General features: G+C 35.9%; 5 protein-coding genes and 1 long non-coding RNA gene across 7 annotated transcripts; 2 read left to right on the forward strand and 4 right to left on the reverse strand.

The window, feature by feature from the left end:
• Positions 1-5,724: 5,724 nt before the first annotated feature.
• On the reverse strand, positions 5,725-9,372 carry LOC142608080 (peroxidase 59-like). The gene is made up of 4 exons (XM_075779787.1): positions 9,157-9,372; positions 8,485-8,667; positions 6,370-6,535; positions 5,725-6,173 (listed from the first exon to the last, which is right to left on the reverse strand). Exons 1-4 carry the CDS (start codon positions 9,370-9,372, stop codon positions 5,725-5,727), a joined length of 1,014 nt encoding a protein of 337 aa, XP_075635902.1.
• A 1,862-nt stretch (positions 9,373-11,234) lies between these two features.
• LOC142606633 (uncharacterized) lies at positions 11,235-13,740 on the forward strand. The gene is made up of 3 exons (XR_012839136.1): positions 11,235-11,480; positions 12,639-12,706; positions 13,493-13,740. It is a non-coding gene; the product is annotated as an uncharacterized LOC142606633 (long non-coding RNA).
• A 20,077-nt stretch (positions 13,741-33,817) lies between these two features.
• LOC142606447 (peroxidase 59-like) lies at positions 33,818-34,696 on the reverse strand. Its single transcript, XM_075777797.1, has 2 exons — positions 34,481-34,696; positions 33,818-33,955 (listed from the first exon to the last, which is right to left on the reverse strand). Exons 1-2 carry the CDS (start codon positions 34,694-34,696, stop codon positions 33,818-33,820), a joined length of 354 nt encoding a protein of 117 aa, XP_075633912.1.
• A 12,678-nt stretch (positions 34,697-47,374) lies between these two features.
• LOC142608206 (peroxidase N-like) lies at positions 47,375-49,762 on the reverse strand. The gene is made up of 4 exons (XM_075779935.1): positions 49,447-49,762; positions 48,766-48,948; positions 48,221-48,389; positions 47,375-48,020 (listed from the first exon to the last, which is right to left on the reverse strand). Exons 1-4 carry the CDS (start codon positions 49,756-49,758, stop codon positions 47,599-47,601), a joined length of 1,086 nt encoding a protein of 361 aa, XP_075636050.1. The 5' UTR covers positions 49,759-49,762; the 3' UTR covers positions 47,375-47,598.
• A 10,556-nt stretch (positions 49,763-60,318) lies between these two features.
• LOC142607023 (putative plastid-lipid-associated protein 12, chloroplastic) lies at positions 60,319-65,269 on the forward strand. Of its 2 annotated transcripts, XM_075778428.1 has the most exons (11): positions 60,320-60,655; positions 60,781-60,834; positions 61,224-61,298; positions 61,687-61,806; positions 62,108-62,299; positions 62,442-62,525; positions 62,636-62,728; positions 64,042-64,095; positions 64,183-64,262; positions 64,810-64,923; positions 65,018-65,269. In XM_075778428.1, the coding sequence occupies exons 1-11, from the start codon at positions 60,389-60,391 to the stop codon at positions 65,103-65,105; spliced, it is 1,221 nt and encodes a 406-aa protein (XP_075634543.1). In that variant the 5' UTR covers positions 60,320-60,388; the 3' UTR covers positions 65,106-65,269. The 2 variants fall into 2 exon arrangements, with proteins under 2 accessions (XP_075634544.1, XP_075634543.1); XM_075778429.1 differs by lacking the exon at positions 61,687-61,806 and having other exon boundaries at positions 60,319-60,655.
• A 4,463-nt stretch (positions 65,270-69,732) lies between these two features.
• Positions 69,733-72,065, reverse strand: LOC142607230 (uncharacterized). The gene has a single exon (XM_075778651.1). The coding sequence runs from the start codon at positions 71,689-71,691 to the stop codon at positions 70,099-70,101; it is 1,593 nt and encodes a 530-aa protein (XP_075634766.1). The 5' UTR covers positions 71,692-72,065; the 3' UTR covers positions 69,733-70,098.
• Positions 72,066-72,089: the final 24 nt, after the last annotated feature.

Raw genomic sequence — 72,089 nt, forward strand, 5'->3', positions numbered from 1 at the left:
GAAAGCTCCTAGGACAGTTCCCCATTTGGCAATTCTTCCCATATAATCTGCACTTCGCAGAATTGATTTAAGAGGGAGTTGTGTAAGAACAACAACCGTATGAGAGTGGAAGTAATGGGGAAGTCTTCGTGTACCATGTACCACCGCTAAGATAGCTTTCTCCAGTGGCAAATAACTCAGCTCGGCGTCATGTAGAGATTTGCTTACATAATAAACCGGTCTCTGGATGTTATTGTCATCTCGGATAAGAACCAAACTAACTGCATGGTTAGCCACTGCAATATATGCAAACAGAATTTCATCAACTTCTGGTCGAGACATAACTGGCGGTCGCGAGAGATATTCTTTTAGCTGTTGGAAAGCCACCGCGCACTCCTCGGTCCATTCAAAACCCTTCCATTTATTCAATAATTGAAAGAAAGGTCTGCATCTGTCCGCGGACCGAGATATAAATCGGTTGAGAGCAGCAGTCATACCTGTTAGTCTTTGTACTTCTTTAGGATTCCGAGGTGGGTGTAAGCTGTTTATTGCCTTAACTTGAGCAGGATTCACTTCAATTCCCCGGTGAGTCACCATATATCCTAGAAACTTGCCCGAACCCACACCAAAAGAGCATTTAGAGGCGTTGAGCCGCAATTTATACTCTCTTAGCTTCTGAAAAGTGTTGCTCAGATCTTCCAGATGTGCAGAAACTTCTTTACTCTTTACCACCATATTATCCACGTATACCTCAATAGTTTTTCCTAGCTGTGCCTCAAACATTCTCGTCATCATCCTTTGGTAGGTAGCCCCTGCGTTTTTCAAACCAAAGGGCATTACCTTATAATGATAATTTCCTGTAGGAGTGACGAATGCAGTCTTCTCCTGGTCCTCAACGGCTAAGGGTATCTGGTGATAACCTTGGAAAGCATCAAGAAAACTCATCCGAGGATGTCCAACAGTAGCGTCAACCAATTGATCAATCCGAGGCATTGGGAATGAGTCCTTCGGGCAAGCTTTGTTTAAATCTGTGAAGTCTACACAAACTCTCCACTTCCCATTCTTCTTTTTCACCACCACCGTATGGGCTAACCATTCAGGGTAAAACACTTCTTTGATAGCACCTGCCTTCTTGAGTTTGAGCACTTCCTCTTTCACAGCTTCGGAATGTTCTTTGGAGGACCTCCGAGGTGGTTGCCTCCTCGGTACTACAGTTGGATTGACCTTTAAATGATGACATATGAAGCTCGGATCAACCCCAGGGGCCTCATACGCGTTCCAAGCAAATAAATCCATATTTTTCCTTAAAAATAAAATCAGCTCCGTCTTCTCTTCCTGTGGCAATTGAACTCCAACCTGGAAGAACTTCTCAGGGTCATTGTCTATGAGGATCTTCTCCAATTCTTCGCATACCGCTTCATCTACCTCGGCTGCGGCAAGAGACTTTGATTGCTATGCTTCTTTGTTAGTCAAGGCCGAGGAGTCTGGTTCTGGTCGACGCAGAATTGCAGCCGTGACACACTGTCGTGCCACAGATTGACTCCCAAGTAACTCCACCACCTGGTCCCCAGAATGAAATTTGACTTTGACATGCAAGGTTGAGGAAACAGCCCCTAACGCATGCAGCCAAGGTCTCGCTACAATGGCCGTATAAAGAAAATAAGCATCGACCACGATGAAATCTACGTCTACCACCTCCGGACCTGATTGCACAGGCAGTCTAATTTGTCCCTTCGGAACGACAGCTCTCCCTTCGAAGCTTATCAGGGATGAGTCGTATGCCATAAGATCTTTAACCCTTAAATTCAAGCCTCTGAATAGGTCAGGGTACATGATATCTGCGCCACTGCCTTGATCAACCATTACCCTCTTCACATCATAGTTCCCTATTCTGAGGGTTACCACTAAGGCATCATCATGAGGCTGGATGGTCCCCATCTTGTCCTCTTTAGAGAAACTCAAGACTGGCAGGATATTTGCCTTAATCCTCTTCGGCTGATCCCGTGACTCTTCAGCTAATGTTCGAGCTACTGACATTACCCTGAAAGGAGCTGAGCCAGTCCTTCCAGGTGCTGCAAAAATGACATTGATAGTACCTAGAGGAGGTCTCGACGAAGGGCCGTCGTGGTTTGCCACTCCTGATTGGTTTCCTCGCCCATTGGGTTGGTACAGGAACTGCTTCAGCTTTCCCTCCTTAACCAATTGTTCCAAATGATTCCACAAAGTGCGACAATCCTCGGTGGTATGACCCCTCTCCTGGTGATAATGGCAATGGAGATTTTGGTTGCGTCTCAAAGGGTCCCCTGCCATTTTATTTGGCCATTTGAAAAAAGGCTCATGCCTTATTTTCTCCAACAGCTACTGCACTGGCTCCCTGAAGACGGTGTTGACCACTTGTGGGGGTATGTGACCAGCCTGCCTGGAAAAATCCCGCGCAGGCCTACTGTTGTTGTATCTGTCCGACCTGAAATCCCTTCTTTCCTGTGGGATAACCTTCGCCTTGCCTTTTCTCTGCTGCTGATCTTCTTCAACCCTTTTGTACTCGTCGATGCGATCCATCAGTCGACGTACGCTCCTGACAGGTTTCTTTGTTAAGGACTTCCTCAAGTCATGCTCTGTTGGTAGGCCGACCTTGAAAGTCCTTATTGCTACATCATCAAAGTCTCCGTCAATTTCGTTGAACATTTCCCAATACCTGTCCGAATACGTTTTCAGGGTTTCCCCTTCCCTTATAGCCATGGATAGTAAAGAATCCAATGGACGAGGAACTCTACTGCACGTGATAAAGCGAGAACCAAATGCTCTAGTAAGCTCTTTGAAAGAATCAATGGAGCCTGCCCTTAAGCCATCAAACCATCTCATGGCCACGGGCCCCAGGCTAGAAGGAAAAATCTTGCATAACAAAGTTTCATTCCTGGAATGCACTGCCATTCTCTGGCTGAAATGGCTTACGTGCTCCACAGGATCCGTCCGACCATTGTAAAGAGTGAAGGCCGGTTGTGTGAAGCGCAAAGGTAACCTCCCTTCTTCCAATCTGCGCGTGAAGGGTGACCTGGAGATTTGGTGTAACGCTCTACCCATTGCGTCATTTCCTAAGCCCCTAGGGGGGTAGTCCCTGCCACGCCTCCCATGCAGATTGTCTTCTTCGGAAGAGAAAAATTCACCTGGGGGAGTTCTGGATCTCTGCCCGTAATTGTCATCCTCGGATCCTTCCGAAGAGGGGTCAGAGACCGGAGGAGTTCTCCTTCGCCTTTCGTGGCGCAATCTCCTCTTTAGGCCGTCAATCTCCTTCTGTATGGCCCTGGCATTTCTTTCATAAGGAACTCTGCTTCCTCCTTGCGAATGACTTGCACTTCTGATGGTGTGTGTAGTATGTACACTTCCTTCTCGGTTCTCTCCGTGATCAGGATGCAAGGAGTGATCCTCATGCTGGGAGCCCACGGACTCCGCGCTGCGTTGTGGTCCTGATCCTACCATGATGTCCTAAACTTCCTTAAAGACTAAATCCCCACAGACGGCGCCAATTGTAAGGACACAATTCAAATTCCCAAACCACGACTGGGAGGAAATGGGCTTAAAAGGCCTTTCTTCACAATGAATTTGTAGAGGATGGGTTTGTAATCTAGATTTCAAGGATGGCTTAGACAATTACAAAAAGAACGGGCTTTGGGCCCAATGGAACAAAACAAAGAATCGTTTGCAAAGAGTAAGACTGAGAATTCCTCCTCGGACTGTTTCCGAGGATAGTTTATAATAGTATTTCTCAAGTTTGGATACAAATATTGATTATCATACACTTTTTCTTTCTCAAAAAGCCTCTCTCTTCTTCGTATGCCTTCCCTTCTATTTATACTCCTCTCCTTCTCTTCATCATCTTCCACTTTATGGTTGCAATCCTGATTTTTGGATACTTGTCCCATCCATTCTTCCCTAAAGCCCGCTGGGATTAGGGACCAAGTTCCAAGCTCTATGCTCAGGTCCCATCCTTCCATCTATCTAGTCAGCGTATCAATTACAGAGCTTTTAATGTATGGGCGGTGGTAGCAGCTTTACTTTAGACATTCCACCGCTCTTTCTATTGTCCTCCACGTATACTGTGTATCCTCGGCTTAACATTCCGAGGACAAATCTACTCCTTGGACGTTTTGGGACATTTAAATACTCCACGACCATTTTGATGTTTTCAGATTTGGGTTTCTAGCCCAAAAGACTTCGTTGGGCCGTCCTTCATAAGATCACAAACAAAAATAATTAAATCTAATTAATCCAAATAAAATAATTTCAATATAACCTAGTTAGTATTAATTATTAGCATAGATTTGTAAAGAGCCATGTAGCTCAACTGATTCTTTTTTATGTCCCTAATTTGGAGAATTTCTCTCTTGCATCTTCCCTAGAGCAAAGTGCTTATTTCTTAGCTCGGCTGATTCTTTTTGATGTTCCTAATTTGGAGAATTTCTCTTGTGCATCTTCGCTAGTGCAAAGCGCTCAATCCTTTTGTTTAAAGACTTCTTGAGAAATCTCTAGCTCATATTTTCAACATAAACGTCCATGGTTTAAATCTCCCCTCTCACAACTATAGAATTATAAAATTACAAAGGAAAAAAAAAAACTATTAACATATTTTAGTGAATGCTTAAAAAATATTAGTTATAGCGTTTATTATATATGAAAAAAGAATAAGTTTATCAAGATTTTTTTGAAAAATTATATGCTTATTCAACAAGAATATGATCAATGCTTGAGCAATTTAGTATATATGATATTTATTGACTTTCATTTTAACACTAAATTTAGGGCCTTCATTTTATGGGAACATCACTGAAAAAGCCACACTTCCAAATCTCAACTATTGGGGCTATGATGGTATAGCACAACAAATAGTATTAAAGATGTCTTTAGAATAGTTACTCTCAACCCAAACCTATATCTTTCCTCAAGTGCAGAGAATGAACCAAATGGACCAAAATGGACCGCAATGGATCAAGGTGCACAAAACTGAACCAAATAGACAGAATTGGACCGAATTAACTGAATGGACTGAACTGAACCAAATAGGCCGAATGGACCAAAATGGACCGAACTGGACCAAATAGACTAAATGGATCAATATGGACCGAACTGTACTGAAGTGGACCGAAATAACTGAACTGGGCTGTATTGGACTGAAATCAATAATAAAAAATAGTGACATGACTAATGATGTGGTTCAACATTATATGTTAGACTTTGACTTTTAGACATGATATAATTAAACATAGATATAGATGACATAAAACCGTATTATATAACTTATGTTTTGACCATGATATTATATAGTATATAGGCATAAGATCTAAAGGTATTGCTTCCTTGAAACTAAATTTCCATTGATTCAATTTAGAATATCTTACGAATAATCAAAATCTTATGAAATGCTTTTGTAGTTTACAATATTTGAAGTGATAATTAAAGGAATGACTTTGGATCACAATTATAATTAAGTTTTAACAAAAGCATGGTTGCTCCACAGATCTTACACTTGTTCCCATTAAAACCAATGGACATCTTTATACTTTACATCGTACATGTCCCAAACTTCTATCTAGTAATGCAAACAACAGAACCAAAACCACACAATAGAAACTTAAAACAAGTCATAATGATATACATGACAGCACTGACCATAGATTGAGAAGCAGATTTTAGTACATATCTTATTCTTATTTTCATCAAATCCTGGATAAGTTCATGCACAGTTGATCATCAATTCACTCTCCTGCAGTTCTTGCGTATCTGTCCACGGGACCCAAGAAGTGGACTTATATTCCCCATCTTGACCATGGACTTGGCAAAGTCTTCAAAGAAACGATCCGTACTAATGCTATAATCTTGAATCAAACGTTTAGTTTCATAACTATTCAACAAAACTTGGTCGGAGCTAAGTAGGGCCTTTCTATTGAGCAAGTTCTGAAAGTAATGGTTGTCAAAATCGTTAGTTGGATAACCTATTGGTGAGTCTCGATCTAGGGGTGTTGTCAAGTTTCCGATCTCCGAGTCTAAGTCAGCACTATAGCTACTAACGTTTGGGCACAAAAGTTGCAACTGGAACAGCATATGTGGATCCATAGAACTGTCTGGACGACCCGTTTGTTCGAAGTTGAACAACCTATTGTTGAAGGCAGCACACCTAGCTAGTCCTATTGTATGAGAACCTATACAAATAACCCAACGCTCAAATGCATCAATTGAAAAATAAAATTAATCATATAATGGCTCATGAATACTAGAGGGGATATGTGTGATTATAACCTTAAATATCAGAGACTATTAATTTGAGGTCATCAAGGTGATTTTAGTTGTGAGAACATGTTAATAAATTATATTGTACTTTATGCGAAACTTAAGCACCTGATAAGGATACCACATCGATTACATCGAGTCCTACTTTTTTGAACTTGGAAATGATATTATTCAGAGAGTCAAATGCAGAAGGAATTGAAATATTTGCTGCAGCTTTGCTTGACAAAAATCCGTCTCTTCTGCCCAACAGAACATTCCATGTTGGTCCTCCAGTCTGCAGACCATCACAGAGCATACGCGCTAAATTAGTTTGCACTTAAAGTTCAGTCAATATAAAATGTTCTGAGTAATACAAGGAACGCAATATTTTTATTATTGTTTAAATGGTTTGTTGTGATTAGTGCAATGTGACACCACTTTAATTATGCTATGTCAACTGTTTTATGTCACTAGACTTTTTGCATATTCTATATCTGAAGTTTTGTGGTTCAGTTTGCAGTGGGCATATCAATTTGCTGCAGCAATTTACTTATAGGAGATCTAAGACAACAGCCACGGAGCTGAATTTAACTTTAGGGTGGACAATATTTATAATTAGGTTGCGTTTGGCATTAACTTAAAAAATCATATTTTTTTACTATTTAACTTATTTTTACTACTATTCAGTTTATTTTGCTATTATTTATGAGTTCCACTATACTATTTCAACTACTTTTTAGCTTTATCTATCATATTTTTAGTAAAAAAATTTCAGTTTTAGCTAAATAAGTTGTTCTCATACATATAGAAACATACATAGACAAATTTATAATACTTTAGACCAATTTTAACAATAATACACTACTTATGTAATTACTAAGCCGCATTTTAATGTTAGAAAATTCATGATAAGGTAGCATATTCATTATATTGTATTATTTGTTAGGTATATATATTAATAAGCCATGTTTTAATTTTTTCTATAATCAAAATTCCACTTATATATAATTCTCATGTACTAATTTTTAGTAATTAGAGCAATTTTAAGTACAACTTATATGGGGTTTTGTTAAACTCATAAACAATTAAATTATTACAATTTAAAACCATATTATAATCATTTGTGCATATATTCTAAAGTGTTTGTTTAGAAACAGCTTATTTAGTTGAAACTGAAAAATTTTTATTGAAAGTATTGTAGATAAAACTAAAAGGTAGTTGAAATAGTATAACGAGACCCATGAATAGTATCAAAAAGCACAATAAAGCCCATAAATAGTAGCAAAAATAAGTTGAATAGTAAAAAAAAAAACTCACTTTTTAAACCATGCCAAATGCACACAAAGTCTAATTTAAAAATGATATCAAATTATAGAGCTTATTATATAATTGTTTCCAAATTGTATATTTTACATATTTTTATGAAAAAAAAAATTAATACATAAAGAATTTGAGTTGTTAAAATTTTTGAAAGGAGAGCTTCTTCTTTTTTTTTTTCAATTAAAACTTTTTTTTTCTTTTTTTTTTCTTTCACATTCTTCTTATTCTTTTGATGAAGTTTGATATATATATATATATATATATATATATATATATATATTATATGAGTTTTTTTTTTTGAAAATAGAAGAGTTATATAACAGCTAAAATAGGAAGAAAAAAAAAAGCTATATAATAGGGGGAGTTTTGGGTGGACTTGTTGAGTTGGTACTAGTCTTAAAGCATCTTGATTTGACTTTTCACTTCGTGAACATATACTATTTTTGTGTGTGCGCATTTGTGGAGTATATTCTTTATATTGCTGAATGTGCTTATCAATACTGACCATTGTGCTTTGAATATTGATTAATTAACTACCCAGTTAATAATTGAAAATTTAGTTAATTTGGAAGTTAAGCCGTATAGGGTTTAAACCTAACTCTCATCCAATATGGATAATCTTTATTTACTACATTAAATAGAGGGATGTAGCCCAAAGAATTGAACCTGTGCCCTCCCCATATGCCATGAAAAGGCCAAAAGTGCTACTAAGCTGAGAAGCTCTTAGCCCCTATACAGAGAGAACTGGGATTCGAATGGCTGTTTTGCATGTAAATGCAACAATATAATTCTTAATAACAATAACCTTGTAAATGACTAGTTCACCCTTCTCAAGTTGCTTCCAAATTAACTATCAAATTTATATTATTCCACTAGTTATCAAATATATGTAATAAAAAATATTAATTAAAAAAAAAAACTTACTATGACCACAGAATCTCGAGCAGCTATGGCTAGTATATCAGCACAAGATACAACACCACTACATTCGTATTCCACAGCTCTTTTGATATCATCTACAACTTCAAATCCTCTAACTGAGTTTAAATTGGAAAGGGAAAACTTCTCACCATCTCTTACATCTAACAGTATTGATCCATCACAACCCTAGAAAGGGCAAAGAAAATATTATTATTTTGTTAATGATAAAATAAGGCCATGACTTTGCCTCATAAGAGTTGAAAGGAGAAAGTAACTAAGTTAAGAGACTTTGAGAGGGGCTTCATAAGCACTCCCACTTCTCACATATTTAAAAGAAGTACCTATAAAAAATAAACAAATGTACCAAGGAAGACTTTGAGGATCTTAGTAGAAAATCCCTTTTTGTAAATGAAAAATCCCTCCTTAATTTGAAAAGCGTTAATCCAGATGTGAATTCCTCATCTGATTCTTGAAATATTAGTTTCATTAATTAAAGTTATCAGCCCTTTTATGACCTAAGAGTATCTTTCTACTGAAATAAAAGTAAATTTAGGAGACTTCTTTGTTCACAAGAAGAGTTAAACACCAATTAAAAGTTATGAAATAGACAAATAACAGAATAATTTTGATGGATATCAATGAAATGTTGGCAAAAAAATTAATGCTCAAACGCACATTTACAAAGCAATCATGAAAGTGAAGCCGAAGCAAAGAGGCAGCTATACGAATTTCCTTGAAGAAAGCTTTTTCCACCTCATACCTCACAATATTGAGAAGATTTGGACAAGTTCTCTCATAAAAATATGGGGTCAGCTGAGACCTTGCACCCAGGAACAACATAAAGATAGCCATAATCAAAGAATAACCATAAAAGCTGTTAGACTTCTTCATGGTTACTTCAATGGCTTCCACACAACTGATAATGTGATTTATAAGCTCTTGATGGACAGTTAAGTGTTAGGTGATGTCTGACATGGCAGTCTATATGGCATTAAATTAATACTTTATTTTGGTTGCTAGTTATGTCAATATTTTTTATTTATCACTTAACGGTAAGAATCATTTTGACACTGTCAAAATAATGTTAAGAACTAATTGACACAAAAAACACAACAAAAAAGTTAAAGACTAATTAATACGTAGTTTATCCATTAATTTGTAACCAAGACCATGAGAGAAAATGCAATTGTATAATCTATTACAAAATAATTTAAGTGCCGGTGATATATGGCAGCTGCAACCAGTGTTTACCTGAGTTCAAAAAAATGCACTTCAATAGATGGTTAAGTAAACCTAACAGATTATTAGTTTAATATTATCGAAGTTGTAGTTAATTGAAAGAATACTATGGTGGATTGAACTGTTATCAAATTTTTAGAAAGTGGGCTTCTGTTGCAGGTTTTTGAATCAAATCAAAACACACTCAGAAGCATTAGTGCTTGTGGAAAATATAAAGCTTTTTACGTACAACCACTTTGGCGAACAATTCAGTAAGGCGTGCATTAAGAATGTTCACTAAAAAAAATTTAATTGGTATTAATATTATGGTAATTGATAGCTATATATGTCAATTTAATTGTAAGATTTGTCTTCACACTCTCTTTCCTCAATCCCTGTGTATTCTGTCTATATTATATATAAAAAAAAATAAAAATAAAAAATGTCGATTTGGTGCATATCTTATCTCATCTTATGTAAAGGAAATCAACCAATTTACTTAGTTGTGCATTAAGAATGTTCAATAAAATTTTTGTTGGTTTTAGTATTATGGTTTTTTTTTTCTTATAGGAAGTATTATGGTAATTGATTGCTACATAGGTCGATTTTGAATTTTGATGCTTTAACCAAATCTTGTCTCATCTTAAAGGAAGTTACCAAATCTACTCATTGTGACTTGATTGACCTTACAATTCAGATTAACTAGTAGTAAAATTAATTTAGTGTATTTCTCCACTTGATGCAGTAAGAGAACTTATACTTCTTTCCCATCGTAATCAATGAATTAGCGAAGTCATAGAAAAAAAATGACTAAGATTCCAATATAGCTTTCAACAAGACTTCTGGAGATTGATTTAGCCTAAGTGACTGGAATATAATATTTTCTTTAATAGTGTTAAAGTTGTGTGATTGAGTAATAAGCGGAAGCATGAAAGAAAGAGCAAGTGATTGAGTATTGAGTGATGAGTGGAAACATGAAAAAGAGAGTGAAAAAAAAGGTTTGTATAGATCATCTTAACAGCCTACTTCCATGCTAAAAAGCCAGTGATGGCTGCATATTTGATATTAAAAACTTCAATTACAATGAACCCAAATAGGGTTTATATATATGCTAGAGAACCCTGGATTAACTCAAGGCTAATCATAGACTAACTCAAATTAATTAATTCGATTGTTCTACAAGTACATGAGTTTACAATTGATTTATTGAGTCACATGGGCTATTAAATGTTTAATGAACAACAAACCATGAGGTAGGTTATGCAAGTAGGTGTAACACCCCAAACTTTTTAAAGCAATTTTACAATGTGAATAATATCTCAAGTGAATATTATGTTTTTCAATAAGGTTGTTAATTATTTTTGTAGAGGTCTTTTTAATTTTAAAAGCTTGAGGTGGCATTTAAGTGATTTGTGATGATGGGCTAAGTGAGGATTAAAGAAGAGAAGAAATTTAAGGGTGAAATGGTAAATTTCTACCCATCATATTTTTGTGATGAGTGGTCTATAATAACCCATACATCACCATGCAGTAAGCCACACCCCCCACCCCCCTTATTTTTCTTCAGCCGCTTCTCCCTTTCTCCCTTCCCCTCTCTTCTCATATTCAATCTTCTTCTTAGTTCTTCCCCAATGATGACCAAACCTCCAAGCTCCCATATCTCTTTCCTCATTTCTTTCTCTCTCTCTAGTGGAGTCCCTCCTTGTTAGGGAGGATTATGTCTACATTGGTTTTCCTAGTAGCTAAAACTCCATGAGATTTTGGAGTGGATTAAACCCAAGGTAAAAATATAAGCTTTTATCTCAATTTCTTCTATAAAATCCTTTGGGTTTTCCTATTTAATGATTATTATGGTGAATACTTGATGGGTTTTGGTGAATAATGGAAGATTAGAGGGTTAAGATGATTTGGGTAGCAATGGTTTTGTTAAAATCCAAAAATTTCATATCGTTTGAGAGTTTTTGCTTTGATAAAAGGTTTTGGTTGATTTGTTTTCTAATGGGTATTTGAGGGTTGGTTTTCTAGATCAACTATATGGGTCTTGTTATTGCATATGTTGATGTAAGTTGATTTTAAAGTGTGTTTCCTTTGCATTTGGGTGACTTTGACATATGTGAATGTGGGCATTTGCTTGTTGCATGCCAAGTGTTTGATGAATTGCCTATATAAGGTTATGGGTTGCATTCCTAGTTTTTAATGTGTGCTAAAACATGTAGATTTGAGGTTAATCAAGTTTGAAAGTTTTTGGCATAGTATTAAGATTATAGTAATTTTATTTTGGAATTGTAAATCTGGCCATAACAAATTTGAGTTAGCTGATTTTTAATAAATTACAGAAACATCGTTTTGGACTGAATTTTTTATGGTACATACTATACATATAAGAGTTTATCCCAATTTAATTTCAAGTTAATCGGATAACTTTTCGTGGACCAAACAATTTTTACAAAATGGCTGACCTGCCGTGTATCGAATATGAAAGTGCGATGAAAATGCTGGGATTTTGTGGAATTTACTTCAAATCTTTGTTGAATAGATTAGTTTGTAAATTCATGTGTTTTAGTCGACATGTGTTTTACTTAGTTAAGCCTAATAATGGTTTGGTTTAATCATTTAGTACTCTAAAGGGAAACCCATGAGATATGCTACCCCTATTATGAATTGATGTGTTTTATGTTATGTTTATATGTGCACATTGCTTGCTGCCGAGAATTAAAATGCTTTGGTTTTGTGCTATGGCACTATGAGTTTGTATGCTTGTTCGGTTCCCGTTGGGATGGGTACTTGTCTTAGGTTAGGCAAGCTAGGCTTTAGTACATTTGATTTGTTTTAGGCATTTGATTTGTTTTAGGAGATCCCTATTCAATTTTGGAGACAAATGTGATTATAAACTTTGCGATAGGTCTTGTTATTAATAGGCTTGTTCTTTATGTTTCTAGGTTTTGAGATTCTTGGTGATGGATCTAGTGACGAGATTGATTGATTTCTTTTATTTTGCAACTAAGAGGTAAGTAGTGTTTACTAATTTTGGAAGTTTTCCCAAAATAATGTTGATTATTAAACTATTCTATATCAAAGAAATATATTGATACTCTATATATACATTTATTTTTTATAAATGTTTGATGTCACATTGACTATTCGTTTTATGAAAAACTTGTGGGACAACCTAAACTTATTTAAATTTGTATGTGTGAATATATCTTTATATTTTGAGAATTATGAATGGATTATTTTTGTGAGCATATTGAATTGTGTTTTGAAAACCTATGGCAAGTCATGATTAAAAGCTCGGTATTGTATTTAGTCCTTAGTAAGGGACAATCATACTGCAGCTAGTCCTTAGCAAGGGACGGTCCCTGAAAAGGGGACAGTGCACATTTGATAGCTCCTTAGCAAGGGAGTATACTATTGAAGATCCAAGAAGAAAGCTCCTTAGCAAGGAGTGCACCTTTAGGTTCCAAATGAACCATCCTTAAGAAAATGGATGTAAAGGAGGTTCTAGTCTTAAAAGGGGACAACACAACTCTATCAACGGAGTGTAAACGTTGACCACGAGAAAAGCCTAGGAAATTATTTATATGATGGTATTGGTACATGTATTATGATGGCTCACAATATAAAGATATTTTCTTTTATATGAAATATTTGATAATAAAATATTGATGAGTTACAAGTTATGAATTTGTTGTAAGAATTATTTAATTGAAAGGTTTGTTTCCACACCTTAATATTAGTGAATTTCACTTATTGAGTTATCTCACCCTCCCCCCCTTTTTATTTCCCCTTACAGATACATTAGAGGGATTATTGGAGTAGAGATTCTTGGAAAACAACAATTACGAATTATTTTGTGGAACTGAGGATTTTATTATTATTTTTATGGCATTAAATATTGTACTGGAGAATTATTTTAAGGATGTTTTGTCTTTGGTAGATTAGAGCTCTAGCATTTGTGATGAGACTTTAGGTTTCTGATTTCTTTTATTTAATATTTTTTTATGGATTATTTAGATTGAATAGACTTTTATTATTTATGATTTTGGGACGTTACAGTAAGATTAATAAATATTAGGGGGTAAAGTGCAACTTTTTAAATCATAACTAAACAAGGTGTAATTAGGTTATACTACAAGTGAGTAATTTGTAATTACCCTTTTAATTTTTTTACAACTATTAAATTTTGACAATTTACATATATGTATGTATATGTCTGTGTTAAAATTAAAATCTCTTGTACCTAGCTAAATAAAGTTGATCAATGTTCAAAAGGGCACCCAAACGACTATAATGATTCATGATGAGCTCCACATGTGACGTCTAAGGCATTAACTCATTAACTGTGCTTCCAGCAGATTAAAAAAGAAAGGCGGATAATGCAATTCGCACGCCATTTTCTTGAGCAAATTCGTTGTTCATGGCCACTGATTTTATCATATTACAAATTTATGAACTCTATATATAGTGGATGTACATATATAATTAAATAAGACAGTTTGAGGGAGGAAAGACAAACGGGAAGCATAGTGTCTGTTGAGGTACAAATTTTCAAGCCTTAATCTCATTAGCTCACTCACTAAAATACTCATACAAGCCCATAAACTATTTTAGGCCCACACAAATATTTGCCACAAATACTTCCCACATATCACCCAAATATTCTCCATATTATTACTCAACTTGGGCTCCCACAAATATTTCTCATATAAGCCCCATAAATTACTTGGGCATTCTCATAAATATTACCTACTATATTCCACATATTACCCAACTTAGGCTCACACACAAATACTTATCATACCACTACCAAAATTGGGCCACAAAATTATACCATCTCTACAAAAAGCCCAAACTCATTTACATTATGGGCAAAATCCAAAAAGCCCAACAAAACTCTTTTTACAAAGCTTGTTGCTACACGGCACCTTTAAAGCTCGTTGCTACATAGCACCCTAAAACTAGTTGTTACACGGCACCCTAAAACCCGTTGTTACACGACACTCTTACTAAATCCGTTGCTACATAGCAATATTTTTACAAAATCTCAAACGACACTCTTACTAAATCCGTTGCTACATAGCAATATTTTTACAAAATCTCAAACTATTTATAAAAGCCCAAATACTATCTTGGCAAATTTTTTTTTTTTTTTTTTAAATCCCCAAATACTATTTTAGCAACTTTTACAAAAAAGCCCAAGACTATTCCTTGGCAAAAACATATTTCATGTACTACAATCCCTAACTTAGGGGAAACCAAATTACTTATGATATATTAGTCATCTTTCAAAGCTACTTCTTCTACAAAATATATGGGAACTATGCTTATTTTTTCCACTACAAAAGCCCATATATATTACCCATGACAAAACTATTAATTTTGTAGAGATGAACAAGCCCAACAACAAGGCCCAATCGAGACAGCACAACCCAGCCCATGTGCTAAACTCAGCAACCAAGGTTCACTTGAGTAACTAAAGTGGCTAGACTAGCTACTAGTCAAGTCTCAACACAACTAAGCTAACAGTTGGGGCCTATTACCATCATTTTTAGCTTGTCAAATCATATCAGAAGGGTACACATGTCCAACTAAGCTTACACCCTTCCTTGGCAAGCTGATTTTCATGATTATTGATGTGACATAAAGTTGAGACACAAGGTTGTGAAGTCGCAACTGGTCATTCTCTCCCTCTTCTCCAACACAATTGACTAATGAATTAGGAGCAGCCATGAACAGACCATGGTAGCTTCTGGAATAACTTGTAAACAGCTTATTACCATGCCAAAAATGTATATTTTCTGGTTCATGAACCCTAATGGGGAAACTTAGGGAACTGTGGTTTGGAAGGCACCAAGAAGATCTCCAGCAAAGTTTCCAGCAGAGGGCTCCAAGATTGATACTTGGCTTGGGGTGACACAATCTATCCTAGGAAGCTCTGATACTAGCAGCAGACAACTAAGATCATTAGCCTAAAACATGCTTTAATTCCATTGGCTGAGGACAATCAACATTTAATGCTAAGTCAGAACTCCAGCTGCTATTACCCAAAACAACAAGAACATTCTAAAGCTGAACTTACTACTCTTGGCCAAATCCTAGGAACGATTTTCTAAGAATTTTTTAGAAGATTGAGACTGATTTTGGTAGAGATTATTTGCTAAAAATCCCCCTTAAACTCAACTGTGAATAGAGCTCTCTACCAGCTCTTCAACACACACCAATAGAGAAGAACTCTCTCATAAACTTCTCTATTTCTTCTCTCTCTAATTTTCTTTAAGCTCTTAGTGAGGTTATGAGCTTCTGAGTTCTTAAATTTTAAACTTAGAAACTAAGCTCTTCAGCCCCTAGCTCACAAATACCCCTCACACCTCTACTCATAACCTCTCATCCATCCCCCAGCAGAAAGTCCTAACAACTTTGCTAAATGCTCTCTCTCTCTCTCACTACTCATACAACCAAAATGCCTCTCACTACTCACTACATATACTACATCCACAACATACCCTGGCATCATAATGATCTTGCTGCACTAGTTGGAATCTCTCTCTCTCTTCATCTCACACTAAGCTTTCTCCATTACTTGTTATAATGGAATCCATAGTGTTTGATTATTCATTTACTATTGAAGGTTATAATGTAATTATTACTATAGAGTTTTTCCCTCATGTTCTTGTATTAGAGGACTTCTTCTCACTAGAACCTATGGATGATGATTTTAGAGATGTAGACACCATCTTTAATCTATGAAATAATTAATAGCTAGAGGTTTATTCTGTTCTGTCTCATTTTACTATTGGAACAATTTACTGCTGGAATATTTTACTGCTGGGCTATTTCTTTATTACAATATGCTTTTCTATTGTGTTGATGTGTCTGTTGTAGGAAACATTTTTGGGCCATCCCATAATTCTTGTCAGTCCCAACCTAGGTCAAAGGCATTAAATAAGGCAAATTCTCTAAATCTTCACCGATAGCCTTTAGGCCGTGCTTCAAGCCAATTGTTAAGTTTCACTTTAGGCCCCCAACCCAACACAAATCTCATTTGTAGAAAGGAAGACTTTTCTGCCCCCGATATTTTGGCGACTCCACTAGGGAGCCTACTAAAGTCAAGAATTCACCATGCCTCCCAGGCTATAGAACAGCCGGCAAGAAGGGACTCAAAACAAGAACCCTCTACCAGCACAAAGTTGTCACAACTCAGCTGCATAAGATGAACAAGCTGACCAACATGAAGTTAATCAAGAGAATTCTGACCATCGATTCTTTTTTCTCTTGGAGATGTTATAAGGAATGCAACAAGCTCAGTTCGAACTTGCTTAATCTATGAGAGTCTTGAAAGAGGCTCAAGAACAAGTACCCCAGCCATTTTTTGAAGGTCTAGATCCCAGAACATAGTAAGAGAAAGGATTAGCCGACGAAATCCTCAATCTGGTAATCAAAATGTCTCTCCTCCTCAGTTTGTTACATTATCTGACCTCACTGCTTTACTGGAAAAAGAATATTAGCTAGCTAAAAGAACCAAGGCACTTTGTTAAAAGGCCACCATACCTAGCTGAGTTACTAAGCAAACCATATCCGGAAAAATATGAGACTCCCACCTTCACTCTTTCTGATGGGAGGGAAAGGAATGCACTTGAGCATGTCAACAAGTTTCTTGATTCTATGGGTCCTTTTTCAAGAAATGGAGATCTTTGTTTAAGGGAATTCTCAAAATTCCTTACCAATCGTGCATACACATGGTATTCCACTCTTCAGCCAGGTTCCATTGCCACACAAAACGACATGGTTGAAAGTTTCTATTCAAAGTATTTTCATGGAGAAGAAAAAGTTACTATCTTCACACTTCACAACACCAAGCAAAAGTCCTCTGAAGGACTCTTTGACTTCATCCAACGATTTAGAGATGTTGCTCTTGATTGTTATGAGTAGTACAAAGAACAAGAGTTTGTTGAAATTTGCATTGGCAACATGTCCCATGGGTATTGGGCCCATTTGGAGAATCTTGATATCATTCCATTTGCCCAGCTGCTCCAAAAGGCTTTCAAGACAGCAATATTGGTCAAGCCCTCTATCACTAAAAAGCCCAAGTCAGAAAAGAAGAATGTCCCTCAAGCTCTCACAGTCTCCAATAGTGAACCAATGGCTGGAGTAAAGTAAAGAAGAGAAGAAGAACCAGAAAAGTACCCTTACATACGATGCACCGATGAAGAAATGAATGTCGTCATTAACAAATGGATGGTCGACGAAGTGCTTAAGCCCTTCAAGCCTAGTCGAGAGCCTACTCCGGAGGACATGCAAAAGTCTTTTTATTGTAGGTATCATCGATATGTGAGTCATGGAACTAGAGAATTTAGAGCAATCCAAAGAACATTTCACAAGAAGATTTCAGATGACACCTTAAACCTCACCCGTGAGTAAGAGGTCCAGCGGAACCCATTGCCTCAGTTTCACAAAGGGAAAGCCATATCAATTGTACTCTTTCATATAGGGGTGATAAGTATGAAATGGCTAGCAGTACAAGTATGTCTCCAACAACTATCTCCGCTCTTCAAAGGAGCCCTACCTTTAGGACTTTGTTCAACCAGTTGGTGCTCAAGGAGGAGTCAAGGAGAACAGTAACTGAAGCTCTTGTATCCATTGTTGCCAACTCCAAAACACATTTCCTCACAACTAAAGCTCATGCCAGCTGAGCTTTCCAAGAGACTACTAATGCCATTACCTTCACCTACGAGGATATTAAGGTACGACACCTTGATCATAGTAGACCATTACATGTTGCTACTCAAATCAATAATGTTCACATAAGAAGGGTACTAGTTGACACTGGTGCATCACTTAATCTTGTCCCAACCAGCACACTCAAAGTAGCTAAAATCCCACTCTGCAAAATCGCTAAGGTCCCTATCAAAGTTTCTGGTTTTGTTTGAATTCGCGAGTACACTATTGGAAGCATGTAGCTAGTCCTCAAAGTGGGGCCCATTATTGCTCTCACCAGATTTCATGTGATTGACTCACCCCGTCTCTTACCATGCTCTATCTAGGGAGGCCATGGCTCCAAAAATACAAGCTTGTGCCATCCACTTATCACCAATGTGTCAAGGGAAGACTTAATGGTAAGCTCGTATGCAACCCTGCTAATCCTACTCCATTTGATTTATCTGAGGCACATTACTTTAAGGCTAATTTCAATGATGAGCTTATCCCAAGTGGGGAAGATTGTTAGGATCCCATTACTTAGCTAGGAATGGCAACAGGTTGGGTTCGGGCCGGGTTTCTTTATACCCAAACCCACCTCGTGGGCCTATACCTGTTACCCAAACCCAGCTCTTTTAATAAACAGGTTTTTTATTTGAGCCCCAAACCCCCTTTGTCAAGCCCCACGGGCCCCGTCTAGCCATCCCCCTTTAGGACCCAATCTAAAGGCCTTAAATCTTGACCCAATTAAAAAAAAAAAAAAAAACTTCCAGGCTTCACATTAGAAATCACATAATCACAAATCATAGCCAAGCCATTTTCATTAATGCGTAGTAAGCTAGTAACAAATCACAAGAACCATGCTTTCATTTTCCACACTTCACATCATAAATCACAAAAAAAAAAAAAATACAAAATTACAAAATTTATCAATTATCAAACCAAAAACAATACAACCCAACCCAATAACAAAAATCATGTAAGAATTAGGAAATTAACCTTAAAAAAAATTGGAGAATAAACCTAGAGAGGTGGACGTTGGCTTGGTAAGGTGAGCAGTGACAGATCAGAGAGGGAGGAATGTTGGCTTGGCGTCGACGGCAGGGTGGACGTGGAAACGCATGGAGGAGGAGCGGCTGAGTGAGAGTGAGTGCTTAAGGGGGGCAACGACCATACATGTGGGTGAGACCGTGAGTTTGTGATAGTGATGGCTTGAGGGAGGCGGCAGTTGTGATTGTAAGGATGGATGAGAGTGAGAATGAGAGCTTGAGGGTGAGAGGGGGAGCAGGCTAAGTCTAAGAGAGATTGAGAGTGAAATAAGATTAGGGTTTAGAGAGGAATGAGGTGTGTATATACACACACACACACACACACACTTAGGGTATTTTAGTAATTATAACATATATCTGGGTCGAGTATGCATAATACCCAAACCCGCCTCATTTACTTAACGGGTCAAGTTTTACCCGACCCATTATGGTCGGGTCGGGTCGGGTCAGGTCGGGTACCCGCGAGTCGAGCCAATTTCGTCATTCCTATACTCAGCTGGCAATATATTGAGAATGATCCATAAATAGACATGAGGTCTCTCCTTGATCAAAAGAGAACATAGGGAAACCTCCAGTAGTGTCTCATAGCCATGATGTGTGCAAGTCCAGCTACCAGATGACCTAAGAGTTATCAACCCTTTTATGACCTAAGAGTATCTTTTACCTGAAATAAAAGTAAATTTACGAGACTTTTTTGTTCACAAGAATAGTAAAACACCAATTAAAAGTTATGAAATAGACAAATAATAGAATAATTTTGATGGACATCAATGAAATGTTGTCAAAAAAATTAATGCTCAAACTCGCATTTACAAAGCAATCATGAAAGTGAAGCCGAAGAAAAGAGGCAGCCATACGAATTTCCTTGAAGAAATCTTTTTCCACCTCATACCTCACAATATTGAGAAGATTTGGACAAGTCCTCTTATAAAAATATGGGGTCAGCCGAGACCTTGCACTCAAGAACAACATAAAGAAAGCCATAATCAAAGAATAACCATAAAAGCTGTTAGACTTCTTCATGGTTACTGTAAGTACACAATTTGTACCCAGACCCAAACGAGTGATGGGCTCAAGCCCAAAGAGCCTTATACAATAAAATTTGTAGAGTATGGGTTTGAAACCTAGGTTAGGGATATTGGAAAGTTGAAAAACAGGCTAGAATGCCGCAATCTATGCAAGTAATAGATGAATATGACAAAAAACCATCCTCAGACGTAAGCCGAGGACAATTTGTATAGCCTTTCTTCTTCTAAATAAAAGATTACAATTTCTGTTTTTTCTTTTTGAGGAAAAAAAGGTCCTCTTTCTTCTTTCCTCTCTCATCTTCTTATAACCTTCTTCTTCTTCCCTGTTTCATCCACGTGTAACACAGATTTTTCTCCTAGATACTTGTCCCATCCACCACCTTCTTAAAGTCTTCAAATAATAGCTAGAAGGCTGAATACCACTGTTCAGAGGTCATTTCTCCATTAATGCGGTCAAGGGGGTAGATGGAGAGCCTTTAATGCGATGGTAGCAGCTTTTTCCTCAGATATTTCTCACACGTTCCTGCTTCTAACGAGTGCTTGGATCACGCTTTTACCAAACAGATCTTCCAGAATTCTGTCTCTAAACCCTTTAGCAAGTCCCATGGCCTTTACTGGGCCTATCCAAGGAGATACTCCTCCTTAAACAACTCCTCGGCCCCTTATAGTTAGACTGACCTGTGGGCCTAGGAAACTCTGATTGAACAGACTTATACCAACTAACTAGGCCTAAGGCCCAAACGTGCATTTAAGCATTTTTACCCCCCACAATAGCCCCTCAAAACTTCATTTTTCCCTCCCATCCGAAGAGAATGGAGTTTTGAACCAAACAGCGCTCCCTCCACACACTTTGCAAACCACCACATGTGTAGGGGTCCTTTCGTTCCTTTAAAACCATCTCTGACACTTCGAAACCCGAAGCACTCGCATTAATAATTGCAAGTTACATCTTGTTCCCTACGTTCAACGGTGAGATATGCATCCAACGGTCCAGGTTCGTTCTAAAAAATTGGGCGAGATAATTCCGATTCGAGGCCGCCTCCCACATGCCAAAACGCCTAGGAAACCATATCTCCATCCATTCTTTCAGAAATCAATCAAATCTAAGAGTCAATCACTATCTTTCCTCCCAAGAAGCTCGTGAAGAATCGCCTAAGTATTTCCCGTAAGTTCTCAACTTCCTTTACTCATTTCTCCTCGGCTTCTGTCCTCGGCCACCAACTAAACCCCTCCCCTTCTCTAAACTTTCATTCTCACTCCCACCAAATGGGTAGATTTAAGTGTTTAATAGATACCGACGCCAGTATGGAGGGTTTTCGGGCCAAATATCAAATTCTCCAAGACGTAGGCTTAAGATACTGCCCAGTAGAAGCCATAGGTAACACTAGGAGAGAGGGAGAAGTTATCATCCTCATCATCGACTTCCTAGAAGGTAGGATGACCCTCCCCATGGAAAACGTAACCAGCGAATACTTACGCAACCATAGGTTATGTCTAGATCAGTGCACGCCAAATGTATTTAGAGTCTTAGGTTATGTCGATACTTTAAACGAGCAAATGGGTCTGAACCTCACATGGCACGATGTTGTTTACATGTACGAGTTCCATAAACTTAAAAGTGTAGGATACTACCTTAAATCTAGGTCTAGTATTGTTAGGCTCATATCCTATCTTCCCAAGTCCAACAAAGGCATGAAAGACGACTATCTCGCGCCTCGGGAAACTGGTCTGACAGTCCTCGCTGCCCAGTCAAATGGGGAGACCCAGGTGGGACTCCATAGGAGTTAGATTCCCTAACCCATGACTTAATCCCATTATCTTTACCGTTTTTTATTACATTGCGTATTATTGCACTTTCCTTTGATATTTATCGCTAATCTAACCATGCTAGTCTCCTCAGATGTTTTTCATAGACAAATAACACGTATGTCTGCGTCTAAGCCTTTGCAACGTCACAGACCTCAATCACGTTCTTCGCTCTGAAGTCTTTGTTAGCAAAGACCTACAAGTGAGAGCAACCCACCTGATATTAGGATACGATCCTTTGTCAGACGACTTCTAGGAGATTGACAATGCGATCACTGCGGGAGATAAACGACACAGAAGGATAGATGTTTCTCGACAAGGCTTCCTTTCTGACCACGAACTCCCAGAAGACCCCTCCATCATTCTATACTCTCGCCCCATCGCAGCAATTCCTCTCTCAACACATTCCCAAACAACCGTCATCCGAAAAGAACCTGCGTCCTCGCAACAATTTTTGGACGAGGAGATCGACTAGTTTTGCCTCGAAGAAGCTAAAAGACCTCGAGAGGATCAACTCTTCATCCTCTCGGACGAAGAGCACGTGCCCGCAGAAACTTCGAGCATAAAAGGCTTAATAATTGCATAGCCCGACGCTAGCTCCAAAAAAGACGACATGTCCACTCTAAGGAAGCTGATGTCGAAGAAGGGCTCGAAAGCCTCTAAGAAGGACGCAAGTAAGTCACAGATCCCTCCCCCTCTGCCACTACCCCCTCCTCCCTCCGATCCTAAGATTCCCATTCCGGAGCTTAAGAAGAAGAGGAAAAATGAGGCTGAGGAGGCAAATATGGAAAGGCAGAAGAAACTTAAACAACAACAACAACAGAAAGCTGTCAAAGGTAAGGGATGTGCCTCATTAGTGGAAAGTGGGGAGAACCGGGACCTGGCCGAGGTACGCCGTACATCGGCCAACTGGTCTCTCGAACTGAAGCTGGATGGGGCCTCAATCTCTTACCAATCCAGCTTTAGGGCGTTCCAACAAGGGCACGCTCATCACCTAGCTGAGGCTTTGGAACGGCCTTTTCTTCTACCAAAGGACATGGATGCCCTGGACAAGATGAACCAACCACATCTTTTTCTCTCGCTCAAAAGGGACTTGGCTTTGGTGAGTGTCTCGTGTTTACCCCTACCTTACTGCTTTCACTATACTTTAATGAAAAAAGCGTTCTCATGTACTTTGAATTTGCTTTAACAATAATGCATTTATTTTAATATTTTAACACAGGTCATTCAAGAAGTCTTTGCTACCGAGAAGTGGGTGGAAGATTCTCGAAAGAAAGCTGCAGCTGAACTTGAGGTCAGGCAGGAGACCGAGAAGTCCCTAGGCCAAGCTCCTGTGGAGAACGAGAACCTAACCAAGTAGCTGGCAGAGCAAAAGAGGGAGAGGGACGGTGCCGAGGCCAGCCTAAAAACGATGAGAACCCAGGTGGAGGGGCAACGCAAGCTTCTGCGTTAGAAGGACGAGGACTTATCCAGAGCCCAACAAGAAAACTCCTACCTGAAGAAGCAGCTTACTAGAATGAGGGAAAAGGCTCGTACCTTCAAGGACAGCATGGAGGCCGCGAAGAAGGCTGCTTACAAAAAAGGGGTGGAGGCGACAGAAAATCAACTGACAGAGGAGTTCGTCGAGCTATGCCGGTAGAACTGCCAGCAAGTGTGGGCGGAAGCTCTAAATATGGCAGGGATTCCTGCAACTTCTGAGTTGAGGAAGCTCGAGAACATTTGGCTTCCGCAAGACATTCAAGTGCTCGAAGAGCTTCCTCCTGTCGCACCTACCCCCGAGACAGCGTCTTCAACGCACCCATCCATGATTCCAGAGCTCATTCCAACTCCTAAAGAACCTGTGGGTTCTGACAAAAAAAAGGAACAAGGCAATGGAGCCGAGAAGCCCATGAGCCAAAATGCCGAGCCCAATGTTCCTCCACCAGTGGCCAGAGACAAAGGGAAACAAGTCTAGACCTCATTCAAAGCAGAGCTGAAACAAACAGAGGAGGACCGCAAAGCAAAAGGGGCTGTGAGCATATCCAAGCAGGACCCCCTACCAAGGCTTAAGGCTTAGGCTAGTTAGGACTCCTTCCCCTTTTCTTATGTAGTAATTTTTGTATTAGGGCTTTCGTTTCGAGTCTATATCTTAACAAAATTAATGAGAAACTTGAATGGTTTGATCTTCATCTGACTTCCAACCTTCAGTATAAAAATACTAATTCGCTTCTCTTTAGCGCAAAATTAAATGAATGGAACAATTAACTCCACCTCCTAATACATAGCAAAGTCTTTACAACATTTCGATTAGCCGTAACTTCAAACAAAAGTACATACACTTAGCGTATACTTGTAAATCATGCCTCAAGACCATAATATATGTAATACAGCAATACTCAATCTAAAATTTAATTTAGGATTTATTTTGGGGCATAAAGCAATCCGCCAAACTTACTGTGACTCATCAACACATCAACACTCATGTGGTATGGTTTCTGCTAATTTTTTCAAAGTAGAGGGTTCAAGGACCCGACATAACTAAAGTTCTGTTTAACAGTCAATAAGATATCAATTTCCACAAGGTATGTGATCCGAGGACCATGCATGACCAAGTTTCTGTTTGATATTTATGAGTAGCAATTTAAAATGTTAAGTTCCCCAAAGTAGAAGGTCTAAGGACCCGACATAACTAAGGTTCTGTTTAACAATCAATAGGATATCAATTTTCATGAGGTATATGGTCCAAGGACCATGCATGACCAAGTTTCTGTTTAACGCTTAGCAATAGAGAATTGAAATGTTAATTTTTCCAAAGTAGAAGGTCCGAGGACTCGACATAACTAAGGTTTTGTTTAACAATCAATAAGATATCAACTTCCACGAGGTATGTGGTCCGAGGACCATGCATAACCAAGTTTCTGTTTGATATTATGAGTAGCAATTTCAAATGTTAATTTCCCCAAAGTAGAAGGTCTGAGGACCCGACATAACTAAAGTTCTATTTAACAATCAATAAGATATCAATTTCCATGAGGTATGTGGTCCGAAGACCATGCATGACCAAGTTTCTGTTTGACACTTAGCAATAGCGAATTAAAATGTTAATTTTCCAAAAGTAGAAGGTCCGAGGACCCGACATAACTAAGGTTCTGTTTAACAATCAATAAAATATCAACTTCCACGAGGTATGTGGTTCGAGGACCATGCATAACCAAGTTTCTGTTTGATATTTATGAGTAGCAATTTGAAATGTTAATTTCCCCAAAGTAGAAGGTCTGAGGATCCGATATAACTAAGGTTTTGTTTAACAATAAATAAGATATCAATTTTCACGAGGTATGTGGTCCAAGGACCATGCATAACCAAGTTTCTGTTTGATATTTAGTAATAAGTAAATCAAACTGTATAATGATAATTTGAATAACGAATGACAAAAAATGCTTTTTATTAATAATAATACCTTTGTAGGTTGTTTACATTCCAAGGGCGTTGTACAATTTTTTCATCTAAATCAGCTAAGCGATATGACCCTATGCCCGCTACAGAAATGATCCGGTATGGTCCTTCCTGATTTGGTGCTAGCTTTCCCCACACTAGATTTTTGGAAGTACCCATGACTTTTCTTAACACCAAATCCCCAGGCGCTAGTGGCCTTAGCTTCACATGTGCATCATATCCTTGTTTGAGATTTTGCTGATAATAAGCCATTTGGACCATGGTGGCTTCTCGCCATTTCTCGACCAGATGCAGGCTTTTTTCCAGGAGGCCATCGTTATTTCCCGGGCTAAAAGAACTCGTCCTTAATGTGGGAAACCCAGATTCTAAATGTATCACTACCTCGGCCCCATAAGTCATGGAGAAGGGTGTTTCTCCAATGGATCTTCGCGGCATAGTCCGATATGTCCACAAAACGTGTGGCAATTCCTCTACCCATCTACCCTTTGCGTCATCCAGCCTCTTCTTAAGTCCACTGATTATAACTTTGTTAACGGCCTCAGCCTGCCCATTTCCCTGAGGATAAGCTGGAGTGGAGTACCTATTTGTGATGCCCAAGTCATTACAATATTTCCTGAAAGCTTTACTATCAAATTACACACCATTATCTGAAATAAGTGTGTGAGGTACCTCAAATCTAGTGATAATGTTCTTCTAGATAAATTTCTTGGAGTCCACATCCCTAATATTTGATAAAGGCTTAGCTTCGACCCACTTGGTGATGTAATTAGTTCCCACGAGTAGCCACCTTTTGTTTACCGCAGCCCTCGAAAAAGGCTCAACTATATCCAGTCCCCATTGAGCGAATGGCTAAGGACTAGACAAAGGATTAAGGACACCCCCAGGCTGATGAATATTGGGAGAAAACCTCTGGCATTGGTCAAATTTTCTTACGTAGTCCTGAGCCTCTCTCTGCATATTGGGCCACCAATATCCCTGAGTCAGAGCTCTATGGGCTAAGGATCTCCCCCCAATATGGCTTCCACAAATTTCCTCGTGCAATTCTTCCAAATGTACCTCCGTTACTTCAGGATGTACACACAGCAAGTATGGTTCGGAAAAGGAGCGTTTATACAACTTCTGATCCTCGGACAACCAGAATCGAGGCACCTTTTGACAAATTTTATCTGCTTTAGGCTTCTCCTCAGGAAGAACATCACTTTTTAGAAAAGAAACGATGGGATCCATCTAGCTAGGTCCGAGCCTTATCAGATGGATATGGACGACACTTGTGGTGGTTAAAGTCGGTTTCAACAAGTCTTCAACGAGGGTAACCCTAGGCAAACAATGAGCTGAGGAGGTTGCCAAAGTGGCCAACTAGTAAGCATGCGTGTTTCCACTTCTAGAAACATGCGAAATGATGAAAGAATCAAACTTGGATTGTAAACATTTGACCTGGGTCAGGTACTCTTGCATTCTTGGATCCCTAGCCTCCATGGTCCTCGTCACTTGGCCCATAACTAATTGAGAATCCGAGGACATATGAACTGTCTTTCCCCTCATTCTTCATACCATATCCATACTGACTAAGACAGCTTGGTACTCAGCCTCGTTATTAGTGGCCGAAAACGCTAATCTCAATGATTTCTCAAAGGTAATTCCTTCAGGGGATACCAAAACAAGTCCAATGCCTGATCCCCTTTGGTTTACTGCCCCATCAACATAAACTTTCCAAATCGAAGGCCCTTTGCTTGTGATCATGGCAACTGATTTTTCATCCATGTGCGATTCCTTTGCAGTTTCTTCTAACAATGGTTCAGCAAATTCTACCACTAAATCAGCGAGAACCTGACCCTTCACCGAGGTGCGTGGCATATATTTGATATCGAAAACTCCCAGAATAGTTCCCCACTTAGCTACCCTCCCCGACTAGTCAGCACTTCACAATACTGACTTGAGAGGCAGTTGAGTCAAAACCACGACGGTGTGGGATTGAAAGTAGTGAGTAAGCTTTCGTGTAGCATGGACTACAGTAAGAATTGTCTTCTCTAGAGGTAAATAACGCACCTCGGCTTCATTTAAAGATTTGCTGACATAATAAACCAGTCTTTGTACTCCACCGTCATCCCTTATCAAAACCAGGCTAACTGCATGGATAGCTACAACTAAGTATGGAAACAGGATTTCATCAACCTCCGGCCGAGACATGATGGGTGGCCAGGAAAGATATTACTTAAGTTACTGAAAAGCTAAAGCGCACTCCTCAGACCACTGGAATCCTTTTTCATTTATTTAACAATTGGAAAAAAGGTCTACACCTATCAGTGGACCGAGAGATGAATCTGCTGAAAGCAGCAGTCATCCTGGTCAATTTCTGAACTTCCTTTGGATTCTGAGGTGGTTGCAAGCCTTGAATGGCTCTGACCTGTGCCAGATTTACCTCTATTCTTCTATGAGTCACCATATAGCCTAGGAACTTTCCAGAGCCCACCCCAAAAGAACACTTTGAAGCGTTAAGGCGCAACTTGTACTTCCTAAGTGTTTGAAAGGTGTCGTCCAAATCTTTCACATGCATAGGTACTATCTTACTCTTCACTACCATATCATCCACATATACCTCAATGGTCTTCCCAAGCTAAGATTCGAACATCCTGGTCATCATCCTTTGGTAAGTAACCTCTGCATTTTTCAAACCGAATGGCATCACTTTATAGTGATAGTTCCCTGTAGGAGTAATGAAGGCAGTCTTCTCCTGATCACCCAACGCCAAAGGTATTTGGTGATAACCTTGAAAGGTATCTAAAAAACTCATCCGAGGATGCCTAACCGTAGCATCCACTAGCTGATCGATGCAAGGCATCGGGAACGAGTCTTTTGGGCAGGCTTTGTTCAGGTCTGTGAAGTCCACACATACTCTCCACTTTTTGCTCTTCTTTTTTACTACGACAGTATGCGCCAACCATTCTGGGTAGAATACTTCTTTAATAGCCCCAGCCCTTTTGAGCTTGAGCACCTTTTCCTTGACGGCCTCGACATGCTCTTTCGAAGAATGCCGAGATGGTTGCCTCCTGGGAACAACGGCAGGGTTGACGTTCAAATGATGGCAAATGAAACTTGAGTCAACTCCCGGAGCCTTATAGGGATCCCAGGCAAAAACATCGATATTGTTTTTCAAAAACATCACTAATTTCATCTTCTCTTGGTGTGGTAACCATATCCTAACTTGAAAGAACCTTTTAGGGTCATTTATGAGAAATCTTTCCAAATCTTCACACGTGGCCTCCTCTGCTGTCACTGCATCGGGCGCATCCAGAGTTGTTAATTGCTATAAGTCTTCTACAGCTGAGGTCGAGGATTCTGACTTGGCTTGATGCAGCACCACGGCCGATATACACTACCTTGCTACTGATTGGCTACCAAGAATTTCTTCAATCAATCCACCTAAGGGAAATTTCACTTTAACATGTAAAGTCGAGGAGACAGCACCCAAAGTATGCAGCCCAAGGCCTGGCGACGATGGCCGTGTATGGAGAATATGCGTCAACCACAATGAAATCTACATTGACCATTTCCAAGCCTGACTATACAGGCAATCGAATTTATCCCTTTGGTATGATAGCCTTCCCTTCGAAGCTTATCAACGGCGAATCATAGGAAGTGAGATCCTCCAACTCTAACTTAAGCACCTTAAATAAGTCAGGGTACATGATATCCGCATCGCTACCTTGATCGACCATCACCCTCTTGACGTCATAATTCCCTATCCTCAATGTGACCACCAGGGCATCATCATATGGTTGAATAGTCCCAACTTTATTCTCATTAGAGAATCCCAAAATAGGCATACTCCCTTTGACCCTCTTCGGCCTCGAGCTAGACTCCTCGGCCTGGGAATGTGACACCGCCATCACCCTTGTGGGACAGGAACCGGTCCTGTCAGGTGCAACGAAGATGACATTAATCGTTCCCAAGGGCGGCCGAGATGAGTTGTTCTTCTGATTATTTGAACCCGAATGATTTCCTTGTCCATTGGGTTAATACAGGTGCTGCTTCAATTTTCCCTCGTTAACAAGCTGCTCTAGATGGTTCCAAAGGGTCCAAAAATTCTCGTTAGTATGACCCACATCCTGATGATACTAGCAAAAGAGGTTCTGATTCCGTTTTGTAAGATCCCCCGCCATCTTACTGGGCCACTTGAAATAGGGTTCCTTACGGACTTTCTCCAGCAATTGGTGTACTGGTTCTCGGAATATAGTATTAACTACTTGAGGAGTGGCTGAACCAGATTGCCCAAAGAAATCTCTCCTTGGCTTATTGTTATGGTACCTGTCTGACCTGAAATCCCTTCTCTCCTGGGGGATAACCTTCGCCTTACCCTTACCTTATTGTTAATCTTCCTCAACTCTTTTGTACTCGTCGATGCGATCCATGAGGCGACGTACACTCCTCACTGGCTTTTTGGTCAAAGATTTCCTTAAACCGTGATCAGTTGGGAGGCCCACTTTGAAAGTGTTAATCGCCACTTTGTCAAAATCTCCGTCGATTTCATTAAACATTTTCTAGTATCTGCCAGAATACGCTTTCAAAGTCTCACCCTCCTTTATGGCCATGGATAACAAGGAGTCCAAAGGCCGAGGGACTCTGCTGCATGTAATGAATCAAGACGCGAATACCCTAGTGAGTTCCATGAAAGAATCGACAGACCCCAACTTTAGTCCGTTAAACTATCTCATAGCAACAGGTTCCGGGCTAGAAGGAAAAACTTTGCACATCAAGGTTTTGTTCTAAGAATGTACTGCCATCCTTTGATTAAAATGGCTCACGTGTTCGACTGGGTCTGTCCTACCATTATAGATGGTGAAGGTAGGCTGAGTGAACCGTCTTGGGAGCCTTCCCTTCTCGATCCTGTGTAAGAAGGGTGACTTGGAGAATTGGTGCAACGCTCAGCTCATAGCATCGTTTCCCAAGCCCCTGGAGGGAGACTTCTTATGCTTACAACCTGGAAGGTCATCCTTCTCGTAAGAGAAGGTTTCGCTAGGGGGAGTCCTGGACCTTGGACTGTAACTGCTTCCCCGAGACCCGCCAGAGGACGGATTGGACGAAGGTGAAGCCCGCCTTCGCCTGACACAGCGTAGCTTTTTCTTGAGGTGGTCAATCTCCCTCCGCATGGCCTCGGTGTCATCCTCATGGGTGGCCCTGCTCCCACCACGCGAATGGCTTGCATCAGGGTGTAGTGTATGCATGCTCAAGACGCTCAAAATGATCTTCACGCTGGGACCCCTGAGGCTCTACATGATGCGAACCTAAGCCTACCATGATATTCCAATTCCTTCAACACTAGATTTTCCACAGACGGTGCCAATTGTAAGTGCACAATTTGTACCCGGACCCAAACGAGTGATGTGCTTAGGCCCAAAGAGTTTTATACAATGAAATTTGTAGAGTATGAGTTTGAAACCTAGGTTGGGGATATTGGAATGTTGAAAAACAGGCTAGAATGCCGCAGTCTATGCAAGTAATAGATGAATATGACAAAAAAACCCTCCTCAGACGTAAGCCGAGGACAATTTGTATAGCCTTTCTTCTTCTAAACAAAATATTACAATTTTTGTTTTTTCTTTTTTAGGAAAAAAGGGTCCTCCTTCTTCTTTCCTCTCTCGTATTCTTATAACTTTCTTCTTCTTTCCTGTTTCATCCACGTGTAACACAGATTTTTCTCCTAAGTACTTGTCACATCCACCACCTTCTTAAAGTCTTCAAATAATAGCTGGAAGGCTAAATACCACTATTCAGAGGTCATTTCTCCATTAATGTGGTCAGGGGGGTAGATAGAGAGCCTTTAATGCGGTGGTAGCAGCTTTTTCCTTAGATATTTCTCACACGTTCCTACTTCTAACGAGTGCTTAGATCACGCTTTTACCCAACAGATCTTCTAGAATTCTGTCTCTAAACCCTTTAGCAAGTCTCATGGCCTTTACTGGGCCTGTCCGATGAGATACTCCTCCTCGTACAACTCCTCGGTCCCTTATAGTGCGGACTGACCTGTGGGCCTAGAGGACTCTGATTGAACAGACTTATACCAACTAACCAGGCCCAAGGCCCAAACGTGCATTTAAGCATTTTTACCCCCCACAGTTACTTCAATGTCTTCCACACAACCGATAATGTGATTTATAAGGTCTTGATGGACAGTTAAGTGTTAGGTGATGTCTGACATGGCAGTCTATATGGCATTAAATTAATACTTTATTTTGGTTGTTAGTTATGCCAGTATTTTTTATTTATCACTTGATGGCAAAAACCATTTTAACACAATACCAAAATAATGTTAAGAACTTAATTGACACAGAAGACACAGCATAAAAATTAAGGACTAAATAAATAATTTATCCCTTAATTTAAGTGCTGGTGATGTATGGCAGCTGCAACCAGTAGTGTTTTCCTGAGTTCAAAAAAATGCACTTCAATTGATAGTTAAGTAAACCTAACAGATTATTAGTTGAAATATTAGCAAAGTTGTAGCTAATTGTAAGAATACTATGGTGGATTGAATAGGTATCAAATTGATAGAAAGTGAGCTTCAGTTGCAAGTCTTTGAATCAAATCAAAACACACTCAGAAGCATTAGTGCTTGTGGAAACTATAAAGCTTTTTACGTACAACCACTTTGGCGCACAATTTAGTAAGGCGTGCGTTAAGAATGTTCAATAAAAAATTTAATTGGTATTAATATTATGGTAATTGATATTTATGTATGTTGATTTAATTGTAAGTCTGGTCTTCCCACTCTCTCTTTCTCAATCTGTCTTCTGTCTATATTATATTAAAAAAAATGTGGATTTGGTGCATATCTTATCTCATCTTATTTAAATGAAGTGAACTAATTTAGTTTGTCGTGCATTAAGAATATTCAATAAAAAATTTTGCTGGTATTTGTATTATGGATTTTTTTATTTTTTTTTTATAGGAAGTATTATGGTAATTGATAGCTACATATATAGGTCGATTTTGAATTTTGATGCTTTAACCATATCTTATCTCATCTTAATTAAAGGAAGTCATCAACTTAGGATATTCCCTGGTACTTATTAAGTTGAGGGATTCTGATTTCTGACTCGAACTTCACCCCACATATCTCCGAAAGAGCATTATAGAAGTGAAGAGAAAAATCTCCTCGTTGTGACTTGATTGACCTTACAATTCAGATTAACTAGTATTAAAATTAATTTAGTGTATTTCTCCACTTGATGGAGTAAAGAGGACTAATACTTCTTTCCCATCTTAATCAATGAATTAGCGAAGTCATAGAAAAAAATGACTAAGCTTCCAATATAGCTTTCAACAAGACTTCTGGTGATTGATTTAGCCAAAGTGACTAGAATATAATATTTTCTTTAATAGTGTTAAAGCTGTTGTGTAATTGAGTAATAAGCGGAAGTATGAAAGAAAGAGCAAGTGATTGAGTGATGAGTGATGAGTGGAAACATGAAAAAGAGAACGAACAAAAAGGTTTGTATGGATCAGCTTAATAGCATATGTTCATGGTAAAAAGCGATTATCGGCTGCCTATTTGATATTAAACTCTTCAATTACAATGAATCCAATTAGAGTTTATATATATATGCTAGAGAACCCTGGAATAACCCAAGACTAATCATAGACTAACTCAAAATTAATTAATTTGATTGTTCTGCAAGTACATGAGTTTACAATTAATTTATTGAGTCACATGGGCTATAATATGTTTAATAAACAACAAAACATGAGGTAGGTTATGAAAGTAAGATTAATAAACATTAGGGGGTAAAGTGCAACTTTTTAAATCATAGCTAAACAAGGTGTGAACACACTATACTACAAGTGAGTAATTTGTAATTACCCTTTTAATTTTTTTACAACTATTAAATTTTGACAATTTATATATAAGTATGTATGTGTGTGTTAAAAAAATCTATTGTACCTAGCTAAATAAATTTGATCAATGTTCATAAGGGCACCAAAGCATTTCATATCTAAAATTTGAACTGATAATTAAAGGGGCTGACTTTGAATCACAATGATAATTAAGCATGGTTACTCTACAAATCTGACATTTGTTCCCATAAAACCAATGGAGAACTCCATATATTATACTTTACAAGCCCCTGCATTCTCCACAGCACTTTTGAAATCATCTACAACTTCAAATCCTCTAACTGAGTTTAAGTTGGAAAGGGAAAATTTCTCCCCACCATTTACATCCAACAATAGTGATCCATCACAACCCTAAAAAGGGAAAAAGAAAATAATAATTTTTATGATACAATGAGGGCATGACGTTGCCTCACGAAGTTAAAAGTAAAAAGGAAGTTAAAGACTTTGAGAGTGGCTTCATAAGAATTCCCACTTCTTTCATTAAAAAAATGGTAAATATTCTTTTACACTCATTTTATACACATATTTACGCAATATCCATATTGTATGTGTTGAAGTATACATTTTTAAAAGTGAAAATGTGATTTTCACATTTATAACATGAAAAGTTGATGTGAAATATGAGTATGTGAGAATTATTACCTTTAAAAGAAAGTGCTTTTTTATTATTGATAAAGATGAGAATTCTTCAGCTAATTCTTGGAATTATTAGTTTTTTTAATTGAAATTATCCATCCTTTAATGACGCGGGAGCATCTTTCTCTTGAAACAATAGTAAATTTACGAGACTTCTTTGCTCACAGCAAGAAATACTAAAAACACCATTTAAAGGAATGAAATAGATGAATAACTGGATAATTTGAGGCTCAAACTCACATTTACAAAGCAATCATGAAAGTGAAGCCGAAGCAAAGAGGCAGCCATACGATTTTCCTCAAAGAAAGCCTTTTCCACCTCATACCACACAATATCTTGAAGATTTGGACATGCGCTCTCATAAAAATCTGGGGTCAGTTGAGACCATACACCAAGGAACAACAAAAAGAATGTCATAATCAAAGAATAACCGTAAAAGCTGTTAGCCTTCTCCATGTTTACTTCGATAGCTTACACACAACAGATCAAAGTATAATAAGACCCAAAATGATACTGCGATTTCAGTGTTAAAGCCTCGATGCACATGCAAAATCCTGCAGCCCTAATTTATAAACAAGATCATGAGTGAATTAGCAATTGTATATTCTTTTACAAAATAATATATGTTGTTACAATATTGTTTAGTGCTGTGATGTATGGCGACTGCAGCCAGTGTTTTCCCGAGTTCAAAAGAATGCACTTAAATTGATAGTTAAGTAAACCTAACAGATTAGTAGTTTTAATATAGGTTATGTTAACGGGTGGTTAACATATTAGTAGTTTTTTTTGTTTTTTCTTTTTTACAAAAAATTGAAATGACAGTGTTCAGACCTTTTCGAGTATCTGATTATTCTCTTAGATGTATGTGGTTCTGCCGTCCTAGTTTTTTGACAAACGACTAAATTATAACAAGGAGGAATCTCATAGGGCGACCCTAAAATGATGACAAGAAGTTTCGAATCCAAGATCTTATAAATATCATAAGGTGTTAAGAATTATTCAGCCAACCCTTAATTTTTCATTTTAATATTACCAAAGTTGTAGTTAATTGAAAGAGTGGATTGAACAGTTATGGAATTGCATAGAAAATGAGCTTCTCGATCATGCAAGTTTTTGAACCAATTCAAAACACACTCAGATGCATTAGTGCTTGTGAAAAAGCTAAAGCTTTTTGCAACCACTTTGCGCACAATTTAGTTGGCGTGCATTAAGATATGCATTAGGTCCATTTGTTTTTTTTCTTTTTTTTGGTTAGCAATAAAATTTTTGTTGGTGCTAGTATTATGGTAATTGATGACTACATAGGTCCATTTTCATGCTTTAACCATATCTTATCTCTTCTTATTTAAAGGAAGTCACTGAACTTATGATATTTCTATTTCTCAAAAACACTTGGGATATTCCTTGGTACTTTTTAAGATGAGGGATTCTGAGTTCGGACTCGAACTTCAGTCCACTTATAGCTCTGAAAAGCATTATAGAAGTGAAGAGAAATATCTCCTGATACACGACTTGATTGACCTTACAATATAATTCTGATTATCTAGTAGTAAAATTTGGTGTATTTCTCCACTTGATGAAGTAAGAGGACTTATACTCTTTCCCATCTTGATCACCAAATTTAAAAAGTCAGAAAAAAAGGGTCTACGCTGCAACTACTATAGCTATCAACAAGACTTATGGTGATTTGTCAGAATATAGTACTCTTTAATAATATTGAAGTTGTGTGATAGAGTAAAGAGTGTGGAAGTACGAAATAGAGAGCCAGTGATTGACTGACAAACAAGAGCATGAAAGAGAGAACGAAGAAAAATATTTACATAGTTTAGTCTCACGGCTTACATCTATCATTAAAAAATAAAAAATAAAAACCTTAATGGCTATATATTTGATATAAAACACTTTTATTATAATGAACCCAATCAGGGTTTATATACTAGCTAGAGAACTATGGACTAACCTTTGGCTAACCGTATACTAACTCAAAATTAATTTGTATTTTTCTACAAATATATGGGCTTTTACAATTGTTCTGGACCAAATGGCCATTATATGTCTAACAAAGACAAAGGTAAGTTATGAAAGTATGATTAGCAAATACCAAGAGTGTAAACATTAAAGTGTATAGGGCTCCTATAAATGAGTACATAATATGTAATTACCCTTTTAATTTTTTACAATAACTACTAAATTTTGACAACTTAAACAGGTGCCTTACTGCCTTTGGATGCATTTTAAAGGATTTTGATGGCTTAAAAATTCCCACTTCTCACATTAAATATATATATATATATATATATATATATTAAATATTTTTTGAAACTCATTTTATACTCACTTTGACACAATATCCACATTTTATGCATTAAAGTATACATTTAAAGAGGTGAAAACGTAATCTTCACATTTATAATATGAAAAATAAATGTGAAATAATGAGTGTGAGAGAATCATAATTCTTGAAAGGAAGTACTTTTCAAGTATATTGATCAAGATGTGAATTCTTCATCTAATTCTTGGAATTATTAGTTTCATTAATTGAATTATCAACCCTTTAATGACGTAGGAGTATTTTTCTCTTGAAACAATAGAAAACTTTCTAGACTTTTTTGTTCAATGCAATATTGCAATAGATACTAAAAACACCATTTAATTTAAAAGGAATGAAATAGAAAAATAACAGAATAATTTGATGCTCAAACTCACATTTACAAAGCAATCATGAAAGTGAAGCCGAAGCAAAGAGGCAGCCATACGAATTTCCTTGTTGAAAGCTTTTTGCACCTCATTCCTCACAATACTGAGAAGTTTTGGACATGAGCTTTCATTAAAATTTGGGGTCAGTTGAGACCTTGCACCAAGGAACAACATAAAGAATGTCATAATCAAAGAATAACCATAAAAGCTCATACACTTCTCCATGGTTACTTCAATAGCTACCACACAACTGATCAGAGTATAAAAAAACCCAAAATGATAACGTGATTTCAATGTTAAGGCCTCGATGCACATGCAAAATCTATTACAAAATAATATATGCTGTTACAATATTGTTCAATGCTGTGATGTATGGCGGCTGCAGCCAGTGTTTTCCTGAGTCTAAAAGAATGCACTTAAATTGATAGTTAAGTAAACCTTATAGATTAGTAGTTTAATATGGGTCCTGTTATCAGTGCCCTAATACCAATTATTAAAAATTTATTTTAAGAAATTTTTTATACCACTTTTATGGAAAATAAAAAAAAGTTGTCAAAATATTAATTTTTTTTTTCTTTTCTTTTTCTATAAAAACTCTCTTAAAAAAGTTCATTAACAAATATCCTTAGAATATCGGTTAACATCTTCCTTTAATATTACCAAAGTTATTGTTAATTGAAAGAGTACTATAATGGATTGTAGGGACGGACCCATGTGGGGGGCAGGCCCCCCTGGTCCCTTTTTTTTATTTTATATAGTTGCCCTACTTCCAAGACTTTAGGCCCCCTCTAATTAGCAATTATATAACCCAAAAACTTAACAAAAACAATAAAAACATTCATAATGGTGATTGTATTTTAACAAAAACCTATTTTACCACCGAAAAAAAAAAAAACCAAAAAACCATGTGTTATTGGAGAAGCTAAAACTAAATTTTTGCCAACCACAATAAACTGATATTTACCAATTGATTGTAACAAGTTGGTAAAAATAAAATAAAATATTTTATTAAGACTATCTCTCTACCTTCAATGAAAAAACTCAAATTTTCTCTTTTCCTTTATTATTTTAATGGGTTGTTTATATTATTTTAAATGAAATGGTAAAAAAATACAACATTTGATGTTAAGTGTATTGTAAAGTGAGGTAGTAAAATAGATAAATTAGTTTTTTAAGGTGCTAAAAGCTAAATTTTTTTAGTACCACTACTGTAAATGCTCTAACCTCCCAAAAAAAAATTCTAGCCAACTTAGTATTAAAAAAAAAACATTATTTTGTTTTTTTTTTTTTGTCTTTATTGATAAATGATTGCATCTTAATGTTTTAAGAAACAACGTTATAGAATATTAATACTATATGAATGTCTATTTAAAGTTTTTTGTTTCTTATACTCTGGCCCCTCTGGTTTGAAATCTTGAATCCCTCTTTGGTGGATTGAACAGTTATCGATTGCATAGAAAATGAGCTTCTCATGCAAGTTTTTGAATCAAGTAAAAAGACAGAAGAATTAGTGCTTTTGGAAAAGCTAAGGCTTTTTACAACCACTTGCGCACAATTTAGTTGGCGTGCATTAAGAATGTTCAATAAAAAAATTTGTTGGTATTATTATTATGGTAATTAATGGCTACATAGTTCCAGTTTCATGCTTTAACCATATCTTACCTCGTCTTATTTAAAGGAAGTCACTGAATTTAGGATATTCCTTGGTGCTTTTAAGTGTCAAAATGGCCAAATACTACCATTGGCCAAAATATTTGGCGATCTACTACTATTTTAAAAACATATAGGGATATAACATTCTTTTGGAACTTGAGTTTGTGAAACTTGAGTTTACCATGTAACTCGAGTTTCAGAAACTTGAGTTCTTTAAACAAAAAAATTATTGGTGGCTATTTTTCATGGAACTTGAGTTTCAAAAAAGTGATAGATCTCTAATTATTTCGCAAATAGTGTTAGATCGCCAAATATTTCCAAACATTTCCGCCTAAGATGATATTTGGCAATTTTGGCCGCTTTTTAAGTTGAGGGATTTGGACTCAAACTTCAGCCCACACATATAGCTCTAATAAAGCATATTATATAAGTGAAGAGAAAAATCTCCTCATACACGACTTGATTGACCTTACAATTCAGATTAATTGATGCTAATACCTCTTTATTGTGAAAAACAAAATTACCCAATACTTTTTTTTATATAGGATTTACCTGATACTTGAATTCTTGAAAGTAAAGTACCATACAAAAAGAAAAAGAAAAAGATAAATCACTTCACAATTGATCCACACTCTAAATAATAATTGCTATCTTAAATATTTATAATCCATTTAATAAAATAAAATTTAAAAAAGAATAAGAAAAATTACCCAGCACTTGATTTCTTAAAAGTAAAGCAACATACAAAAAAATAAATAAAAAGATAAAGATAAATCACTCTACAGTCCACACTTTAAATAAATTACCATCTTAAATATTTATAATCCACTTAATAATATACAATTTAAACACAAAAAAAGTGAAAAAAAAAAAATTTACCCAATACTTGATTTCTTGAAAGTAATGTACTATACAAAAAGAAAAAGAAAACAAAAAGATAAAGATAAATCACTACATAGTCCACACTCTAAAAACTAATTACTATCTTAAATATTTATAATTAACTTAATAATATAAAATTTACAAAAGAAAAAAAAAGTGAAAAAAAAAAAGAAAAATTACCAAATACTTGACTTCTTGACAGTAAAATACCATACAAAAAGAAAAAGAAAAAGAAGAAGATAAATCACTCTACAGTCCATACTCTAAATACTAATTACTATCTTAAATATTTATAATCCACTTAATTATATACAATTCGCAAAAGAAAAAAAAAGTGAAAAAAAAAATTACCTAGTACTTAATTTCTTAAAAATAAAGTACCATACAAAAAGAAAAAGAAAAAAAATAAAGATATATCACTCCACAGTCCACACTCTAAATCCTAATAACTATCTTAAATATTTATTATCCACTTAATAATATAAAATTTACAAAAGAAGAAAAAGTGAAAAAAAAAATTACCCAATACTTGATTTCTTGAAAGTAAAGTACCATACAAAAAGATAAAAATAAATCATTCCACAATCCACACTCTAAATACTAATAACTATCTTAAGTATTTATAATCCACTTAATAATATAAAATTTACAAAAAAAAAAATTACCCAATACATGATTTCTTGAAAGTAAAGTACCATACAAAAAGAAAAAAAAATAAAGATAAATTATTTCATAGTTCACCCTCTAAATACTAATAGCTATCTTAAATATTTATAGTCTAATTAATAATATAAAATTTATAAAAGAAAAAAAATTCTTAGTACTTTATTTCTTGAAAGTAAAGTACTATACAAAAAGAAAAGGGAAAAAAAAAAGAATAAAGAAAAATCACTCCATAGTCCACACTCTAAATACTAATTATTATCTTAAATATTTACAATCCACTTAATAATATAAAATTTACAACAAAAAAAAGTGAAAAAAAAAATTTACCCAGAACTTAATTTCTTAAAAGTAAAGTACCATACAAAAGATAAAATAAAAAAAAAAAGAATAAATAAAAATCACTCCATAATCTACACTCTAAATACTAATTACTATCTTAAATATTTATAATCCACTTAATGATATAAAATTTACAAAATAAAAAAGAGTGGAAAAAAAATTTTATCCAGTACTTGATTTCTTCAAAGTAAAGTATCATACAGAAAGAAAAATAAAAGAAAAATAAAGATAAATCACTCCACAGTCTACACTCTATATACTAATTACTATCTTAAATATTTATAATCCAATTAATAATAGAAAATTTACAAAAGGAAAAAAAAAAGTGAAAAAAGAATTTTCCTAATACCTGATTTCTTGAAATTAAAGTACCATAAAAAAGAAAAAAAAAAAGATAAAAATAAATCACTCCACAATCCACACTCTAAATGCTAATAGTTGTCTTAAATATTTATAATCCACTTAATAATATAAAATTTACAAAAGAAAAAAAATGTGAAAAAAAATTACCCAGTTCTTTATTTTTTGAAAGTAAAGTATCATACAAAAAGAGAAAGAAAAAAAAAAAGATAAATCGCTTCACAATCTACACTCTAAATACTAATTACTATCTTAAATATTTATAATCCACTTAATAATACAAAATTTAGCTACATAGAGCTTTAACCTTTTTTGAGGATAAACGGCAGACACAGAGGTTTAACCTTTGATGTACACAACTATAAAGATGGGTCAGACCTTATAGGTTTTGAGCTACAAATGGGTGGATAGTTCAAACTTGGGTCATAAATCATAATGGGTGGGCTTGGACTTTTTGTATATTTTGAGAAGATAGTTATTTGTTTTTAAAGAATTACATTTGTTTGGTTTAATTGTCAACCTCAACCCATATCAATAATTAACAGTGAAAATAAGTTACTATAAGTTATTGGCTAGTAGTTTAAAAACTTAATGAAAAATGTTTAAAATCCTAAATAGAATGTTAAAGAGGCACATGGCAGAACTTCTAACGTTTCCAAATGAGATCTCTACTTTTATATATATATTGAATTGCTTGGTAATAAAATTTAGTGTATTGCTACACGTGATGCAATAAGAGGACATATAATTCTTTCCCATCTTGATCACCGCATTAACAAAGTCAGAAAAAAGGGTCTACGCTTCCGCTATGAATTGATTAGTACTAAAATTTAGTGTATTGCTACATGTGATGCAATAACAGGACATATAATTCTTTCCCATCTTGATCACCGCATTAACAAAGTCAGAAAAAAGGGAAAATTCTTAGGTAGTCCCGGAGCATAGAAAAATGGTGCTCCCTCCTCTCACATTCATGGTAGGCCCCACCATACATTTAATGAACAGGTCCTACCATGAATGTGAGAGGAGGGAGCACCATTCTCCGTGCTCCGGGAGTACCTAAGAATTACTCAGAAAAAAGGGTCTACGCTTCCACTATGAATTGATTAGTACTAAAATTTAGTGTATTGCTACACGTGATGCAATAAGAGGACATATAATTCTTTCCCATCTTGATCACCGCATTAACATAGTCAGAAAAAGGGGTCTACGCTTCCACTATAGGCTCTAACTTTCAACGAGACTTCTGGTGATTGATGGGCTCATGACTAGAATATAGTACTTTCTTTTTCTTTTCAATTTTTGAGAAGAAATAAATAGTATTGAACTTTTTGTGTGATTGAGTAACAAGTACAAGCATGGAACGGAGGGCAAGTCATTGAGTTATGAGCGGAAGCATGAAATAAAGAATGTACAAGAAGATTTAAATAGTTTAGCTCAATAGCCTACATCTAACATAAAAAGGCATTATCAGCTACATATTTGATATTGTGAACTTCAATTACAATGAACCTAATCAGGGTTTATATACTATAGAACTCTGGACTAATCCGAAGCTAACCGTAGACCAACCTCAGATTAATTTACCTGTTCTAGAAATATATGAGCGTTTACAATTGGTTTGGACTAAATGGGTCATTAACTCATTATATATGTCTAGCAAAGACAAAGTAGGTTATAGAGAACCTTTCTGAATTTGATTTTGAGCAGTTATCGGAAAATGGTGACCTGATTACACATAAACGACCTTTGAACATTGATAATGTGACTATTTAGCATGAGATCTAAAGTATTGCTAGCTTGAAAGAAACTTACTTTCCTTGTGTTAATATGTATAGTGTTGTGGGCTTTAGGCCCAACTAGATTACTTGTATAGCACACATTCTTGCACTACACTCTTACTTGTACTGCACTCATATGCGTCCTATATAAAAGTACTCATGTATATTCTTTTAATGAGAAATACAATACAATTATTCAATATTTCTAACATGGTATCAGAACCACTGCTCTGACCTTTTCTGAGCAGTCTTGTCTTTATTGGTGTTACTCCATCGCTTCCGCTGTCACAGCAGCTACTGCAGCCTTTCGTTGTTGAACCTCCAACGTCTTCCAAATATCGTCCTTTGGTTCCGGACCTGTAGCAGCCATCGTTGAGGAGTTCCACACTACAAAGACCACTGCCCTTTTCAGCACCGCCGCAAATCTTGCTCCGATCAATTTTCTGCAGGTACCATTGAGATCCTCTTGCACCAATCTATAAAATAGTGGAATCCATGAAGTCATCGGAGCTCTCACGTGCCCTCACGCACCGCTCAAATATTCTGTGCTGAAACTCACGCACCCCACGGGCCAATAGCCCTCCTCACGTGCCTCCACGTGCTTACACGTGCCAGATCTACACTTGCTGACGTCAGCCATAGGTGACGTCATCACTGCACGTCATCAGATGACATCATCATCCATCCGCACTGCTGACATCACCCGCCACATCATCGTTGACCAACCGTTGATCCGCATTGACTAGACGTTGACCCGCGTTGACCAGACGTTGACTTTGACTGAAGGTTAACTTTGACCGTTGATTTTTCTCCAGGGTTGACTTTTTTGTAGTCCAGGTGCTCCTTACCTAGTTTTTCGCATAGATTTCATTTTTGCAGTCCATTTTTGCATATTTTGCTTCTAAATAAAGAATAAGGACAAGTCATATTTTGCTTCTAAATAAAGAATAAGGACAGGTCTTCTTCTTGTTACAATAATCGTCGCCGACAATCCAACAAATGTTTTTGCAATTTTTGTAAACATTTTAGTTACAATATTGAGACTTGCTATCATCGCAACAAATCAGTTGTTTTAATTTCTGCTGCTATTATTGCTAACACTGAGAGCGTCTGAACAATGGCTCTCATCTCTGCACAGTCTAAGTCTTCAGGTCGCACTTTTACCATGTCCACAGATGACCTTAAAAATATCACCGCCAATGTCATTCATATGGTTCGTAATGCATCTTATTCCTCTTCTCTCTCAGTTTTATTTGGTATGCCTCCTTCCTTTTGGCTTATGAATTCTGCTTGTTGCAATCACATGACATCTCACTCGTCCTTATTTTTTGAACTTAAACCTACACCACACCCTTTTAATATTCGCACAGCAAATGGTTCCACAATATTTGGTCATAATATATGTTCCGTTTCGACCTCTAACCTCTCAATTCCTAGGGTCTTTAATGTTCCTAACCTTTCTTACAATTTGTTTTCTGTGGGACAATTAGCTGAGTTGGGTTATCGCATTATATTTGATTATTCTGGGTGTATCGTGCAAGATCCAAGGACGGGACAGGAGCTCAGGACCGGTCCCAAAGTTGGGCGTATGCTTCTCGTGGACAACCTTCGTCTTCCACTTGTTGCTCCTGTTTCTATTGCCACAGCTGCTGCAGTTTCTTCTATTTCTTCCCTTGCACTTTGGCATGCTCGACTTGGTCACACATCTTCTTCTCGAGTACAACACTTGGCTTCTAGAGGTTTGTTAGGTTTAGTGTCTACAGAAAATTTTGATTGTGTTTCATGTCAGTTAGGAATCCAACCAGCTTTGCCTTTCAATACTAATGAATCAATATCCACTGATATCTTTGATCTTATTTACTCTGATATTTGGGGACCTTCCTCTGTCTCTAGCACTGGTAGATCTCGATATTTTGTTTTCTTTGTTGATGATTACTCTCATTATAGCTGGATTTTTAATATGAAACATCGTTCTGAATTATTGCAAGTATATTCTAATTTTGCAAAAATGGTTGAAACTCAATTTTCCAAACGTATAAAAAATTTTCGATCTAATAATGCTCTTGAGTACACTAAATATGCTTTCCAAGCTGTTTTACATTCCTATAGTATTGTTCATCAACTAGCATATCCAGGTACCTCTCAGCAAAATGGTAGAGCCGAATAAAAACTTCGTCATATTCTTGACACTGTTCGTGCTCTCCTTCTCTCTGCCAAAGTCCCTGCTCCTTTTTGGGGCGAAGTTGCTCTTCATGCTATTCATGCTATTAATCGCATTCCCAATCCTATCATCCAAAATCAAACTCCATATGAGCACCTTTTTGGGTCACCTCCAGACTATCACCACCTTCGCTCCTTCGGTTTTGCTTGTTTCATTCTTCTTCAGCCACATGAGCATAACAAACTTGAGCTTAGGTCAAGGCTTTGTTGTTTTCTTTGCTATGGCGAAACTCAAAATGGGTATTGGTGTTATGATCCTGTTTCTTATCGTCTTCGGATCTCTCGCAATGTTGTCTTTTGGGAACATCGCCTCTTTGTCAAGCTTTCTCACTTCCGTGCTTCTCTATCTTCTTCTTTAATCTTAGATCTATTTTCAGATGAGGCACATATTCCTTCCGTAGCTGCTCCTAACCCTCATGTAGTTGTTCTTGATCCTTCTGTAGCTACTCCTGATTCTCCTATAGACTTCTCTGTCCAACCACTAAATATCCTTGATCCCTTTCCTAGTTCCCCCTTTAATGAACAGGTAGAAGATGAACAGGTCGAAGACGAGCTACCCAACCCTGATCTTAGGTCCCCTGCTCCTGCTCCGCCTATAGATCTTCCACAAGACATTCCACCTTGTCACTCAAGTCGGATAAGGTCCATTCCTACACATTTACACTGCACGAGCCTCACACCTATCGTGAGGTTTCCACTGACCCTTTATGGCAGATTGCAATGAAAGAGAAACTTGATGCATTATCTAAAAACCATACTTGAGACTTGGTCACTCTCCCTCCTGGAAAATTTGTGGTTGGTTGTAATTGGATTTACAAGATTAAGACTTGCTCTGATGGGTCCATTGAGCGCTACAAAGTTTGTCTTGTTGTAAAAGGTTTTACACAGGAGTATGGGATTGATTATGAAGAGACCTTTGCTCCGGTTGCTCATATCTCATCTGTTCGAGCCCTCTTAGCTGTTGCTGCTGCCAGTAAATGGAACCTTTTCCAAATGGATGTCAAAAATGCATTCCTTAATGGGGATTTAAGTGAAGAAGTTTATATGCAATCTCTTTCTGGTCTCTCTTTTGAATCAAACAAGGTTTGTCACTTTCGACGTGCACTTTATGGCCTTAAACAAGCTCCACGAGCTTGATTTGCCAAATTTAGCTCTACCATGTCTCGCTTGGATTACATGGCCAGTCATTATGATTCTGTCTTATTTCTTCGTCACACTGACAAAGGCACTATTTTACTTCTTCTGTATGTGGATGATATGGTCATAATTGGTGATGACCTTAGTGGCATTCAAGAACTCAAGAATTTTCTTAGTCAACAGTTTGAGATTGAAGATCTTGAACATTTCAGCTACTCCTTGGGTCTTGAAATCACTCATTCTATAGATGGACTTTACATTACTTGAGCCAAGTATGCCTCTGAACTCTTGTCTAAAGCTAGACTCATTGATAGCAAGACTGTTGACACTCCAGTTGAGCTTAATGCGCATCTAACTCCCTCAAGGGGGGGAAACCATTGTCTAATCCCTCTCTTTACAGATGTTTATTTGGCAGCTTAGTTTATCTCACTGTTACTCGTCCAAACATTTCCTATGTTGTTCACCAGGTGAGTCAGTATCTGTCTACTCCATGATCAACTCACTATGCTGGTGTTCTATGCATTCTTCGGTACCTAATGGGCACTCTCTTCCATGATCTTTTCTACTCTGCTCAGTATCCTCTTGTTCTCCGTGCATTTTCTGATGCTGATTGGGCAGGAGATCCCACTGGTCGCAGGTCCACCACTAGTTATTGCTTTCTTCTTGGTTCTTCTCTGATTTCTTGGCGAAACAAGAACTAAACTCATGTGGCCCGTTCCAGTACTGAAGCACAATATCGTGCCCTTGCTGATACCACATCTAAGTTTCTTTGGCTACAATGGCTTCTCAAAGACTTAGGTGTGTCTACATCCTCTGCTACTCATTTTTATTATGACAACAAGAGTGTCATTCATATTGCTCACGATGTCTTCCATGATCGGACTAAACACATTGAGATCGATTGTCATTTTATCTATTATCATCTTGTCCATAGTGCTCTCAAGCTAATCTCAGTCTTCTCTACAGATCAACTTGCAGATATCTTCACCAAGTCACATCCTAAGGGACGCCTTCGTACTTTGGTTGACAACCTCAAGTTGGTCTCACATCCACCTTAAATTTCAAGGGGGCTGTTAACATATATAGTGTTGTGGGCTTTAAGCCTAACTAGTTTACTTGTATATCACACATTCTTGCACTACACTCTTACTTATACTGCACTCATATGCCTCCTATATAAAGACACTTATTCTTTTAGAGAGAAATACAATACAATTATTCAGTATTTCTAACATATTAGATTCAAATTTTAGAATATCTAACCAATAATCAAAATATATGAAAAATGCTTTGGTGGTTTGCAAAAGTAGATATTTGAACTGATAATTACAGGGACTGACTTTGAATCACAATGATAACTAAGTTTTAACAAAAGCATGGTTACTCAACAAATCTGACATTTGTTCCCATAAAACCAATGGAGAGTTCCTTGTCTCCATATATTATACTTTACAAGTCGTAAACTTATTTCTACTAATGCAAACAGAAGCAAAGCCACACTAACAACACTATATAGAAACTTAAAATAAGCCATAATGATTCATGAGAACACTGACCATACATAGAGAAACAGATTATAGTGTATATATTGTCATCAAATTTTACTAAGTTGAGCACAATAGATCAATTCACTCTCCTGCAGTTCTTCCGAATCTGTCCGCGGGAACCACTTGGCGGACTTATGTTCCCCATCCTGATCATGGCATCAGCAAAGTCGTCAAGGAAACGATCATTATCATCGTTATAAATTTGGACCCAATAACTAGTTTTAGAACTAGATAATAAAGCTTGGTCGGAACTAAGAACGCTCTCTCCGTCAAGCAAGTTCTGGAAGTAATGGTTGTCAAAAATATTAATGCAACCCCTTCCTTCGGTGTATTGATCTAGGAGTGTTGTCTTGTTTTGGTCACCTTTCTCTGGGCACAATTTTCGCAACTGATACAACAGATATGGATCCATAGTGCTGTCTGGACGGCCCGTATTTTCAAAGTTGAACAACCTGTTGCTGAAGGCAACACACCTAGCTAGTCCAATTGTATGAGAACCTATATATACAAATAAAACCCCAATACTCAATGCATTATATATGGCTGAATCATGAATACTACTGGGGACATGTCATATGTGTGATTACAAATTACAAGAAGCGAAATCTAAAAGCAAAAAAAAAAAAAGTATCATTGACTTTCAATTAAGGTTATGAAGCAATTTTAGTCGTGACTTGTGAGCACATGTTAAAAAGTACCCGATAAGGATACCACATCTTTTTCATCGAGGCCTACTCTTTTGAACTTGTAAATGATTGCATCCAATGTGTCAAATGCAGAAGGAAGTGCGGCATCTGTTCCATTTAGGCTTATTGACACAAATCCATCTCTTCTGCCCAACAAAACAGTCCATGATGGCCCTCTAGTCTGCAAACCATTACCGAACATATATGGTGAATTAGTGTGTACTTGAATTTCCTTCAAGATAAGATACTCTCTATCAAGAACTTTGTGATTCAATGACATACTTATTCAATCTTTCTCATCTTTTCTTATTACATTAAATTGAGGGTCGATGTAGCCCTAATCATCGAACTTGAGCCCTATGGAGAACTTCGGTTTAAATGCCTTTAATGTTTTGCACGTAAATGCAACAACACAGTTTATTGTGGAAAAAAAAAAACCTTATAAATGCTTGTCATTTCATTCTTCTGAAGTTGCTTTCAAATATCAAATTGTATATCATTCTGCTAGTGATCATACATAAGTCAATAGAAATAGAAGGAAGAGGAATTGAACTTACAACAACCACGGAATCTCGGGCAACTAGGGCAAGTATATCAGCACAAGATACAACACCAGGACATGCTCTCTCCACAGTACTTTTGATACTATCTACAACTTCAAATCCTCTAACTGAGTTTCTGTTGGAAAGGGCAAATTTCTCCCCACCACTTACATCCAACAATACTGATCCATCACAACCCTAGAAGGGGCAAAGAATTCCCACAACATTAAAGGAGAAAGGAAGTTAGAGACTTTGAGAGTGGCTTCATAAGAATTCTCACTTCTCACGTTACATTTTAAAAAGAATGATAAATATTCTTTTATACTGATTTTATACATTCTTTTACATGATATCTACATTGTATATGCATTGATGTACACATCTCAAAAAGTAAAAATGTGGTCTTTACATTTATAACATAAAAAGTAAATGTAAAATAGTGAGTGTGAGAGAATCATTATCATTGAAAGAAAGAACTTTTCAAATATTAATCAATATGCGAATTCTTCAGCTAATTCTTGGAATTATTAATTTCATTAATTAAAACTATCAACACTTTTATGACCTAGGAATATCGTTCTCTTGAAACAATAGTAAAATTACGAGACTTCTTTGTTCACAACAAGAGATACTAAAAACACCATTTAAAAGTTATGAAATAGACAAATAACAGTATTATTTGATGCTCAAACTCACATTTACAAAGCAGTTATGAAAGTGAAGCCGAAGCAAAGAGGCAGCCATACGATTTTCCTTGTTGAAAGCTTTTTGCACCTCATTCCTCACAATATTTTGAAGATTAGGACATGTTTTATCATAAAAATTTGGGGTCAGTTGAGACCATGCATGAAGTAACAACATAAAGAAAGTCAATATAAAAGAGTAACCATAAAAGCTGTTAGACATCGTCATGCTTACTTCAATAGCTTCACACAACTGATCAAAGGATAAAAAGACCCGAAATGATAATGCAATTTCAGTGCGAACTGTTAAGGTCTCGATGCACATGAAAAATCTTGCAGGCTAAATTTATAACTAAGATCTTGAGAGAAATAAAAATTTTATAATCACCAGCACTATATTGTTAGTACTGGTGACGCATGGCGGCCACATTTTACTTTAGCCTAATCTAAGTATATATGTGTGTGAAGCTCTCTCCTCGAAACTTGAACCACGACCCTTACCTCCCACACCTCACATGTACCTATACCCCACAAGTACTCATATTTGTAAAATAACAATTGCACCAAAGGCGTGCGGTTGTTTTAATAGATTAGTAGTTTTAATATTACTAAAGTTATAGTTAATTTTGAAAGAGCACTACGGTGGATTGAACAGTTATCAGATTACAAGGACAATGAGTTTTTCGATCTAGAAGTTTTGAATCAAATCAAAACACAGTAAGCATTAGTGCTTGTCGAAAGGCCAAAGCAGCAAAGCTTTTTACTACCACATTGGCGCACTATTTTTTGTTGGGCGTGCATTTAGAATGTTCAATAATAATAATAATTGTTGGTATTAGTATTATGGCAATTGATAGCTACATAGGTTGATTTTAATGCTTTAGCCATATCTTATCTAATCTAATTTAATGGAAGTCACTGAACTTAGTCAGGATATTAATCCTTGAATGACTTTACAACTCAGATTAATTAAACAAACAGGTGCCTCTGGATTCATTTCTACATTTGGATTTTGATGGCTAAATAATTCTCTAGTACCTAGCTAAATAAAGTGCTTGATCAATGTTCACAAGGGCCAACCTTCTAATTAAATCAAATCTATATTATCTATATCTATATATTACTAAAAGCTGAAGCGTAACATTTAATATTGTTACGCTCACATTGAGCTACATCAGCAACCAAGTCATTCCCATCTTCTTTCCTAAATTTATCCTACAATTTTAAAATAGTTTTTATCAATTTTAAAATACTAATAAAACTAAAATTATTTTTAGCCTATCTTCACCATAGAGCCCACTTCTTTAAACTTTAATTCCACCAACCCACTTCTTCTAAATTTAATTCTAACTTAATTTATATCTATATATTACTAAAAGTTTAAGTGTAGCATTTAATATTACTACGCTCACATTGAGCCACATCAGCAACCATGTCATTCTCATCATCTTTCCTAAATTTATCCTACAATTTTAAAATAGTTTTTATCAATTTTAAAATACTAATAAAACTAAAATTATTTTCAGCCTATCTTCACCATAAAGCCCACTTCTTTTAAATTTAATTCCACCAACCCACTTCTTCTAAATTTAATTCTAACTTAAAGCTCAAACCCAAGTCTTCTAAACTGAAAACCCTTAGAAAACCACGGTTACAACCTCTAGATTTCCTTCCCTTTTGTTTCTCACGTGTTCCTTCCCCTTCCCCTTCCCACCTTCTAATGACATCATCCACTTATTTTTTACATAGTCTTTACGCACTTTTATTCTCCCTATTTAAATAAAAAAATTTAAAAAAAACTCTTACCCTCCCTATTAGTCCACATTTGTTGTTATACTTCTTCCAACCTTTCCCCTCCCTCTTTGCCTTTATATCTCCCCACTACTCTCTACTTTACCGTTATTCTATCATTTTCTCTTTCTTATATTTTGATTCTTCTTCTCTCTATTTTATTTCGTATAAAATCGATATCACTTCTCACATTCAATCCATATTTTTCCAACAAAAAAACTATGAGTACTCTCTCTCTCTCTCTCTCTCTCTCTCTCTCTCTCTCTCTCTCTCTCTCTCTCTCTCTCTCTCTCTCTCTCTCGGTGGATTTTTGTTCTTTCTTATAACTTTGATTAAGCGTGATGGTTATTTAAAAAAAAAAAAATTAAATACTAGCTATTGACCAGTGTGATGCACGGTATAGTTTAACAAAAATAATATTTTTTACTTTTACAAAGACACATTTTTTTAGACAAAATTGTCTAAAAACAAATAAAATTTCACTTTACTTTAAAATTATATTTGTATGTAAACCTTTCAAAATTCATATCTTACTATCTAGATAGTAAGATATGAATTTTAGGCTAAAATTTTAGGCTAAGATCTTAAGCTGAAATAAATAGACAGATGTCAAAATATATGCTAAAATTTAAATTTTGGTTAGATCGCATACTTGAGCAGTTCATGCCTATTTGAAAACATTGAATATGGGCAGCAAGTAGTAAGTGGTCATAGTTTTATATTCCACTTAGAATAGAAACTGATGTGACTTACATTTAGCTCAAATAACACATTATCTTCTTGAATATGTGGATTTCTATGATGCATTGCTTTTCATACACGTTCTTCATACCACAATAATGCACCACAATATAGGCATTTGCATGACGGTTGGCCAAAGTCCAAAGTTGCATGGTTCATAATATTTTCCTGTATTATAATTAATGTAGAGTTTTAGATTGACATCCGATGTCTAAATAATTAACAAAAAATATGATTTAATGTAAAAATATGTTTATCACTAAGATGAAGCCTTTGTTGGTTGCTGGAAATTATAGGAAATTATAGCTGAATTGTTTGGTATATTATCTTCATAAACATGATTATGTAACTTTTTCTCAAAAAAAATAAAGCTACTATAAAACAAAATATGTTGTATTTATTGCAAAATAATTAGAAACATAAATGTTTATGAAAAATAAAAATAAAAAGTAGAAACACTTCTTTTGCCAGTTGTATTTCTAACATTGTTGAGATCTTCTCTTTTAAATTGTAATCACTTTTCAGTTTAAATGAATAAAGCAAGTTAATTTTAGATACTATTGGATGATACAATTTTATATTTATTCATAATGAAAAGAAAAAAGTACCTGCTGTATCTTCTCTGCTTTCTTATTTGCTTAAATTGACATTGTTGTTGGACATGCATATATTGGGGAATGTGGGTAGCAATTTGTTGCTTTTGAAATTATTTTGCAACTTTGCCTCTTTATCTTTTTTGCATTGTTTATATATTAATATTATCTAATTAAAACATTAAATGAAGAGAAAAAAAAAATTAAAGCTTACCTTCCTTGAAGCCCAAAAACTCATATTCTGTCTAGATATTACCTTGCTTAATCTCAGTTAAAGTCTAAACCTATTTAATTTAATGGGTTTTGGTGGTGTAGAGCATGAATCAGGTATTTCATTAATTCATGCAACAATTTGAGTGAGTAATGATACAATACAATTAGAGATAGAGATGATTCCATTCAAATATTGTAAACAATCCAAATGACTCTAAAATTCAAAGGCCAATCATATATAAATTTAAGCAAATATTGTGATGCAAAGATGAAACCTGAGTCTCTTCCAATTCCAGGCGGATGCGTGGTTTCAACTCTATAAGCGAACAAAATAATAAATTAAATTACATTTAAGTGAAGAATGGAATGTGTAATTGGAGGTTTTAGGGGTCACGATGGGAATTTGAAATGGCAACAAACCTTAATGAATCACACCCTAAAAGTAATTACACATTTTGATTGGAGTACATTATGGAACATTTCCCACGCCATGGAATCCATACCAAAATGACGTTTTGTTAGGAGCAATTTCAAGGGAAATTACACCTATTTTCATTTTTATGAGTGATATAATTATGGTATTAGATAATAACCGGCCCATAAGTATGGTATTAGACTTTTATTATACCTATTCCTTTTTAATTATTAGTCATTAAGTCTCTACAATTATTGTGTCATTGAAGCGTAGTATTTATTGTTACTATGCTCCTGTTGAGTCACATCAACATCCATGTCATTATTTTATTTTCATTAATAAACTAAATTATTTTTTTCCATTATTTTTCTATTAGTCTTTTAACGATTTCACAATTTTCACTTCGGCTTCCAAAACACCCTTGAGATTATTATAATAGTATAAATTCATCACAAATTTACAACATTATCTTAACCAAAATTACTATGAAACAAAAGAAATAAAAGATAGACTTTATAGTAATTTATCACCCAAAAAATTGGTAGGCATTTTCAAATTCATAGCTACGTAGATTGTGCTTTGAAATAAACTCAGATTCCTATTTCCAAAAAAAAACTAAGTATAAGTTTTATGCTGGCAAACTATATATTTTTTATTAGTCTAGGTGCGTTGGGGTTCTTCAAATTGTTCTTCTATCATTGAGTTTCTTTCTGCTCTAAGAGTTGTCCCTTGAGTTATTTTTTCTTTGATGTTGTTTGTTGTTGGTTTCTTTTTTTATGTTCACCATCATGAACATCATGTATTTTCTTTCTTTTTTTTTTATTTCATCATGATTAATATTACTCTTATTACCTAAAAAGAAAACAAAGTATTAACCCAAATCAAAATTCAAGCAAAGCTGTATAAAAGGGAGAAAGAAGACTTTGTAATGGGAAATTAAAAAAACACAATACCAAAACACATTTTTTAAAAATCATCAACCTTTAACAGAACTATAAGAAAGAAAAAAAAATCCACAAGAGAGAGAGAGAGAGAGAGAGAGATTTAGAAGAATATAGTTCACCTTAGAAAAATGTTAATCAAACATACAAAAAAAAATGATATATTTGCAGAGATAAAAAGATAAAAAAATACTTATAGAAATATTTTTTTTAAAAAATACTTGAATTAATTGTTACTTTTTATATACTACACCCAATTATAATATATATATATATATATATATATATATATATATATATATTCTCACGTATTGCGTGGGTCTGCAACTAGTTATTACTAAAAGCTAAAGCGTAGCATTTATTATTGTTACACTCCTGTTGAGCCACCCCATCCTCCACTTTATGCTTTTTCTTTTTAAATCCTTTTTTTCCTTTATGATTTCTCTCTATTTTTTTATATATAAAATAACTAAATATAGATCATGGACAAACATATATATTGATGCACTCTATTACTATTTAGCCGTTACCATTTAGGGCACGTTTGGTAGACTGTAATAGACACTGTAATATAATAAATATTCTTATAGCATAACTATTCGATTATTTGGTTATATTTTTATTACAATGAACAATTATTCCTTATGAACAACTATTCTTCAAAATGAGGAATAACTATTCCTTATCAAAGTACTGAATATCTATTCATTTACCTTATGTAATAACTTTAAAAAAAATAACCTAAAAAGTCATTAGTTGCCACATCTTCAAAACGAAAGAAAATAAATTTTCCTTGTTGTTAATTATTAGCTCTATTTTGAATACTTTAAAATAAGTGTATTTTAGGAAATTTGACTTCAAAATGATTTAATTACACCTTTTTATATTCTACTAAATTGTGGATGCACATTCAGAATTATATTCCTAAATGGTCACCAAACTAATGAATAGTAATACTTATTACATTCCAACTTAATGTATTCTTTATAATACTTATTCCTATTCTCATGTAATAATCATTACAGTATACCAAACGTACCTTTATTTGTCTTAAATGCTAATGTTTTTTGTTCTATGATCAATTCTTAATGCCAGTCTTTATTCCCCCAACCAGCCCCAATCCATTTTTAGGAAGTTTGTCCTTTCCTTTCTTTCTTATGTGCATCTTCTTCCTCATATTTGCATTTACCTTTTACCTTGAAGGTGACACAAATTCCAAAAAACCATTACTTCCACCAAAATCATCTATCCATAAGTCATACAACATATACTAGCAAGGGTTGGTTCTGCGTAATTGTAGTTTGTACACACATCATGGAAACTATCGTGCTTGTCAGGGCCAGCGGCCATAGCTCCAACACGTATATTTGGGCTTGACTTTGAAGTGTCCCTCCATTTCCATCCTCCTAACTCCTTTACAGCCATACTTGATCTTATTCAGCCACCCAAATTGATTTCAACTTTTCGTTTTCTTCTTTTGAATTTCAAGTAAATGTTAAAATTGAATAGTTCATTATCTTTTTAGTGGATACAAATTATACAATTAAAATTTCAAGTATAATCACCAACCCTAAGATGAGCTTTGTGTCTCTTCGTTTATCTACCGTTACAATGTTTCCTATTCCAAATTTTCAGTTTTTCACAACCACATATCTCTCTCACTCACACATCAATTATTTATTTAAGTTTTGCAATGTTATATCTACCAATGTACATTCTAGATATGATCACCCCATCATCTACAACAAAATAAATTAGCTCAACACAATCACCCCCATCAAGCTTTAGTTTTCACAATTTTGAGAAGACATCGATTGTTTTTGTTAGAGATTTTTAAAGTTAAGTCAGCAATCGGATAACCATTGAGGTAAACAAAACACACAATTAGAGATGATCTTCTTCTTCTTTTTCCTTCTTTTTGGTATTCTTGCATTTAGTCATTATGAAGTGATTTTGTTGTTTTCTTTCCCCAATTTTTAATGATATTTACTTTTGTTATTCTTAATTGACTTAGAATTGTCAACGCAATTTTATTTGGCCCATCATTGTCGTGGAAATTCTTAATGTTGATATAAAACATATTGATAATGAATTATTATTTTTGTTTATATGTAGAGTATTCAGAAAGTAAAAAAATATTTAGTGTAGTAATTTTGTTATTGTTGCATCACGTGTGTTTGGTAAAATTCTTTTTAGAAATCTTATGTGTTATTCTCAAATCCGTTTGTTGTTTTTATTTGGTCATTCTATTACAAATAATTAGCATCTCTGTCATCGGATTTTTGGGTAATCTGAGCTTTCTTGGTAAGATACTCTGCTATTAATATTTATATGTATAGCTACTTGAGAAACTTGATTAATTCTTCATTGGAATTGGAATTATTCTTTTTTCTAACCTCTTAGATTAATTTTTGAGGGTTAAAATGATAGCGTAGTGGTAAAGACATTCTTTGTGGTGTTCCATGTTTGTGGTTCAAACCCCACCACCCCCTCAACCACTATATACCTATGAAAAAAAGAAAGAAAAGAAGGTAAGTGTTAGTTTGAACACTATCATTTTGTGGAGTCCCATGTCTGTGGTTTTTTTTTCATTTATTTTTGGTATTCTTGCATTTAGTCTTTTTTTCATTTATTTTTGGTATTCTTGCATTTAGTCTTTATGAAGTGATTTTGTTGTTTTCTTTCCCCAATTTTTTAATGATATTTACTTTTGTTATTCTTAATTGATTTAGAATTGTCAACGCAATTTTATGTGGCCCATCATTGTAGTGGAAATTCTTAATATTGATATGAAACATATTAATAATGAATTATTGTTTTTTTTATATGTAGAGTATCAAGAAAGTTATAAAAAAAAAAAATTAGTGTAGTAATGTTGTTATTGTTGTATCACATGTGTTTGGTAAAATTCATTTTAGAAATCTTATGTGTTATTCTCAAATCCATTTATTATTTTTATTTGGTCATTTTATTACAAATAACTAGCATTCGTCGTCAGATTAGCTAAGCTGAGCTTTCTTGGTAAGCTTTTACTTTGCTATTTATCTTTTTATGTATAGATACTTGAGGAACTTGACTAATTCTTTGTTAGAATTCGAATTTTCTTTTTTCTAACATCTTAGATTAATTTTTGAGGGTGAAAATGATAGTGTAGCGGTAAAGACATTCTTTGTGGTATCCCATGTTTGTGGTTCAAACCCCACCACTCCCCTCAATTACTACTATCTACCTATGAAAAAGAAAAAGAAAAAAGAAGGTTAGTGTTAGTTTGAATAAAAGTTGATGTTCCATTATTTACTTAAATATTACATATATGCAATGCTTAATTCATTTAACATTTTTGAATTAATCTTTTGTTTTTTCCCCTTTTAATCTCTTTGTGATTTTGAAATTGCACAAATTCTATTACATAGCACGTAAATAAGCTTATGTTGTAGGAACAACAAATGCAATGCCTAAGGTACCCCCAGTTTTGCCCAATCAAGCATCACACCACATAAATTTCTCGATAGGGTTGGTTTCTATAATGAAGTCATTGGTATTTTTAATGCAAGCCTTAATGGAGAATGAACTTTTATATTCCATAAGTATGTACAACATACGGAACATGAAAAAGAATTTACTTGTACAAAGTTTGAAACAATAGTTTTTGAATATTTTTGTATAATTACTCTATAATTGTCGTAGTTTAAATATATATGTTAATGCCATCTTCATTAAGAAAAGTGAGAAACCATGAAAAGCAAAGAGCAAACTAACATAGTTGATTGTGATTAAAAATTCTTTGATTAATTCCTCTTGGTTGAACTTGTACACTCCCTATAAAACAATATCTTAATTTCACTAAGTTGAAGGTAGTATTCTATTCAATCATTTTGGTAAGTTTTTGAATTAAAGTTATAGATTCTATCTTCGATGGTTGTATTGGATGATTTATGTATATAATTGGCTATTCAGACTAAGAATTCCCCATCATATGTTACTTTCTGAAGATCTTATTAGTTGTATAGAGGATACTTTAGGTTAATGGGACAAGATAAATAAAAAATGATTTTTATATAATTATATCTAGACAATACTGCAATGTCATGATGGATAGCTAGGTTGGTCTTATTTTACTATATAATCTAAGTAATCATATGGTTAATGAATTTGAAGAGTTATATATTGCAAGATTTATTCATATGTTCATATGATGAAGAAATAGTTTGCTATTTGCATTTTATTTTACTTTATGATGGAGTATATGATTTATTGATTATAAAGAAAGAAATGTTGATCTATGTTTTTGAGAAAAATATACCTAGCTTTAAAAGTTGGTTCACATACATTTGTATAATAATTAACAAAAAGTATACGTCATTACAACTTGATCTAATAGTTCTCATACTACAAAATAAGTTTAATAGTTCTCATACTATAAAATAAGAGATAATTTCTTTATTGCATTGTTTTTCAATTTTTTTCCACGCATCACACGGGTCTGTGACTAGTTATATATAATGATCCATGATAAGCTTCACATGTGACGTCTGATCGTGCAATTCGTACGCAATTTTTTTAATATAAGCAAATTCGTCTTTATTCATGGCGGCTAATTTTATCATATTACAAATTTACGAACTATAGTGGATGTACATAAATAAGACAATTTGAAGAGACAAACATAATGTCTTACACCTGGACGACTCATGAGTGTCAAAGGGTCAATTTCTCTCAATATCAAAGAAAAAGTATTCCAGGTGGTCTAAGTACTAAGACAATTTGAGGAGACAAACATAATGTCTTACACTTATGCGACTCATGAGTGTCAAAGGGTCAATTTCTCTCAATATCAAAGAAAAAGTATTCCAGGTGGACTAAGTACTAACAATCTACTAACCAAGCTTAATTACTAAATTAAAGAATACAGGCAGAAAATGAAAGTAAGCCATCTTTCTAAACAATAATCTTAAACATGCAAGGCCAACTAAAGTGCGCAACGAGTGGTAGCTAGGCAAATTGCTTTAGATGTTGTTCAAGCACTAATGCATTTGAGCGTGTTGCAGTTCATCAAGTTGCATGGAAAATTCATATTTTATTCAATTCCTTAACAATGTACCCACCAACCTATTTAGACTAGTTATATCTTTAGCTAATATAACTAGTCCAAATATCTCAATAATCTACGATTAATAGGCTATTTTTTTGGATTTAATTTTTTTTTAGGCAAAACTACAATGTTAGTCCTTAAAGTTTACTTACTGGGCACTATTAGTCCTTCAAGTTTGAAATGAGCACTATTGATAATTTCCTAGTTTTACCACTACATCCTAAGGGATCATGACAGTGCATGAGACTTTCTTTATTGGTAATTTTTGCTATGTCAGGTAGATCAGTTTTAGGTATTTCAAGTGAAGTGATTAGGCCAAAGGCTTTGTAGCTGAATTGACACCTCTCCATACACAATATGCTTGGAGGTTTAGGAGGGAAAGGGTTCAAGTTGTGGGATTAGCAACATGTTGTAATTATCTTTAAAAAAAAATGAAGTGATTAGTGACTCGAAACAATGTTCAGAAACCATGAATCCTAAGAGGAAAGTGTTTGAATAGCGATGTCGATTTTGGAGGACGTAACTGCTAAGGGAAGTGTTGGTAAAAGGAAATTATTATTTTCTTTTCTTTTAAGAGAAGGGGAAAAGAATTCTTAAAACACCAACTTTAATACAAGGTCAAAAATGTCTAGGGTTGAGGGAAACAGAGAAGAAAAACATAAATATAAAGTGAAAGTATACGAAAATTAATGTAGTTTGACATTACAACCTACGTTCACAGCAGAAAACCCTAATCCTTGTTCCTTTTTTAGTCCATTGTTCACAATAGGTTTGACATCCTATTGTGCCTTTTTATTCCATTTCATTTGGGCCAAATCCCTTCCATCGTTCCATCTAAATGGACTAGCTTTCTTTTTCCTTAATGTACCGAAAACACTAGAAGATTTAGCCTTCATACATCCTGATAGGCCTTGGCCCATCAAAGGTTTTGTATTGCCAAAAGATCGAAGAAGTATACTTCCTCTCACTGGCGCCAAGAATCTAAACAATGAAGGATAACACTCAGTCAGGCTTCCACGTGTCTGATCCAGAACTGTCCACGTAATCGACAACACTTTTAAGATAATCCAACGGTTTTAACTATACCACAAAGCTAGAGCTGATTTTTGCTCAACTCTTTAGCAAAAATAAACACAAGCTCACTTTTTTCTTCTTCTTCTTCTTGTGCAATGTTTCTCAAAGTCTATACAACAAATCTTGGATTTCAATCCAACCCAGTTCCCACATCCTCACCAATATTCAATCCAAGAACTCTCCCTTTCAAAACTCCCAAGCTCTTTGAGTCTTCAAGTAGTCAGAGAAATGTTTTTGTTTATAGGTCTAATGTTGTGGACAAGCAGCAACTAGTGTCATTCAATGAAGCTGAAAACCAGCTCATTGAAGCCCTTATTGGGATACAAGGCCGAGGCCGCTCTGCTTCTCCTCAGCAACTCAGTGTATAGTGTTTCTTTACACAATTCCAATCACTTTTGTCCTTTGTTTATTTGAACTGCATTTAAGATAGTTACTGTGGTTACCAAATTTTGATTTTAATTTTTGATGATATGAGAGATATTTGCAGGATGTTACGCGCGCCGTGCAAGTTCTAGAAGGGTTAGAAGGTGTGCCGGATCCGGTGAGTGGTCATTGTTCTGTTTTGTGGTACTAAATTGAAAGTGTCATTTCTGTTGTGTTTGTAGCACAATTGAGTTTGGAACAGTTAAAAGTGAGTTTTTCTTCCTTTTTTTCTAGTGTTGCATTGTACAGGGATTCTTCATGTACTAAAGTTGGAAAACCAATAAATGCTATTACAATAGTACTGATCAATTTGCATAGGAACTTGAGTTAGAAGTTGAAAATTTCCCAATGATCTCTCTATTGCTTTGAAATTTCTACCAGCTATGCTCTAAAAACTGGCCGAAGCATTAATTTCTTTCACTTAAGTTTATGAGGTGTGGAAAATAGTTAATGATCTACTACTACATGTTTATTCCTTAGAATTGACTATGCCTTGAACATCTGCAGACAAACTCTAGCTTGATTGAAGGTCGATGGCAGTTAATGTTTACGACTAGACCTGGAACAGCATCTCCAATTCAGGTTTCACTTCAAGTCTCTGCATCTCAGATGCCATGATCTGATTTTGTGTACATGTTTTCAATTTCTAGTTTATTTTCTTGCATTTTAGGTTTTTATGTTAGTTGGACTGGAATTCTGTACCTAATTGTTCAGAATTCCGGTCCAACAATAGTGTTCGTGAAAAAACCAATAGATTTGCAAGATTAAGTGCCCTATATTTTACTAGAGAGCAGAAGAGAGTGGTTTTTGCTTATGAAAGGAACATAATTCAAAAACATCTGAAGTTCTGAGCTATCTCTTTTCTTATGAGTCATTCTTCTCAAGTACTAACTACTAAGTAGAGGGTTAAAATGTGAGAATCACCAATATGAAATCAATATTTGTGCTCGTGCTTTCTTTGTCATTGTAGAGAACATTTGTGGGGGTTGACTTCTTTAGTGTATTTCAAGAGGTTTACCTTCGGACAAATGATCCACGTGTATCCAATATTGTAAGATTCTCTGATGCAATAGGTGAGCTAAAGGTGGAGGTATGACTTTAATTTTTTAACTGTTATATTTATTTATCTTGGTGAATTACATATGGCAAGGGTTCCTAGCCTTGCCTCTTCAGAAAAAATATGGCAATGTTATATTGTAGCTAGTCATGGGGAAAAAAATTGCAGTTTTGCAGTTCTTTGTTACTCATTCTCAACAGTGATGTGAATTTTGGTCTCAAAACTCAATTGCATTCCCCTGCAATCATTTATATTCAAAATATTGTCATTTTCCTTTGGACATAACTTGGCTTTCCTCTCTCTTACATCATGAGTTATCTTCTGTTACATGCAGGCAGCAGCATCAATTAAAGATGGTAAACGAATACTTTTCCAGTTTGATCGAGCAGCCTTTTCTTTTAAATTTTTACCATTTAAAGTGCCATATCCAGTGCCATTTAGACTATTAGGAGATGAAGCAAAGGGTTGGTTAGACACGACATACTTGTCTCCTTCTGGAGACCTCCGTATCTCAAGAGGAAATAAGGTAAATGAGCACTTTATTAGTTCCTAGATCTCCTTCAGCACTAGTGATGTTGTTGGCTTTACACTCCATAATCATAAAAATTTCTAAAACCTGCTTTCTATTTGATCTGCTAAGGATATCCAGCAATATCTCTGTAGTGCAGGGCACCACATTCGTGCTGCAAAAGAAAACTGAACCGAGGCAAAGATTACTGTCAACCATTTCCACCGGTAAAGGAGTTAGAGAGGTAAAATTGGCAATTCAACTTTTACATTATATGTCATTAAAAATGTTGCTTTGTTGCTGATTTGGTTTCACTTTTCCAACATTTCATTGCATTTGCTATAACTTTGGCAGGCAATTGATGAGTTTATCTCCTCAAACCAGAATCTAACTGGAGGTGAAACAGAACTCCAAGAGGGTGAATGGCAAATGATTTGGAGTTCACAGGTAGTTTTCTAAAGATAACAGCATTTATAGCATATATTTAGTGACTGAACTAGAATGATACAAAAAATTATCTAAAGAAACATGCCAATAAACAAAGTAGTCTATACAATGTTGATCATTTCACTAGAATGTGATCATAACTTAGATACTGGATTGAGATTCTGGCAAGAGGTAAGAATAGTAATTGAGAGAAGACATGGTGCAAATTTTAGGCTATAATTAAAAGTGAAGTGGCTATAAGACTTTGCTTGAAGTAGTGAAGAAACTATTACAATTAGTCATCAAAATACCGTTCTAGATGAGAGTAACATCACCAAGAAATATATCGCACACTCTGAATAGTTCAATAGGAATTTGCTGACGTTGGTTTGGGTGATTAAAAATCATGAATTGTTATAGACATGCTTGAAAATCATTATGTTTTTTTCTCAAAAGTTTCACTCTGGGGTACCTTCTTTGTCATCATTTCTATCATGCAAACAGACCATCATCACACTATTCTGAGTTTGCTTTCCAGATAATCAGTGACACTCATTTAATTGATGCTTGCAAATCGATCCACTAACTCTGTAGTCATTACCCCTCCATTTGATGAATCCATAACTTATCTAGCAAACACCTTCTTTAATGCTACCATAGCTCAAACATCAACATAATTAAGCATCTTACCGAATTATCAGTGGGAGTGCGGTACTACTCATAGACACATAAAACCATCATCCATGGGAGAATTATGACTTGGAAAACCTTAAGACTAGAACAACTAATTGCAAATACCATGTATTTTCATTGTTAATTGGTGCACTAACTAAAGTTATTTTTGCTAGTTTTCATTTCACCTTGTTGATGCTGTCTATAAGCTACGCTATCTGGCATTGCCTTTGAGATGAAATAGGTAGAAATAAATGGCCCTTGGGAGTGGTAACTAACGTTCTACTTCATCTAGTTATTGTTAACTGAGAGACTAGAAGACGGACTTGATGGGTCTCTCTCTCTAACCAACTGCTACTACCTCCACCACCATGTTTGCACTCCTATGCGATGCATATATACAAATTGTCAATTATGTAGCAGTTCAAAATCACAAGAAGTCGGTTTATTGGAGTGCAGTGTCTTGACTCCAAAAAGAATCATGTTTATGGTATTTCAATAAGATACCAAGAAGACTAATGGAATTTCACTACAAGTCTTCTTGGTGAACTCATTTGCTGTCAGGAGCAGGCCTGTTGCCTTTAAACTGAAATCATTTTCATGCTATTCCCCCCCCCCCCCCCCCGGTTTTCTTTCACTGAGCTGAACTCGACCCCTTGTAGGTAGAGACAGATAGTTGGCTGGAGAATGCTGGCAATGGTCTCATGGGCATACAGGTGAGTAGTGGAAGAGAGCTGTCCTGTCAGTCAATTTACAAGTTATGCAATAGGATTTTCTTAAATTACTTCCTCAATCTTAACCAGATTATCAAGAAGAATGGACAAATAAAGTTTTTGGTTGACATCTTGCTTGGGATCAAATTCTCCATGACTGGTAGATTTGTGTAAGTTTCTCACTGCTTCAATTCAGCTTTTACATTGATTGGCATGGGATAGGAAATTAGGTCAGATGAGAAACTCCACTGTTGAATTATTTGTTACTAGCTTAGTCGCATATAAGATTGAAAACTGATCTTAAAACTAAATTATAACTAAAATGTTTTGACTAATAACCTTCAGATAATAGATATACAACCGGATTAGCAATAGTTCACACCATGTTCAAACTGAAATACTAAATGTAACTACAACTTGTCAATTGCTGTCAAAAAAAAAGTTTAAAATGGATCGATGCCTCTGAGGTATGTTTTTTTAGGCTCAGGATCCTCTCCATTTGCCTTGAAATGGAAATGGCCCTATTTCTTGGTGAGGATTTTGTTTCCATGCATCTAGAGGCATACATAGAGTCTTGTCATTAAAAATCTCATAACACCAAACAAGGAATGATAACTGATCGTAATAACATGACATTATGTTCATCTTTAAATTTGTGAACCATCTTGAATGGTTTTGACTTTTGAGTTAATATGTTCAAGCTCTCTCACATTGCAGGAAATCTGGCAACAGCAACAGCACATATGAAATCACAATGGATGATGCAGCAATAATCGGCGGTCAATTTGGATATCCTGTAGAGATGGAAAGCAAGTTTAACCTGGAGCTGCTGTAAGGCCATATATTCAACTGCTTTTTTCTTTTTAGAGTAATTTATAAATTGCTGACTAACAAGAAGCCGAACTGAACTGAATTTCTGTTGCAGATATAGTGACGACAAGATCAGGATTACCCGGGGATACAACAATATTGTTTTTGTGCATTTAAGGATGGATGGATTGAAAAAGAAATAAAATACATGTTGAATTATTAACCAAAAGAAAATATGTGTCTACAGTCTTATTCACAAGTATTTCTCCTCCTCTCCCTAAGTGGGATGTCTTCTTGTGAAGTTAGAAACAGGATGAACATGTTTGTTCTTGCTTCCTATGTCTAATCTAGAAGAAGAATTGTAACATATATATATATATATATATATATATATATATATATATGCACACAAGAGAAACCCACATACATGTGTATTTATACATCTATGTATGATTTGGTGACCCCTTTTACAGGTCTGAATTTGTTAGTAAAAATATTGTAGCCCTTGCCCAACCTAGTGGACAACTAGTGAGGAAGGTTGTAAGGAGCAAAGCATGGTTTGCTCACAAAGTTATCTCCAATCTCCATCACTCTTTCTTTTTCCACTCCCTCCTTTTCACGCGGAAAACAATAATTGAATTAATGCGTTTGGTTATTCTCACACTTCATTCTTTGTCACTTCGATGTTGAACAAATGGTATTTTGCAAGTAATTGTCAGTATCGAGAATAGGGAATCTTTGGAGCATCGAGTAAGAACTAATAAGAACTGATGAACAATTTGCTTGTCTTTCCCACGGGCTACTGAAACTAGAATTTGCCATTTGAAATTTTATAGATTATAAATTTTGTTGTGAGCTACTCAGCTACATCGTCCAGAAAGATCATTTACGCTGTAAACCTGATACAGTGGTACAGGAGAGTTTGGGTCAATGGGTCATTAGATTCGGATTTGATAGAAAGTTTCGAACGAGTATTCTTTAAAAAAATTTACTGTCATTTCGAATTTTTTATTTAATTTTTAAAATTCAAGGCCCTAAATTCCACGAGATTTAGGCTCTAGACTAAAAAAAAAAGATATTACAGCTTAGAAGGGGTGAGAAAAATAGATAATGTGCAATCAAACCTCATTTGGATATACTATCAAAAGAAAAATAATCTTATTTGGATAAGACACACCAAACAAGGTGTCAGTTTTTTTTTTTTTTTTTGAGAAACAAACAAGGTGTCAGTAAGCTAAAAATAAATAAAATAAAAAGTCTCAGTAAAACGAAGCTACAAATCAACAACTCAATAGTGACAAACTGACAATTAAGTCGAGCAGTATATTTATAACCTCTTCTAAAAAGAGTAATGAGCCACAAGCGATACAAGGATTTTACACGCTCGTAATTCCAAGAAGTTGTGGAAAGAGTGAAAACTTTTAAATAAAAAAAATAAAAAAAGATTGGAGAAGAATAAATTTAGCTGTCTCATCCCCGCTTGCAGGACACAAAAAATGACCTGAATTCTTTAGCCTGAACGCAGCTTGAAGAATTTATCTTCTATTGATATTCCTAGTCTCCCACCTTTTCCAGAGTCAAGGTCACCTACAGGTAGTTAGCGCCTTATGAGATCAGGTAACAAGCTTCCATCTACTTCTAGCTCCAAAATTTCAGACATCACCACATGAGGATTTTTTTTCTTTTGACTAGTATCACCACACGAGGATGTTAAAGAATAATTCAACTCCTGAATCCAGAGACCAAAATGAAACAAAGTTGAAGAAGTATGTACTCATATTATTAGAGACCGATACTTACTAAATACTCGTGTATACCCAAGATACAACAGCATAACCCGACTCCTAATATAGAAGTCAGGACAAAAGCCTGTTAATGATCTAAAACAAAGATCCTAAATTCCTAATATTAAGTAGAGGCAGCCATGGGAGAAAGTATTCAAAGAATCCAACATGACGACCTAAAGAGACAGGTAACAGCAATATATGAGGTTTGAACTTTAAAGCATGTCCTTTCAACAGTTGCAATTTCCTGTTGTTCTAGTAAGTTCATCATGAAAGGAAAAATACACTATAAAGTTGTATTACAAAAAGAAAAGGCAATTAAGGAAGCACTATATGTATTACAAAAAGAAGGGAGCTGCACGCCTGCTGGTATAAGAAGCATCTGCGAAGAGACTTATAAGAAGCAGTATTACATGACAATGTGGAAATTCATTCTCACTGAACTAGTAAGCGTACCAGGACAAAAGGAATATATTTTCACCTACACTCTTGAACATCAACTCAATACATAATTCCACATTAGACAGTTAATAAATTTAAACCAAAAAAAAAAAAAAAAAAACCAATATTTTATCTGCTGCTTTTCATACCAAAAATATTTCTAGTACGTTCAATTGAAGGAAAAAACAAAAACAAAACAAAAGAATTAATAGCACAAAAGACCTGTACTCTGCTCAATTTGCTGCATGTATTTTTCACCAAGTCAACAATCCTCACTGATCCTTAGCTCAGGCTTTGACATCTGTTCCACAGTGCCATACAACTCATTACTGGTAATGTTCCGAGATTAGTAGTTAAATTTGATAGTGTTATGATGATTAACATTCACATACAACCTTTTTTTAGAACATGTACTAATGCTTGCACACTGCTGTAATTGATAGATAGAAGAGTAGAAAGATGAAAGCAGACCGTCTCAAATCCACTATGAGCAATTTATATCTATTGATATGTACTCAAAAGAGGCACTAACTGCAGGGAAGGAGGAACTTGGTATAATCATTTTCAAGATGAATCCTAAGTTGAGATTTGAGAACATGCCTACCACATATGGAGATTAACCATATACTTGGAATTTGAGAAACCATCTAAACTGACTCACCTCCTCATCATCATGCCATGCACCTTAAATAAGTTAAGGCACTAACCAATTTGAAAACTAATAAAAGTAAACCAACTATATTCTCATATAGATATGTTACTTTAGATGAAAAGTCATCATACTATCGTGGTCTCAACTAACATTATACTTCACATTTCACCCATCAAAACTCAAACTTAGTGCTAGAAAAGCAAGGTTTGGTTGGTAACAACACTTGGAAACATTAGCATTTAAGCAGTTTAGTACACCAAACACTAATTATAAAAGTAAGACAGTAAAAATGATCTCTAGATCTCACATCCTTTTCATCAACTCAAACTTTGAAGAGACAAAAATGAAAGAGCAAATGTATATAAATTTATGAATAAAATAATGGGAAGATTCCTCATACAGCAACCTGCTTCAACCACAAACAACAATGATCCAATGAGTTAATGATTCACAGCACTCCCTATGTTAGGATGAACTTGTAACACTCCGAGTTAGGGAGAAATTGTAACCATATCAAGGCTCCCTTCCTGCACCAAACCTCAAACTCAGAAAGAAAAAGATTAAATAATACTTTCTCTGTCCCAAATTTGTTTGTCCTATTTAGAAAATCTAACTTCTTTTTTTTTTTTTGATAAGTAGAAAATATAACTTTTTCACAGAGCATCATTTAATACATTTTATTTTAATTAGAACATACAAGTTTACAAAACTACCCTCATTAATTTAAAGTATAGAAAAATAATGGTATTGACTTTTAAAATAAACCAAAGGGTAAGTTAGGAATTTTATTTATTGACTTTCAAAGGCTACAATTTGGGATATCCCAAAATGGAATAGAGGACCAACAATTTGGGATGGAGTCTATTGCAGGAGTAATTTAACAAGATTAACTTACTATCTCTTTGCTAGTTTACCATTCATCCTTGATAGATATATTCAGTTCAAAAAACTAAAAGCAAAGGTGTTGATTGGACCACACCAAGGATTTCATATGACAAAGTTTTATTCATGTGTGATTTTGTACTTGTTTCTGTCTTTTATTTTCCATTAAAAAAAGAAAACCAGGAGGAGTAGTCCCTGTGCATAAAAGTATACAAAAAGAAACCAACGGAAATTGCCTCCATGTGCCTCTAGATGTCCCTTCGTGTGAGGCTTCACTATAACTGTATAGTGTACAGTGTACAGTGTAAACAAATTAAATTAAAGAGTTCAATACTAATTGTTCAATAAATATTGTTGTAGCAAACAGGAGTTATCAGCATTATAAAAAAATTATATCAACCATGGGTAACAATACACTAATTGCATAACATTTTCATCAATAATAAAATATGTGGAAGGCCTTTGGACTCTATTGCTTATCAGCAAATTCAAATAAACTCACATTATGAGCCAATAGGACAGGCGATCAAATCAACCTCTTGCAATATCCTGCACAAAGACAATAATAATCAAAATGACATGTAAAAATAGAAAATGACCAAGAACTCCAAAACATCTGAAGCTGGTCCTCTGTCTTTTAATCTGAAATTGAGTTCCTCAACCTATCCCTCAAAAATAGAAAAACTACAGTTAACGATCCACTTCTTTCATAAATAATTTAAGTTTACCAACTAGCAAACCCACTCCCACCAGCCAACCATATCCTTCGGCAAAATTCACTAAAGGGCCAGTACTAATACAGTACTTAACTTTCAAGTACAATCTTCAGCGTTTAACTGGTTATAATTGCCACGAATGCCAAGATGTTGGACAGCAAAGTTCCTCATGCTTCAACCGCCAACCAGGCTAGACAACCTTTCAAGGAATAACAGTAAGATCCTCCCTTAACAGATAGCAGGCAGCAATTTGATTGGCACACTTATAAAAGTAATCAAACAGAAGAAATAACAATACAGAAAACCAAAAACAGCAGCCTGCACCATGGATATTTATAGTAAAACAAGTAGCAAATATACTAAAAAGGTCAAGTACATAATAGTCATTAGATTTACCATACAAATTCACAGGTTCTTTCCAAAATCAAAAGTAATAAAATGCAATACAGATATATGCCTTGCACCTAAGGAAAAACAAAAACAAACTAAGAAAGCTAGAACCTAAGCAGCCCTACAGATATTATTGTTTCAAACGATTGCAGCATGTAGAGAACAATGCCAGTCTCTTTGTGTCAGGCCAACAAAACATATTAGGACAGACCATTAACTACACCTACTTAGATCTCATGTATCCATATGTTGCCAAAACGACCACAAGTGGTATGATATGTTCCTGAGAAATATCTGTTCAGAGAAGCTACTTACATTAACGCGGGACAGATCAGTCACCGTCGCCAATGCTTTTCTCTGAGCACACATTCCCCAGTACCTCATTCATAGACACGTCCTTCTCTGCAATCCCACCATCTTGTACGAACTCTTTCCTTTCTGTGATCTCATCTTCCCTTGCCGCATTCACTTCATTTGTTACAAATTCACTCCTTGCTTCTTCATTCTTGGCCTCAGTTCTCATTTCCTCATCCATTACCACATTGTCCTTCACGATTTCTTCACCCTTGGATTCATTTTTCTCTGCAATCACTTCTTTTACTACAAGTCCATCTCTTTCTTCTCCAACCTTTTCTTCCTGTAAAAACTCCCCCATACAAACATCTCCAACACATTCATTATCCGAGGCACCATCGGCCTCATCACCATTCCTTCTCCCTCTACTCCCCGACCCATAATCCCCATTATTCTCGCAACGCAGCATAGCCGTGGCCGGGGCATCCAACCCGCCATCACTATCATTCTCAGACCCATTCTCAACCACCTCCTCATTCACATCCTCTCCCACCACATGGCTCTGCCTCTCCAGAAACTGCAACCTCCTCCTCAAGTCCCCCATCTCCCTCTCCATCAAAAACAACCTCTCCTTCAACGTCAAATTCTCCTCCTCCAACTGCGCAATATGCGAATCCTGATCATCCACCCTATTCTCCAACACATTATTATACTCAACCCCACTATAATTCGGGTAAATCATCTCGAACCGGCTCAAATCATGGTCCAACCTCCTCTCCACCTCCACATGCTCCTCCACATCACTCTCACTCGACCCACCATTCTCGTCTTCCTCCTCCTCCACCAACTCATGCTCGTGACCCGGCGACCGCAGCCTAATCAACCCTTTCATCGACCCATAACCATCCACACCCCACTCCTCCTTCGCCATATCCCCCAAAACCTCCCGCGAAGGCGAGAATATCGGCGTCGGCAGCACCGCCGGAGTAACCGGACACGGCGACACCAAATCAGCTATCCCACCAGCCTTCTTCGCCCTAATTATAAACGAAGTAGTGTTCCTCGGCGCATAAGGCGCAAACCTATTGTTCTTACCAATATTGCCATTGTTATTATTATTAGTGTTATTGAATTTCTTCTTCTGGTAAAATTTTCGAGCTTTTAACCTATTCTGAGACTGCAATTCGTGAAGAGCCGGTGGCTTATACCCTCCGGCTCCGACTATACCACCACTAATATTACTCGGACCACCACTCACCGCTGGTTTAAAGTCTTTGCGCTTATCACCGCCGACGTTCTTTCCCTTCCAATTGCTCCGACCGAGCTTCGACGACGGTTTCAACGAGTTCGCCGCTGTAGCGTAGTTCACCTTCGAAACTTGTTGCTGCTGAGACCACACCTTGTTGCTATTGCCGATGTTGAAACTACGGTTCAGGTTCGGGTTCAGCATCGGAAGTGGCTGTTGCGGATTCGGCTGGCTCTTCATCATCATCATCTGCGACTGGCTCAACGCCTGTGACTGAGCGATCAACGGCGGCTGGCTGAGAATCTGCGGCGGAGGCGGAGGCTGCTGAGCCATCATCGGAATCTGCGGAGGCTTTTGACTCATCATTTTAGCCTGATCGTTCATCGTTTATTTAAAAAAACCCTAAAAGAGAAAAACGAAACCCTAGAAATTCCGTGTTTCTCTATCAGTCGGAGATCGGAAAGTATCAGATCGAGAATTTCTTTTTTTCGTGAGTTAATTTGCTGATTCAATCGGAAATGGAGACAGACCGAACCGGGATCGAAACTGTTAGTAATTTCAGATTCTGATCTTTTAAGAACTCATCGAAGCGTGTGTTTAGGTGTTTGATTTCAAAGAAAATTTTGTTAATTTCCCGAGAATATTATCGTTTCTCTCTTTCTCTCTCTAACTTTTTTTTTCCACTCTCTCTCTCTAGAAATCTTGGGAAGAATAATCTTTTCTTCTTGGTTGATCGTTGATTTTCTTTGAGGGACAGTTTCTAAAGTGCGCGTGAAAACGAT

Source organism: Castanea sativa, chromosome 8 (assembly GCF_040712315.1).
Source record: "Castanea sativa cultivar Marrone di Chiusa Pesio chromosome 8, ASM4071231v1".
NCBI lineage: Eukaryota > Viridiplantae > Streptophyta > Magnoliopsida > Fagales > Fagaceae > Castanea > Castanea sativa.

Coding starts and splice junctions, on each gene's coding strand:
- LOC142606447 (XM_075777797.1), bottom strand. CDS start 34,696: ATGGAGAAGGCTAACAGCTTTTACGGTTATTCTTTGATTATGACATTC. Junction 33,956..34,480: donor TTCATGATTGCTTTGTAAAT/GTGAGTTTGAGC, acceptor TTCCCTTTTTAG/GGTTGTGATGGATCACTATT.
- LOC142608080 (XM_075779787.1), bottom strand. CDS start 9,372: ATGAAGAAGTCTAACAGCTTTTATGGTTATTCTTTGATTATGGCTATC. Junction 8,668..9,156: donor TTCATGATTGCTTTGTAAAT/GTGCGTTTGAGC, acceptor TGCCCTTTCTAG/GGTTGTGATGGATCAATACT. Junction 6,536..8,484: donor CTCGAGATTCTGTGGTCATA/GTAAGTTTTTTT, acceptor GATGGTCTGCAG/ACTGGAGGACCAACATGGAA.
- LOC142608206 (XM_075779935.1), bottom strand. CDS start 49,758: ATGTGCATCGAGACCTTAACAGTTCGCACTGAAATTGCATTATCATTT. Junction 48,949..49,446: donor TTCATAACTGCTTTGTAAAT/GTGAGTTTGAGC, acceptor TGCCCCTTCTAG/GGTTGTGATGGATCAGTATT. Junction 48,390..48,765: donor CCCGAGATTCCGTGGTTGTT/GTAAGTTCAATT, acceptor AATGGTTTGCAG/ACTAGAGGGCCATCATGGAC.
- LOC142607230 (XM_075778651.1), bottom strand. CDS start 71,691: ATGAACGATCAGGCTAAAATGATGAGTCAAAAGCCTCCGCAGATTCCG.
- LOC142607023 (XM_075778428.1), top strand. CDS start 60,389: ATGTTTCTCAAAGTCTATACAACAAATCTTGGATTTCAATCCAACCCA. Junction 61,807..62,107: donor TAGGTGAGCTAAAGGTGGAG/GTATGACTTTAA, acceptor TGTTACATGCAG/GCAGCAGCATCAATTAAAGA. Junction 64,263..64,809: donor TCCATGACTGGTAGATTTGT/GTAAGTTTCTCA, acceptor CTCACATTGCAG/GAAATCTGGCAACAGCAACA.